Source organism: Pogonomyrmex barbatus, unplaced genomic scaffold (assembly GCF_055798465.1).
Source record: "Pogonomyrmex barbatus isolate J1 unplaced genomic scaffold, ASM5579846v1 scaffold17, whole genome shotgun sequence".
NCBI classification, from domain to species: domain Eukaryota; kingdom Metazoa; phylum Arthropoda; class Insecta; order Hymenoptera; family Formicidae; genus Pogonomyrmex; species Pogonomyrmex barbatus.
In genome coordinates, this window is record NW_028297113.1 from 7,169,878 (window position 1) to 7,240,112 (window position 70,235).

General features: G+C 37.6%; 9 protein-coding genes across 16 annotated transcripts in view; 4 read left to right on the forward strand and 5 right to left on the reverse strand.

Annotated features, from left to right (window-relative positions):
• Positions 1-655: 655 nt before the first annotated feature.
• Positions 656-18,418, forward strand: Nost (Nostrin). Of its 3 annotated transcripts, XM_089074268.1 has the most exons (10): positions 656-763; positions 3,479-5,441; positions 6,106-6,618; positions 13,798-13,886; positions 13,974-14,053; positions 14,470-14,594; positions 15,101-15,565; positions 15,674-16,003; positions 16,136-16,288; positions 16,834-18,418. In XM_089074268.1, the coding sequence occupies exons 2-10, from the start codon at positions 4,173-4,175 to the stop codon at positions 17,251-17,253; spliced, it is 3,444 nt and encodes a 1,147-aa protein (XP_088930394.1). In that variant the 5' UTR covers positions 656-763; positions 3,479-4,172; the 3' UTR covers positions 17,254-18,418. The 3 variants fall into 3 exon arrangements, with proteins under 3 accessions (XP_088930394.1, XP_011647608.2, XP_088930395.1); XM_011649306.3 differs by lacking the exon at positions 656-763 and having other exon boundaries at positions 2,722-5,441; XM_089074269.1 differs by lacking the exons at positions 656-763; positions 6,106-6,618 and having other exon boundaries at positions 2,723-5,441.
• LOC105433840 (phospholipase A1) lies at positions 18,157-20,861 on the reverse strand. The gene is made up of 6 exons (XM_011649305.3): positions 19,902-20,861; positions 19,716-19,819; positions 19,223-19,530; positions 18,931-19,026; positions 18,607-18,852; positions 18,157-18,531 (listed from the first exon to the last, which is right to left on the reverse strand). Exons 1-6 carry the CDS (start codon positions 20,418-20,420, stop codon positions 18,458-18,460), a joined length of 1,347 nt encoding a protein of 448 aa, XP_011647607.2. The 5' UTR covers positions 20,421-20,861; the 3' UTR covers positions 18,157-18,457.
• Positions 20,862-21,003: 142 nt separating this feature from the next.
• On the reverse strand, positions 21,004-24,553 carry Rrp6 (exosome component Rrp6). The gene is made up of 6 exons (XM_011649308.2): positions 24,248-24,553; positions 23,894-24,139; positions 22,300-23,808; positions 21,616-22,175; positions 21,387-21,546; positions 21,004-21,291 (listed from the first exon to the last, which is right to left on the reverse strand). The coding sequence occupies exons 1-6, from the start codon at positions 24,374-24,376 to the stop codon at positions 21,238-21,240; spliced, it is 2,658 nt and encodes an 885-aa protein (XP_011647610.2). The 5' UTR covers positions 24,377-24,553; the 3' UTR covers positions 21,004-21,237.
• A 1,422-nt stretch (positions 24,554-25,975) lies between these two features.
• Positions 25,976-46,239, forward strand: Nuak1 (Nuak family kinase 1). Of its 4 annotated transcripts, none has more exons than XM_089074267.1 (14): positions 25,976-26,448; positions 30,110-30,222; positions 30,541-30,740; positions 30,998-31,468; positions 31,690-32,197; positions 32,301-33,417; positions 33,738-33,872; positions 33,961-34,334; positions 34,461-34,751; positions 34,986-35,021; positions 35,556-35,725; positions 39,687-43,638; positions 43,856-44,476; positions 44,671-46,239. In XM_089074267.1, the coding sequence occupies exons 2-14, from the start codon at positions 30,125-30,127 to the stop codon at positions 44,759-44,761; spliced, it is 8,064 nt and encodes a 2,687-aa protein (XP_088930393.1). In that variant the 5' UTR covers positions 25,976-26,448; positions 30,110-30,124; the 3' UTR covers positions 44,762-46,239. The 4 variants fall into 4 exon arrangements, with proteins under 4 accessions (XP_088930393.1, XP_011647611.2, XP_088930392.1 ...); XM_011649309.2 differs by having other exon boundaries at positions 25,977-26,448; positions 33,543-33,872; XM_025220017.2 differs by lacking the exon at positions 25,976-26,448 and adding an exon at positions 26,948-27,240 and having other exon boundaries at positions 33,543-33,872.
• A 119-nt stretch (positions 46,240-46,358) lies between these two features.
• LOC105433846 (uncharacterized) lies at positions 46,359-47,008 on the forward strand. The gene has a single exon (XM_089074295.1). It carries the CDS (start codon positions 46,520-46,522, stop codon positions 46,781-46,783), a length of 264 nt encoding a protein of 87 aa, XP_088930421.1. The 5' UTR covers positions 46,359-46,519; the 3' UTR covers positions 46,784-47,008.
• Positions 47,009-47,035: 27 nt separating this feature from the next.
• LOC105433845 (uncharacterized) lies at positions 47,036-49,507 on the forward strand. 2 transcript variants are annotated; one of them, XM_089074282.1, is made up of 7 exons: positions 47,036-47,672; positions 47,757-48,116; positions 48,201-48,305; positions 48,427-48,527; positions 48,605-48,970; positions 49,034-49,081; positions 49,208-49,507. In XM_089074282.1, the coding sequence occupies exons 1-7, from the start codon at positions 47,625-47,627 to the stop codon at positions 49,350-49,352; spliced, it is 1,173 nt and encodes a 390-aa protein (XP_088930408.1). In that variant the 5' UTR covers positions 47,036-47,624; the 3' UTR covers positions 49,353-49,507. The 2 variants fall into 2 exon arrangements, with proteins under 2 accessions (XP_088930408.1, XP_088930407.1); XM_089074281.1 differs by having other exon boundaries at positions 47,039-47,672; positions 49,034-49,102.
• Positions 49,508-49,702: 195 nt separating this feature from the next.
• LOC105433844 (nitric oxide-associated protein 1) lies at positions 49,703-52,581 on the reverse strand. 2 transcript variants are annotated; one of them, XM_011649313.3, is made up of 5 exons: positions 51,208-52,581; positions 50,826-51,122; positions 50,346-50,670; positions 50,040-50,251; positions 49,703-49,962 (listed from the first exon to the last, which is right to left on the reverse strand). In XM_011649313.3, exons 1-5 carry the CDS (start codon positions 52,463-52,465, stop codon positions 49,784-49,786), a joined length of 2,271 nt encoding a protein of 756 aa, XP_011647615.2. In that variant the 5' UTR covers positions 52,466-52,581; the 3' UTR covers positions 49,703-49,783. The 2 variants fall into 2 exon arrangements, with proteins under 2 accessions (XP_011647615.2, XP_011647614.2); XM_011649312.3 differs by having other exon boundaries at positions 50,034-50,251; positions 51,208-52,577.
• A 2,810-nt stretch (positions 52,582-55,391) lies between these two features.
• Positions 55,392-58,526, reverse strand: LOC105433847 (TWiK family of potassium channels protein 18). The gene is made up of 5 exons (XM_011649318.3): positions 58,254-58,526; positions 57,326-57,680; positions 56,716-57,116; positions 56,048-56,495; positions 55,392-55,531 (listed from the first exon to the last, which is right to left on the reverse strand). The coding sequence occupies exons 1-5, from the start codon at positions 58,524-58,526 to the stop codon at positions 55,413-55,415; spliced, it is 1,596 nt and encodes a 531-aa protein (XP_011647620.1). The 3' UTR covers positions 55,392-55,412.
• Positions 58,527-58,581: 55 nt separating this feature from the next.
• Positions 58,582-70,235, reverse strand: part of LOC105433865 (potassium channel subfamily K member 18) — a 32,383-nt gene continuing 20,729 nt past the window's right edge. Inside the window, exon 8 of the mRNA XM_089074279.1 lies at positions 58,582-58,723. The gene's annotated coding sequence lies outside the window, so the exon portion shown is untranslated. The remainder of the gene's footprint in view (positions 58,724-70,235) is intronic.

The window sequence follows — 70,235 nt, forward strand, 5'->3', positions numbered from 1 at the left end:
AATGTATATTCCTTAATGCAGACTATTTCTATAAACTTTATAAGATTTGAATTAGGGAGAGATTATCAACGTGCATACGTGATCTTGTCTCGCTTATCAAAAGTACAGAAGGAGATACGAATGCATATTTCTCTCCCTTCCTCTGTCTCCCTTTGAATCTCTTTTCATGCGCATCGATAGCCACAATGTCGTAACGACTATAAGAATTCGACAGAATTCGGAGATGCACGTATACGATGAATGCACGTGCGATTCTTGTTATGCGACGCGGGCTAACAAGCCGGCGAGCGAGAAGGCAAACGAAGAGGCGAGAGTAGCGGAGCTAAGGAGTGGCGGACTAAATATAATCTGTAGATCAGAAAACACGCACACAAACTGCGTAATCCCCCGCCTAGAAACACGTTTAGTCGCCTTAAAACTATCTACTGTTCGCTACTATTCGTTTTGGAATTACACCGGTGCATGCCAGAATTCTCTCTCTCTCTCTCTCTCTCTCTCTCTTTCTCTCTCTCTCTCTCTCTCTCTCCCCCCCCTCTCGCCGGTTCGTGCGGACATTGCGCGTTTCCGCACTCATTCCCGCAAGCGCGACAAGCGGTCCGCGACCGCTGCAGTAACCTCGGTGCAACGTTCGTGTACGTATGTGCGTTTTACGCGCGTAATACGAGCCACACGCGGATCCGTGCACGCGGATGTGCACTTGCACATCAATAATAGCCAAGTGTTTCCCAATCACAATTATATTGCTCTATGCGTTATAAAAATTGTACGAAAGATTTTATATTTTGCTCGTGAGCGTTGCAGCGATCGAAAGGCGGTTGAATTCAGTCGGCATTCGAAATATCTTGTATACAAGGAAAGGTATATAAACCGAAACTGAAAAATTTTGTCTTTGATTCTCTTTTGATGAGTTTGGATTTTTAATCGCGCTATATCGGTCTCACGCGTATCAATTTCTACGCGTGCATTATTTGCCGTGAAGAAACGTGTAGCGCTGAGCTTCTCTCGTGTCGCGTTTTTTAATATATCGCTTTTTTTGTCTTTTACTATTGAAATTTAGCTTAAATTATCACTCTTTAACGAATAGAATCGATGACAGTGAATTATAGTAAATCTTAACGATATACCTTGATATTTCGTATTCTCAAATGCAAAGATATTATATGCAAGATATTTAAAATCAATTAAAATCATTCGGTCATATAAAACGCGCGATGTAGCTCGTGACAAAAATTAAATTTAATTTATCGCACTTTACACGTCGAGTGTATGTTATGTTTCTACACTCCCCGTCAGTTAAATTTTATTGTATCTTTATTGTATACAAGATATCTATTTCTTTACCATTATACGGATAGCCTGTCTTATTTATAGTTGCGTATGTCAACTTTGATAAGAAAAAAATTCTAGAGTTAAAATTATATGGTAATTTAAAACTTGAAACAATTTACTTTACGAGGAAATTAGCGTTGGTCCGAAAAATTTCTATTTTCGTGGTAACCGCGTTGCTTACTCGGAGTAACAGTGGGAATGCCGGCGTGGCCTCAATTTTTACAACGTTGTAGAACGGAATGCAAAGCGATCGTATCGTGCAAAAGTTTTCACGCGAAGAAAATATAAAGGTCTCACTTAAAAAGTTTAAGAGAAAGAGTACAACAGAAAAAGTATAACAAATATATACTTGACTTGAAAGTATCGGTAGATAAGAATAGAGAATCAAAGAAGAGGAAAGGAGAAGAGATGTGTCGTAAAATGTATCGTTCCCTAATGGCTCTTTTCTTCCCGTTACTACTACGCGAGGACGAGGAATGAAATCAAAAGTGTGGAAATGCGTAGCTAAACAAATTTAGTTTCTCACGAGAATTAAAGCCAACATGGATGATCTCTGAAAAGCGATCGCTTTGTTTCTATCGCGCGTGGTGGCAACAGAGAAAGAGAGAGAGAGAGGGACAGGGGGAAGGGGGGGAGGGAGATGGAGGAAAAGAAAGAATTCACAGTGGAATCTTTTGCGACAGACTTTAGTTTGAGCGAGGGATTTTTCGGATAAAACGAAGCATAGTATACGTTCGCCCGCTGCGGAATCGCGCCGGTGTCATGGTTGTGCAACACGGCACGGTGTGTGTGTATATACGCGCGGTATAATACGGACATAGTTGTTTCACCGTCGTTGTATAATTGTATGGCTTCCAGACGGCCTCCGACAGTCATTGCCGAAACGTCTCTCCGTTACGTACGTTGCTCGTTTATGAAATTTCGCTTGAATTTTTCGCGGATTGACACCGGATCGTCACACTTGACCGGTTGACGTTAGCGACGCGAACGATCGATCGGTTTTGATCGATCATCTAGCCTTGTAGCGCGCGCGCGCGCGCGTGCGCACGCGCGCGTTATCCAGTGCGCGTGACATGCAATGAGAGCGTAAAGCAACGAGAGAAGAAATAAACGAGTATATATTTTCGAGCAACTATGTTTACGAAGAAAATCGGAATACATCGTGCACTTCGCACCGTTACGCTCGCCCGTCACATACGTCTCCGCGTAATTACGCATTACGTAATACGTAATACCAGCTGACGACGATGCGACGAGGACGGTGCGAACAGTGTTCGTGTTTGGATTCGTCAAGGCTCGCGCGCGCGTCCATCCGTTGCTCCGTCCTCGATGTGCTCGACGTGTTCGATGCGCCCGACATCGTGCTCGAATAAAACGTTGGTATGTGCACATATACGCGCGCGTGCTTATAATTCACACACGAGCGAACGAATGGACGAACGGACAAACGTGACACCGTTTGCGCTACCGCGTTCTCCAATTCTATCGCTCGCGACGCGACGTCGCCGTTGTCGCGCGAGCGATAGAATGTACGTGTCAAGTCGATGACTCGAAATATGAGTGAAGTGAGGAGACGAGCGAAACGAAATTCGACGCATATCTGGTGAATTTACGTTACTCGACGTTACTTTCTTTATCTCGTCATTGTCGTGTCGGTGATTGGATCCGCGGGAGAGCGCCGTCGATTCCACGAAGCTGCCGCGAAACATCGTTACTTTGCCGCGACAAATCAGTTCTTGCTTATTTGTCTCGCTTTTTTCTCTCACGTCACGCGTTCTACAGTTCCGTCCTCGTGCCTCGTGCTAATCATGGAACCAAGTTTCACGAAGCCCCCCCATTGATATCTGACGATTGACGCGCGAACGCGCGAACGAGCAAAAGTCATTTTCACGCTATCCCATTGTAACCCGTGGACTTTATTTCGCCGGTGGAATCTGAGACTTCGCCTAGTATTCTCACTGTGAACCAAAAATTTATAGGATGATAAGAGATATCTTGGCGCGCGAAGCATTGATACAACATGTGCGATATGAAATATAGAAAATTATATCAAATACAATTGATACACGCGGTAGACTTACTAGGTATGAAAATTTCGAGACTTGTTGTCAGCAATAATTAAAAGCATTTTTTATATAAACAAAATTAGTTCAACTTGAGATCACGACAACGTTTCAAACGATATTTACGATATTTGTACGATAAGTAAAATTTGCGAAATGCAAAACAATCGCAACGGTGATAACAAATGTGCGATAAACGAAAGCGTTCTTGCATAATTTGTGACAAATATATAGCATAAAACGTTACATTACGTTGAAGGAGTTGTGTGATACATGAGGAAACGCGTTTGTGGAACGCAGAAAACAAGATGCCATAAAAGTGCCATCCGAAATCATCACTGGATTATCACACATGACGTACGAAGAAAGGTTGAGACATTCGCTAACGAATAGTTGTCGCGATATTAATTCCTCTCATCAGATTCAGAGACAGAGTATACCGATCACTGTCGTTTCTCTCGACGCGAATGAAAATTAATAATTCGAAAGCTTTTTTTACTCGAAAGGAAAGAGGAAGCGAAAGAAATATTTCTTGTCTGACGACATTCTTTCGTTTCGATTATTTATTATTGATAATATATATATATATATATAATACATGCGGTAGCATCTCCGAGATACGTTTCACTTGGATGTTCATCTGGCGATTTGATCGTCCGCTTATATCGCTCTTCGCAGCGGGAAGAAGAGTCGAAGAATTGATTCGAGAAGATCCGCGACGAGATCAAATTGTTGGAAGGAAACGAGTCCCGAGAAGAAGAGTTTAAATAATAGTAAGAGATGAATGAGATGAGACACGCTTTGACAGCTCTGCGGTCTCCCGTGAAGAATTCGACCTTGAACAACGGGGTTGCGAGTGTCGCAACGGCGACATGGTACGACGTCCCGACGCCGGTTATCGTGCATTGCCGTGAGTTTCATGAGGAGACGGAACGTGATGTCATCAAGAATGACGAGGCGAGAAAACGTAAAAGATTCTGTGAGGACGAGACGAGAATGAGGTTTATCGAGGAAAAGCCGATGACCAAGTCCTCCGAGAGAGATATCGAAAAAGTCGGCTCATCCAAGGACGCGGAGTCTTCAGAGTCTTTAGAGAAAGATACGTCAGCTTTTAGCAGACTTTCATCCTCCTCTGACAAGACGGACGTCGGCAAGACGTCGTCGTATCGAAACAATGCGAACGCGGATACGGACACGACGGATGTAGTCGTGAATAGATTAAGTCAAACCCGCGCGGAAATCAGATCCTGCAAGCTTCAAGTGAATCCTGAGTTTCACGTGGACGAGAGAACGACTCGAGATGGGAAGAGACACAGCACTACGATGGAATTAAATGCTACCACGACAGTGAAGACGGACGCTGATGGAGTGCCGACGATCAGCTTCAGCTTTTTGCGTGCCGATGAAAATCTTCACGATGATGACGAGATCGTTATTCTGGAAGTCGATACGAGCGATCAGGCTGACACCTCGGGAAATCAGCTGTACGATCTTCCTAAAAGCGCCATCCTCGAGAGTAATCGAGTCTTCGTAGAACAAGCCGCTCGTGAAAGCGTTAAGAAGATCAACGATGAATCTCCGGTTCGTCCGGATCTTTATGACGTTCCAAAGGCGGCACGCAAAGATGCGTCTTGGAACGATTCGCGAGAGGAAGGGGCGCCAGATTGTAATCTCGAGCAGGAAAATCGCAAGATCGCAAACGTGATTGTTTTACCCGAAAGAGGGAAGCGACAACGCGATCGAACGAAACGTTCCACTAGATCGCTCAAATCAGGCAGAAGGAGCTATGGTGCGTCGGATAGCGATGGTTACGATGCCGGCATAGCGTCGATGTCGGGTTCGTACTCGGATCCGGAATGCCCGAACGAGGAGGCGGCTTTGTCGGAAAGCGGCGGTTCGGATCGCAGCAAGCGGCTGAGACTGCAAAAGCAGCGATTAGGCAAAGCTTGGAGTAGGATGCGCAGCTGGTTGCGAGAGGAAAGAACCAGAATTGGCGAGGTGGTCCACAGGCACGCCAAGTTGCAGGCGGTCGGCGCGCTCACTCCTGAGGTAGTGTCCGAAAAAAAGAGGAAAGAAAAGAGAAAACAACTTTTCACACATTAGTTGTAATAAACGTTAGTTAATGTCGACCGAGAGTAAGAAAAATTAAAACGTTTGAAGGTAGAAATATTTTATTTAGAAACATTCTTGGGAAAAATTCTGGCCGTCCATTTTATTTTCAAAAATAATATTAAATACCCGGCCTTTTTATAGTAGAGACGTAAGATTGATCATTTAGAATCAATCATTTGCATTTATCCAAGTCGTTTAAATCTGTGTCAATTTTAATTAACGTTTGTAAATCTTATGTAAATTATAGCTTAATTAGCTATACGTTTGTAAATCTTATGTAAATTATTATTATCTCGCTCCTACTTCACAATTTCTTCATTTCACATTTCTTCATATTTTTTAGTTAAAAATTTAATTTGTTTCGACTTCATAAAATTTAGCTTAAATAATATCATATTTCCAAGTTTCCAATATTAAGACTTTTGATTTCTCGATGTCTGCAATTTAGATCATAATATTTGTAGTGAAAAAAATTCATAGATTATTCATAGATAATTCTTGCGAAACGTAAAATGCGTGCAAAAACAATAAGTTTTCCCGCTCATGTGAATTTATCTCGTATTACTGTGATCGATTTCTTATCGAAAATTTTCGCATCAAGGTGCGAAGCAATTCCATCCCTGTGCGAACATCTAAGAGCAAGCAGCGTGGTTTTTACGACCTGACGCGGGCTTGCGCCCAAGAGTCCGGCTCGATCACCAAAGTGGAGGAGTTTGGTCTGTCGTCGGTATCGGAGGAAAGAAACATTTCCGAAGATATGGAGAGGCCAGTGTCGGCAAACGGCACGAGGAGATTACAAGGCAATCTGCGAAGAAAAACTGCCAGTTCGGATGATATTCTGGAAAACAATAGAATAAGATTACAGCCACCGGGATCTTTTAGTATGGATAAGCTATGTTCGCATGTGGAGAACAGCGAAGCGAAAATAATGAGGGCGACCAACCAAACAACTCCAACGCCGACGCTGACGCCGACGCCTACGGCAGGATTCAGCGGTGATGCCGAAACGTCAAGGGACAGTGGGAAAAGTGGCCTAATTAAAAGGAGAATGCTCGGCTCGATCAGAGGGTTAATGGCCTCGACTCATCTGTTGCAGACCCACGAGTCCGACGAGGTACTTTATACTCTCTCAAACTCTTGTCGCTCTTCTTTCTCATTGCGCTAGAATGACTGACGTGTTTGTGCAGTTGTCGCACACTTGCTATCGTAATGCAACGTAATGCACAAAGGTGCATGTGCAGGTTTTGAAAGGTGGAAAAAAATACGCGCACATATACACATATTTAAACGTTCGAATGTCATGGAAATTTGAATAATTTTAATTTATTTGATAACTTTTAAATCATTAATAGAGATCCTCTTGCGAGTACTTAATTATGTAGCAAGTACTTGGACGAAGACACTATGGCACTGCAGGTTGACTCTTCCTGCGTTAATTAAATACGCTATTTTACGATCGTTTTGGTCAAATGGTCCGCATATTGCAGAGTTGATACTTGTACTCGTAATAAACACGATCATAAATAAGTTTATGATTTACAACAGAGATTAATATTAATCGGTGAAATGGTAAAGACCTTGCCATAAGACAATAAAGGAGTTTGTTTCGATAGACTTTGATACAAGACAAAAACAATTTTCATAACAACCATAATGCAAGAATTTAAAAGATACGGAAAATTTTTTAAACTTCTTTTAAATTTTGAGACATTACGATCGTATACACATATTGGATACATTATATATATTAATTCGCACTCATATTCGTTATATTTGTTATTTCAGGGATGAAGAAATGATTTGGAAAAGAGATTTTCCTGTAAAGTTCTATGTGCGAATGCTTGTATCTTCACTGGTCGTTTCTCACTAACTGTCTAAATAAGTCATATTATAATGTGACTATTATGATGTCATATTATAATATGACATATGTAATAGTCAATATTACAGTTCAATATTTTGCCATATTTCAATATTACGTACTAAATACAAAGTTAATTCGGCAAGATTTTATGAGATGCACGCGCGACGTAGGAAAGCTAAATATCTGCTTGATTCATGACACGTTTCGCTTTTACGACAAGCTTTTTTCTAGATACTGCTTTTAACGATGCCATCATTTTTATTAAAAATTATTTTTACTATAACAAATGTATCTAACACGCTTTTATCAAATTATTACAAATTATTAGATCTGTTGTGATAAACATAAAATTATTTTTCTTTTTTCTGTTTTGTGAAAGCCCAATTCCCAATTATCTCTCTGATTAACCGACAAATTTATTCATTGAATATACACACATACACACACACACACACACACACACACACACACACACACACGCGCGCGCGCGCGCGCGCGCACAATTTGTGGAGATTCTATATTCTCTTTTTAAACGCTAAAATTCTTTTTCTTTTAAAAAATATTCTTTTTTCTTTTAAAAATTTATAAAAAAATAAATGCTTTATCAATCTAATATTTAAAGAAATTAACTGAACTGTTCTAATATAATATCCAAAAAAATGATTGATCTAATAAATCATTTTTTATCTTTACATAAATAAACCGTACACCTTTTAAGATATATAATTCTTATAAAAGTATAAACATCAAAAAATATAATTCTTCGAAAATGTGTGAGCAAATATTTATTTAATAATTAATAATTTACAAGTTTAATTATATATGATAGAAGAAGATAGTTAGTCGAAAGACAAAGGTCAATGTTGAAATTGCATTGTTGTTATTGAACATTTTCCAATTCTATTTTCCCCAAGTTAAAATTTTACAAGTGGCTCGTCTGATTGAGATTTATCGATTGTTGAAGAGAAATGGCATTAAGCGACTAGGCACGAGCGTGTCTTAAAACATCGCAGAAGCAAACCATGGAAAGTGTGGGAAAGTTGTGCGGAGAAAATAGCCGACTTTGTTTCGCGCACACGCACACGCACCACACACACACACACACACACACACACACACACACACACACACACACACACACACACACACACACACACACACACAACACACACACACAGAGAGAGAGAGAGACAGACACAGAGCATGCTTGACCGCCTTCCCTACGTGTTCTCTTCGTGTCTTGAAGATCGTATGCACGTGTAAACGTATTTAGAGGCGCGTGACCGTGAGGAATAGAAAGATTGTGATAGAAAAGATTGCGCGCTGTTTCTTAACTGCAGCTACATTCGCGGATTTTTCGATAACGTGGCAAAAGTCGACGAGTTTCTCCATGTATATACTTGTACCACTATGTATATACTTCTGAAGATACGGAGATACGCGTCGTATAACTCATCAAGGACAACTCTTTTAGTCTCCAATGTTGTAATTCCGAAATTATTCAATTTCATTGAAAGCGAATAATTTTTCCAAATACAATTAGGCTCGCCTCTTATATATTTATAAATCAAATACTTTTATTGCTAGTATCTCACAGGTGTCACTGAATAGTCTTGATCGATATATAATAATCGTTATCACGATCAATAATTTTTGTGGTAACATTTCTCGGGTTAGCATTCTCGATGCAAATTCTGTTTTGCTTACAATCCATCATTTTTTACCTCCTCATATTGTAAAGATAAAGATGTCGTATGTCGTGTTTATATGTCGTAGAAAAAGTCACGCAAACTAATTACTAGGGGGTTACTAACTATTATAGAATTTGAATGCATTTTTATTCTATGCATTTCTGATCACTTTCGATATTATTGTAAAATTAGAACGTGACAATTTAATGGACAATAATTACGCACATCTCACAAAGAAACGCTCGTAGCGATGAAAGTCTCTTTGTGTAGCGATAACTAAATAAATAAATATATATATATATATATATACACACACACATAGCTAAATTTCCTAGTAAGACAAAAGGAGAGTTTCATTCAGAAATTCGCACACGTTTTTTCACATTAACATTTGAAGATATGAGTGAAGAAGATCATCCATGTTAAGCGATCCTCATTAATACGAACAATTTGGCTTTGCAATCGTGTCATATATTCTTTCGATCTGTGCTGTCAAACTTGTGTCGACGTTTAAAATAAGATGAATACATGAATAAATTGATTATTAAAATAATTATTAAAATTAAACTAGCTACAATAGACACATAATAGCCACCAAAAGTTCCAATAAGCGAACGTTTTAATTTTGATAACGATATGATAGACCATTAAGAATTGATAATGTCATATAATAATGTCATAGTATAGTCTTGAGAATGCAATTGAGAATGCATATTGTTGCATTGATTGTAGATTTTACATATATTGTAACACATTCAACGGTCATCGACTGGTGATCGGTAACCAGCCATTGACTGGCACACCTGTCCATTCCAACGAATGGAAGCGAATGGAAATAAACCACCTGTTGCAAGTATACGCCCGTTTGTCGTCATCAATCTGGTGTAATAGACGTATCGATTAACCTTTTAGCCGTCCGAATTGGTAATAGCTACGTCAACTTGTTTCATTTCGAGGATTATTCGTGAATACATACAACTACGCGCGATTTGTCGTGAAATGTATAACGGCGTGAGACATAAATTTTATATAAATTTATATATAGAAATTTATTATTTATATAAATTTATTTATATAAATTTTTAAATGATGGAGAACAAATAAAGGGTACAATTTATAATAACCTAGTATTAAGAAAATTTTTGAAAAACCAATAATTTGATATTGCATATATCGATGTTCGATTGTCTATTTCGATTGTCTCGTTGTCATGGAGATAGAAAAACATTTCTCGCTTGTTGTTTTTTGCATTATTACGTATAAATCGTAATATTATTCCTTAATGTTGGAAGAGCGAACGATTGCCAATCATATAACATAGCGGTTGAAAGACGAATCTGTCGCTTGTCGGCAAATGATCAGTTATTGATTACATATTTGAGCATTTAATTGGCTCAGCACTTGAATAATTATAATATTTACGTTACGACGAAACGAGAAAGCTACCGAAGATAAATTGTTGCCTGGCAAATGTAAAAAACATTTGATAGCGAACTTGTGGATGTAGTATCGAATGAGCCTGTTATGTGACATTTTATTAATTCGCCGACCAAATCTATTACAACTTTCGCCTTGTCATCGATTTTATAAATGTCTCATATTTTATATATATATATTTTTTTTTTTACCTGTTATACCAACATGTAGCGATATGTATCTATTATATCAATACCGCGGTTTTATCAATACCGCGTGTGTCATAATTCGCGTATATTACTGATAAAACTATTTTTTACAATGGAAAATTACACTATGTTCGAGGCAAATACGCGATAAAAGTTGATCTGCGTTGAGCTGACGTCTTTAAGTAGGCACCGCTAGTCTACTTAATTATTTTGATATAAAATATATCAAACATAGAGTAGTTGACATTTCTTGACATTAATATGTAACTTTTAACATTTAATAATGAAACGTAATCGCGATTATATTATTGATCAAAATATCGAGAATAGAAATTTAAATGGCAAGTAAGAATTGCTTTTGATAAAATTTAGACCGAGTCTGTAGAAAGTTGTTCTATCAGTGGCGTTACATTACAAATAAACCACAATTATTACATGTATGTTTCACACTGCATACAATCGATATGCTGTAGCGATCATTTTTAGCAATTACTTTTAGCAATTATTTTTTTATGAGTAGACCTAGCACGTCATCGCATCATTTGCATTGTTTTATTGATTTTAAACGATGGATATTGATTTGATATTGTTCCAATATTGTTTGATATTAATATAATTGTCTCTTGAAATTGTACAATTATTTAATCGCAGTGAAAATCGCAAACAATTTCAATTTATAAAGATAAAGATAAATTATTTTGTACGCAAAGAACTCCCTATCTTTCCAAATAGATAAAGAGATGCTACGTAATGATGCATCAGAAAAAAATTGGAGGTTATTGAGAGTAGTTGAGATTTGGTCGTCTTCAAGTTTCATCCTTCGTTCGTCAAACAAATTGTCAGATCGGAATCTCGGGAATTTTATCAGTAATATTAATTTACAATTATTGATAGCAAAAGCGCATTAGGTGATCCAATTCTCGTTACAATGACAAGAAAAATTTACAATTTATAAAAACACGACAAAAAGATTTACCTTAGCAGATGAAAATTATCAATCACATATGGACCGCGTCAAATTTGTTGAAAATATCTAAATTTGACTTGCAATCCTTTTTAACACTAAAGGTAACTTTTTACGTAACTTTTTGCATAACTTTGACAGGTTATAGTGATGAAAATATGCAGACACACGTATAATGTAATATTCTTGCCATCTAGTATCTAGTATCTCTATTAACACTTTTACTATTAATACTGCTACTATCAGAGATAGCGAGATATTACGTAATATGATTACGTATGATGATCAAATGTCGAGTTTGCATTGATGTAACCATCTTGTTTTCTAACCAGAAATATTTTGAATGAAATGAAAAATTAAGACATTATGTAAAATTAAGATGACCTAATGACCTTTTTATCTTATTATCTTGAAATTAATTTAGATAATATTTTGCTTCTTATATTAACATAAATATTTGTTGATACTAATATGATTTACTTTTATTATTACTTGTTATATTCACCTTTTTGTTTATGAATCAAATCACATCTTCGTAATTATTGCTTTTTACAACTTGTCGTTCTTAAGGTTTACATCAACAATTCATATCAAAACTGCTGACGCAGAAATCAATTTGTTCGACTGACACATTTGCCGATCGTATCTAACATGCTCCATTAATTCTGTAGAAAGGCAGTTTTCCGTTACCGACATTGAGCGAAATCTTAAAACCATCCTCCAAGAACACGAATAAATTTACGACAACTGTCGACAGTTTTGACTTGCTCCATTACAATTTATGTATAGTTTGTTAAAGTCCTCGTATCGAAATCGAATTTTGATCGTGTCTTAAGATTCTCTATAGATTCTAGATAATTAACACACGACTCTTTCTTCAATGTTTAGCGAGTCAACATTTGCTTTCACTTTGAAATGCCTCTATTTATGATTAAGCTTTAATTCGAATCAAATGTCAGTCACCTTTGTTGCGGTAAACGAAAAGAAGTGCGATATTCGATAACTACGGAAATATTTATATCGCACGAACAAACGCCTTTCTATTATAACTAGTATTTTATGATTTTATCATTCCGATAGCTTCCGGGACAAGCTATAGGTAAAATAAACTTTCTTTCTCCAGGATATGACAACGTTATCGAAGTTAAAAATAGCATTAAAATACAAAAGAAATAATGAGAAAATAAGGGAGAAGAAAATGAAGTGTGTGTGTGTGTGTGTGTGTTTTGCTTAATCTGTACGTGTGTATTTGGTGTGTACTTTGTAACAAAATGCAGCTAGATTAGTATCGTTTGCAATAATTACATGCGATAAATACATGAGAAAGTTACAACAATGAGGCATATGATTGGATGATAATATGTGTCGGCCTTTTGTGATTAAAGCAGCTTGCGTATCGTAATAGAAAAGTGCAAGCACTAGAAAAATAATTGTTATTAATTATGTGACATTCTGACAATGTTGTATGCGTGGTTATCACTATCTTGTGATTTTTCTTCGAGATTCGAGCAGTATAGATATTTGAACTTTCAAAAACAAAATAGAATGACAATTCCTTTTGAGACATTTTTTTTAAACATTTTAAAATTCACACAAAACTGTGTGACTGTTGACTTGTGTGATTAGAATAGTAAAGCATCTAAATTCGTAAGTAACATTTTGACTCGAACTTTATTATACACAATAAATTTCTCCTTTTGAATTTTAATGACACAACTTTCTACTGTGACTATTTAATGATATTAAGGAAACTTTATCGAGATATTGCTAAACTTTGCTATGATGATATACAAGATGTCGTATTTTAGTCTATTACTCTCTAAAATGAAATAAATCGATTGATGTAAAAAAAACACGCAGTTGTTTAAAATCTATATATATATAAAATCCTTATCAGAATTATCACAAGAAAAAATCGATAAATATATAAATCGGTAAATCGACGTGTGTGCGTGTGTGTGCGTGTGTGTGCGTGTGTGTGTGTGTGTGTGTGGTAAATTCTTATTACAAATTTATCACGACAAGAGAAAATTGATACAACGAAGTGGAACTTTTGAGAAGTCTTCTTCTGTCTTTTCCTTTTTTATTTTTGACATATGTATAACTATCTCATTGTATAACTTTTCAATTTCCTTCTTGTCATACGCAGGGAGGACAAGGTGGTTTCGAGGATGTGCGAAGATATGTTAAGCAAGGAGGCGACTTTTGCAAGGAATTGGCATCAATTCTTCACGAAAGGTATTTGCGTTTTCTACTTCTATATTCCATTTTTTTACTTTGTTGCGCACACAATTTTTCAAGAAAATGCGAAAATATACGTTTCAGAGCCGAATTGGAAGCCACTTATGCGAAAGGACTTAGCAAACTCAGTAACAAGTTGACAAAGGCCTGCGCCAAGGATCAAGGTGATTGTTAATATAAGCAATTTATTGCATTTGTCGCGTTAGAGAGTGCATTTGTGATTTATAACAATATAGATACTTTTCCCATATGAGAAAGTATATCCAGATAGGATTTTTCTTTAACGAAAATTTTTTATCAAGTTTTTAATTTAATAATGAACATCACACTTTTTGCTTCATCGTAATATTGTTAAAAATTTACATATTACGCCTCTCTCTCTCTCTCTCTTTCTCTCTCTCTCTCTCTCTCTCTCTCTCTCTCTCTCTTTCTCTCTCCTCTTTCCTTCCGGTGAGGCCAGTTTATCTTTTCACTTTTCGAACGGTGCAAATATCGATGAGAGCACGGCGTGTTGCAAGATGGGTGGTACCCACAGTAAGATGATTTCCTTTAAATAGGAATTGCGTCTTTCGTAATACAGGTGGTAATAGCAACGGAGGTGTGAACGAGGCATGGAGGTGTGTCGGCGAGGAGATGGAGGCTGCGGCGGAAGCCCACCGGCTATGGGGCATAGCGTTGAGTGAACAACTGGCCAAACCACTCAGAGTAAGTAAACCGAGTCTAGAGAGATAATTATGCATTTCTAACTATACATGCGATACGAAAAAAATTGCGAAGATTGCGAGAAAAAGATGATGCGCAACCGCGCACTTACGTAACTTCACAGGCACGGCCTCGCGAAAGACGAACGTTACGGAACAAAATTAAAATCGAAAATTGCAAGAAAAATTTCTTTTCAATTTATTCTCTTCATCTTCACCAGATTATATTTCGCTGGCGAAAAGTACACGATCGAATTGTTGAAAGATTAAGATAACAATTTGACACGAGATTACATATGATGCAGGTAGATCTCTCGAGAAATTTTTTTAAGTTAGTTTTTCTCTTCGCGAAAACTTGAATCCACGAGACATCGCAACGATGTCTCGTAATGTTGAAAACATATTAGATACGCTATAATATAGAGATATCATTGAAACGTCGTAGAATAAAAGACGACGAATCTCATCTCGAGACCGAAGAAGTAATATAATGTGATCTTTCGTATATAGGTGGGCGTAGCGGAGACGCAGAGTCGATCGAGAAAGAGCGTTGAAAACTCGGTGGACAAGGCGTCCAAGTCCCTTCAGGAATGGCGTGGGATCGCGGCAAAAAGCAAAAAGCAGAGCTTTGCGTGCGCGCGCGAGAACGAGAGATTGCAAGATCTGGCGCGGTTGCAGACCATTAGTCAAAGTCAGCAGAGCAACAACAGGTCGTCGAGTCATCACGTGACGGAGAAGGAAGCGAGCAAACTGGAGGCTAGACGGAGGAAAGCCGAAGACTCGTCGCGCCGGGCGGACACAGAGTTTTACACGGTCAGCGTGAGAGCCGAGAGAGCCCGACTTGAATACGAGAGCACGATGAAGAAGGGCGCGAAGCAGATGGAATTGGTCGAGGAAGAGCGATTGAGCGCTCTCAAAGACCTCGCCAATGTCTACTTGACGCACTTGCAGGCGCTCGCGCCGCGATTGCAACAGGTAATAATAATAATAATACAGGAAAGTTAGACTACGTGCGCGCGGCTTTTGTCCAGAATTCCGAACGTGTATGACTCAAATTTCACTCAATTTCGTATACTTTCTCAGAGCGCCGATCGCCTGCTAACGCCTGTGCGCAGTTGCAACGTGTCACAGGATCTGGAGATATTAAAAAATCTTGTACGCCGAATGGACAATCATGATGTGACGACGGCGGAACAGTTGCTGCCAGATTTCTACGCCGAGCACGTTACCTTGGCGATGAACCGCGAACGACGAAAGCAAGCCTTGGTGAGAGTACTGCATCTGATAAGGCAAGATCTGGAGAGGGAAAGGCGAGGTAGAGAAGGTCTGGAAACTTTACATCGAGCCTTCGTCAAAACTCCAGCGTTTGCGGCGGACGAGAGCACGCAAAACGTGACGGACAAGCTGCATCATGTATGCACTTCCATGACGTATTCTGACCGGCGTTACATCGCTACATTGAGAATAATAATATTCTAACATATAATATTCTAATTAAGACTTATATTAGGGCGATATGTGAATAATTGCAACATCTTTTTATAGATGCGCTCAATGTTGTTGTACTTGGAGGCGGCTAGATATAAAGTTGGCGGTACACTTGCCGAAGTGGAGGGTAGCAAACGGAGCAAACATCCCTTATCGGAGCATATCTTAGTTTCGAGAGATAAGCAAGGCTTGCAGCAAAGTGTTCTCAAGGTATAATTGCGTATGCTAGAAAATTGCCTTTAAATCAAATTCGTCGGTCAAACACGAAACGATCTGAAGAAATATTGAACGGGCATTACATCAAAGACATTACGTTAAGATTGCTTAAGGCAATGCTGATCTAACGAGCGAACTCCGACGAGAGTGTTCACACATATGCATATTTAAACGTATATAGATACATTTATGTATACATACATACATACATTTTTACACGCGTATGAATAAATGTTCATATCACATTAGGTATCTAGCCTAATTCTAAGAACTCAAGGTTGTTTCTTCATATAATCTCTAGTTTAGTAATATCAATTTTGTAGGTACAGGCCGCAAAATTTTTATATAAAGCAAGTATTGATATAATTTAATATCTTTGGACGCCATATTAAAGTACCAAATCGTTAATAACATTCGAGTTCAGCATTTCCTTAATTATGTATTTTATTTTTTCCCACTGTTCCTACTTCCCCACTTTTGTTTCTCCTTCACTTTTGAGAAGATAAAGAAAAACACATTGCAGATTCTTTTCTTTGCAGATTCCTTCTTGGGCAAAGAACGAATCCTTTGAAATTCAAGACAGCGACGACGAACTTGAGATGCATTTGGCGAAGGATCAAGACACCGAGACTCGTGATTGGGCCGATCGAACGGCCGGTGACGGCAATTCCGAGAATCCACCGGATGAGGATGATTTTAGCGATTTTGACGAGTTCAGCAGTCACTCGGAGGACAACAACAACCAGATCGATGGTACGGAAGTGGCGACGAGCAAGACCGAACGTGCGGAGCAGTGCCGAGCGATCTATCAGTACTCCGCGAATCTAAATGACGAGCTCAGTCTTAGTCCGGGAGATCTGATAACCGTCCATCAAAAGCAACCAGACGGCTGGTGGATAGGCGAGTGTAGAGGCCGTACCGGTATATTTCCTGCCACTTACGTTCAAGTTATTCATTAATAAATATGATTAATTTGGCATATTAACATTTAAAAGATTTTCACGTACACATGTACACAATATGACATGAAGAGACGTAATAATGACAGTATCTTTTTCAGTATTTGGCTTCGTTAAATCTGGTAAGAATATTATGATGTGCCAATAATATATATTACACGTGACATTATTTTACACGCACAAAAAGATTTTGATCATGAGATCGTATAAAATTTGAAAATTAATACCAAATAGTAGTTACCATCCGATGAATCTAGCTTCAACAGAGTCTGGCGGAAATATTTTAATTATATCTTTATCATTTATATATATATTTGTCATTCTGACTGCTATATGTATAATTAGTGCTTGTTTGTACTAGAGTTTCTAATTGCGACTCTAAGAATGTATTTTTATTAATTTTAACAATGTGCATTTTAACTCATGCATTTTATCTTGTCAGAATATACAGCGTGTTTGAAAATTTAGTCTATCGATCGTTTTGATTGAGAACTGAAATTACTGTGTCCTATTATGAGATGATATCGTTATGAGCTGTATAGCTCGCGCATTTATTTTTTTGTCGTAATTATAATCATCCATTTACACTTGAAAATTTTGTTTGTTAATGTTATTATTATATTTGCAACGACTATCTTTTATATTTAGCTCGTTAGAGTATTCTGATGCAAAGAGAAAGCCTGGAGACAAAACAATATTTAAATTGGAAAGTGTATTGGAAAGTGTTGCGATTTATTATATTTACTTAATGGAATGCTATTACTTATGTTTACGAAGATATCGAAGATATACCAAATAACATACCCACTACAGTGGATTTGAATAAAAATACGGCTCACCAGCGTGATGTTCGGGGTGCACCATACTAAGGTCCAAATACTTGAAACATTATACATCCAAATATACTTGAAAATATTACTTTACTCAAGCATGCTATATACGTATACATCGCATCTTATTTTTAGTTAAAATTATCACATGTATGAAAATTGAAAATATTGAGTATAGCAAACGTCGAAATAAGCGAAATACGCGAAAAAATAAAACGCTTATACTAACAAACGTGACAAATTGTATATATAAAATTATTTGTTATTATGCAAACAACCAATTGTAAATATCCAAATGTAAGAAATTATTTAAGTATAATATGTTACACACAGAACTGATAACACTTTTATTTACAAATACATAAGTTTTCTGCTCAATCCTCCAACTCATCAAAGTGATCTTGTTGCAATTGCTCCCTGACTTCTCGTATGATGTCGGTGCTATTAGCTGTAACAAGATGACTATAACAAGATAACGAAATGATTATGTTATTATTTAACACAAGTACCGCAACACATTTACCGCAAAATGGACTGGTGCTGGCAGTAGCTACGAAAAAGGTACCGCGCTGATCATACAATTCCGCCCTAATGCCCATCTCTGTACAAACGTTTGTATCGCATGGTTCCGCAATTATTTGAAAAAGATGCCTGTATGTCAAATCCCACCGATGTGCCCAGAAACTGCAATTGCGCGCAGTAGCAGACGTCAACGATTCGGTGAGGTAGACGTAAGAACGTCCGTGGCTACATATCGCCTGTTGCATCGCTGTAAGCGCAACAACCAATATTTTTCTCAGCCATTCCATTTCTTAGACCATCGAATAATCGTTTTACCACTACTAACCAATCATCGGGATCTGTAGATAATCGAAGTACGATGAATTTGTCCTTATACAACCAGGTTGCATTTTACCGCCGTTTGGATAGAAATCAATGTGGCCTATATATCAAAATAACAATTCAGAAATTATATATAAATGAGAGAGAGAGAGAGAGAGAGAGAGAGAGAGAGAGAGATTCTCTATAACAGCAATTTACAAATTACATATTATTCGACGAGCATATGTATCGAAGAAGAAAAAGGAAGCGCATGCGAATGTTTCTGTATAAAAATTAAGTGTTATCTAATCAGTTACCTATAGCTTCGGGTAAGCCGAGACCCATACTCGTGAGTAATTTGCCATTTGTATGTATTACATCAACGAATGGCGCATCGTTTTTGTGCAAATGAACAGACGCGTCAGTCTTGCGGAAACACGGCTGCGCCGGGTCCAGACCGGTGATTCTCCGTACAATCCATTTGGTCTGTCTCTTTTTCAGCTCCTTTGCGACAAATCCGCAAATGTGAGCGCCAAGACTATGTCCTATCAGATGTAAAGGACCCCAATTATTTACATCCGGTTCGTCTTTAGTGATCGTAGCATTTGTTACATGTTCTATAAATCTTGAAAAACGAGTTGACATTAGAAACGATAGACATATTTAATACCGATATGTACTTGACACAGACGATATATAATCCTATTCGAACGCTTCGAAAATTTATTTCTGAACATCTCTCGAAGAACTCGTTGTATTGTTTATAACAAAAGTTACGCTAATTACTACATCGCGTGTACATGTACACACTTTGATACTCGATATCCCACTATTCTGGTGTTAACCGCTGCCTTATAATAATTCCATGTGTTACCAGCGGTGCTCCAATCTATTACGACCACGTTAACATCATCCTATACACAATTCCATTTCACATGAAAAATGAACGATTATTCGAAGAAGATTGCTATCGATTTGCAATCTTCAACTACTTACCCACTCGAGAAATGCCTTTTCCATATCCTTAATCCAAGTTTCTTGGCTGTGAGATAGGAAACCATGTATTATGATTACCGTCCTACGTTGTATCTTGAAATCTGTCCATTCTAAACCAAACTGTTCGCCGAGTACTACTTGTACTCGGCGCGGTTGTTTCCTAGAAGATAAAAAAAATTGCACGTCCAAAGCGTCGGTGCCGTTGGGTTTTTCCTTAAAGAACCGTTCCAGACTCGCCGCGACTGTCTTTCCCAGACCAAAGCAATCTATTTGTAGTTCATCTTGCGATGAATTGCTCAACAATTCGTCTGTACGACTAGATAACGTATATGTAAAATTTGCCAAGATAGTCTCGTTATATAGAGATACAGTGTTTGTAATGTACGCCGTTTCATTCAATGCATATCCAATAGGTTGAGTTATGTTTGTCACGTTTGAATGCCACAGGCAAAAACACACTCCGACAAAAAATTGATATAAAACGGCAAAGAACAATAGAACAGGAATGATACACGCCATCGTTGTGTGCTAATATTGTAGTCTTCGATATGGCATTTATGTTATTCTCGATTAATAGATATGTGTACGAAATACTCGACTCTACTACGTTACTTTTGATTCGATAAGTGACGACGATTTGTGCTTAATCACACAATTTCTAGACAAACAGCTTTTTTATTCTTATCCGGTCAAAGCAGCATTGATTACGTACAAATTCCCGATAACACCAATTATCAAATTAAACACCATCTTGATTTAGAAAGAGACTCAAAATGCATTCTTTATTTCAATCGAAATGAAATAATCGTTTGAGTTTGTCAGTTTTAATTGTGATTTATTATTTTTTTTTTTACTATAATACTTTTCCCTATTAATTACTAGTCGAACAAAAAAATATTTCTAGAATTTAGGGAATATGAATATAATTATCATATAGATTTTACGGAAATTTATTTTCATAATTTTCATAAAAAATGCATAACAATTATATTTACATATGCCTTCATACAGATATATCATCTGTATTCTGTACATTTAAATAAAATAAAAAAAAAAAAAAAAAAAAAAAAAAACAAAGGACTAAATAAGCGAATAAGCGAGATTTTAGATTACTCTCACAAATATAATTTTCATGTTATAAAAAATGTTGAAAAAATGAGAAAATTTCATTAAAAATTCATTAAAGTAACATAATAATTGATATATTGTAAATATATGGAAACCTGAATGTATAGAAGTAATGCGACACTCGTGTATATAATTTCTACGATATTGTCAAGATTTCTCTTTTCTCTGAAAATAACTTGGAAAAATAAAAGAAAAAATCGCGTCAAAATTATATATTCAGCTTTTGCTTCTTCCATTTCCGATGCCTCTCCTTTTTCTTTTGCTGTAATGAGAAAAAATTTTCATGTAAAATACATTTCATGTAAAGTACATTTCAGGCATTGAGTTCATTCATATAAAAAAACGATATTTACTTACTTGAGATTGTTGAAATTGTGTTTGATTTGCACTACTTTGCGTACTGCCACCTTGAAAGCTACTAAAATCTATTGATTTATAATCGAATTTTTCGGATGGTAACATACCCTGTTCCTTGAGTAATTTCTCATTTGTTTTTTTGTCGCCTCTCTTTCTAGCTCTGTCATCGAATTAAGAACTTGATTATTACTATACTGCTGTTATTTCACATATGTGATAAGCAACTTACCTCATTGTTTTAACCGTTTCAGAATTGTTATCACTCTGAATTTTTCCTACAAAGTTTTCTTGCATCTTTTGTTTTTGAATTGCTTCTTGTTTTGCTCTTCGTTTTGCTTTCTTGGACATATGCATAGTTTCATTATCTAAACACGGTGTCGGTATAGAAAAGTCATTGTCGTCGTTCTTTTCACGATACTCATTTCCAATATCAGATTCTCTCTTTCTTTTTCTATCATGCATTTGATTTAAGACTAGATGCTTAGATTTTTTCTTCTTTTTCTTGGACGACGTCACCTCTTCTGTATTTTTTAGTTGAGATACTTGTTTAAAATGTTGATAAACTCTATTCTTACTCTCGTTAATCTCAGCCTCATTTATATAACTGTCTGCGATTTTTACAGTTGAACTCTCCTCTCCTTTTTCCTGTTTCTCTTTCTTTTGCTGTATTTCTCGGTCTCTTGCTTCTTGATCTACTATCATTGGTATTACACACTTATATCTCATAAATGGGCTTATAAATATGGCCTTTTTTTTATCTTTTTCTTCATTGCTTTTTATCTCTTCATCCTGAAATAACAAGCACAGTCAATTGAAAATACACACACAAAATGGCGTTTTCTTTTTAAATATTTCCTATATATTTCCTATCATTATTCTATCTTAATAATTATTGTCACTATCATTTTTTTACCTGTGATATAACTGGTGTGTCAAATATCGTTACAGTATGCTTCATTGTCTTGGCCTCTAATGAATCAGACGTGATATTCTTATTCAAAAGACATGGCAAGTCTGCTCTAGCTTCTGTACCGCTCGGTACATCATGTGGTATATATAAAGAAGCCCCTGTGTCCACTACATGATTTTGTTGGGTCGGCCTTTGCCGAATATCCTGCTCTGGAATAGACTTTACGAGCGGTTGCTCTCTAGCCTTCAACGCTATCTTATGTATTTTCAGCAAGTTTTGTCGCACTAACGGTGGGATTGGATTACAGCACGCCAAAATACCTTGCATTTCGCGTGGCAAAGTCTCGGCTATATTCAGCAACATATGATTTGGTAATACGTAGCCGATACTATCGTCTTCCTCTCTCGCGGTAAGATCGCGCCATCTGTGCAATTCCAAGAGTGCGTACATTTGTTTATTATTGAATGATTTTTGGCTCTTTCTGTACACATTCATACAACTTTCTTCCGTCCAAATAGGTTTCACATATGTGCGTTTGCAAATGTCAGTGCTTTGATCATATACAGCCTTTAAGATATTATTCTTACCATTAGCTGCATCGATCAATTCATTTTTCAGCACATCCTTTATGTAAAGTAAATAGTGCGTGTCTTCTCTTGCATATTTCATCAATTCTAATGGTAAAGGCCTTATACGCCAGTCGGCCAATTGAAAATGTTTATTGGATGTTATATTGCAATATTTGTTTAATAAATAAGCCAAACTAAGATAAGGCAGGTTGAGTTGCTTTGCAGCTTGATGGGTGTCAAACATATTAACAACATAGAGCGACAAGTCTCTTTGAAGCCACAGAATATCCATGTCGGCACCGTGAAAGACCTTCAAGATAGAAGGTTTTGTAAAAATTTCATTGAGTTGATATAATTCTGATCGCAAAGTCAAAGTATCGATTAAATAATCAGTGTTAACTGTCGATATTTGCATTAGACAAGTTATGCCTTGAAATGTTCTATAAGAATGATGCTCCAAATCTACAGCTATTTCTTTATGATTTTTCAGATCCTCTAAAAGAATTTTGATATCGGAAGGCTTGTCGATGAAAGTGAATTTAGTATCGTCTAATGATTTATATTTTACAGGTACTCTCTTCTTCAATTGATATTCGGGCGTTTCAAACTTATCCAATTCAAATTCATAAGGATGATTGAAAACCTCGCCATGTTCTCCTTCTTCGACATAGAGAACTAATGGTTTCAGGGAATTTGGCTTCTCTTTGATTCGAGGCATCCATGGTTTTGGACTATTGTCAATTTTATCCTTAAACATCAATTGTGGTCTTTGTATATTTTTTCCACCTAATAATCGTACTTTTTCGGAGCCATCTAATCCTTGGTCAGTATGATTTGTCTTTATATTCCAAGTACCATTCACAACTGGTTTTGGCATTTGCGATACGACCAATTCTACTTGGGGATTTCGTAGAATACCACTTTCTTCATCCATTAATATATTCTATAGCAGATAACAGTAAAAAAATCATCAGGAGAAATATATTTATAAAAAAATTCAAACATTACGTATTTTATTGAACGCTCACAGCTTGATCTAACATGTAGTCGTTTGTTTCTAATAACAGATCAAATTTTTCATCCATGTTCCGAGTTTGAATATTACTAGAACCTCCTGCTATCTTGATTATGCTTTGCATTGTAGCCAGCATTCTCTCTATATCCTTATGCCTGGCATCGTTGAAGCTTGGAAAGCAAGCATAGTAATTGAAATTGTCTCCAACAGGTAGATTGTTAGCTGCTTTGATTCCAGTTCTCATCGCGTCAAAAGCATCCTGAAATATATGACATTTGAATACTGTAATACTTTTATTTTATTCTCCAAAATATTTATCATATATAAACCAATACTAGCGAGTATTGATATGAACGAGTAAGCATACCTGAATGTAATTATCGAAAGTGTCGTATCCGGGAATAAGGCAAGTTAGCAACGTGTCTTTCCCTTCGGGTTCGATGTCATCGTTTTGCGAAGCACTCGCCTCATTATCAAAATTTTTGGCAAATTCCATATTTATCGCACATGAACTTGATTATTTTGTCAAAGTTTCACAATGTCTCGCTAACACTTATGTTACTTAGTGTTGCTCGTCCTCTTCAGTCGTATTACTTCGTTTTCGAGCATTTTCGAGGTTATCCCTGTTCACATACTCCTATTCAACATACGCCATGAATATAAGGAGTCTGTTCTTTTCAGCTGAATTGGCTGCACTAGTTCAGAATTTATCTTTCTTCTTCCAGTGTAAGAAAGAAAGATAAAGTATAAACTAGTTCAGCCAAAAAGAACACACCTAAGCCTATGTTCGAAAACACCACCCGAGTGACTTCGTCTTATCCTTGTTGTTCATCGAATGTTAAATAAGGATAAGACGATACACTCGGAATCACTCGGAATCACTCTGGTGTTTTCAAACGTAGTCTAAGGTGATGCTATAAAGGCTGCATCCCGATATTCACTGCCAGTACGTGAAAATCTACAATATACCCAATGAATTTTCAGTACTAGAGGATCAATCATGTAACTTTATGTGAAATTTTTCACTTTTCATTTTTCACTTTTTACTTTTCATTTTTCACACCTTGACATTTCACGTGAAACTTTTCACGTACAGCAATTATGTATGTAGCTTGGATGCGTGGAAAGTGAAATCATGAAACATAGTTTTCATAGGTTTTATAGCTAATGAAAATTATTTTATTGGTACAGTATTATATACATCTTTTAATAACCAATTGTATATGTACTATGTACACTTAATCCTAACACAGCCCTAATCTTCTCTAATTCCGAAGCATATTTATTAATTCCCTAGATTTCCGCCTTTCCGCCACCAAGGTACACGGCGAAAATGTTCACGTGAAAAATTTCACATTTTCACGTTTGAGAGAGTTACATGATCCCGCAAAATAGTACATGATCATAAGTTCACGTGAAACTTTTCACTTTTCACATTTCCGCCCTAGGGGAAAAGTTACATGATTGACCTCCAGTAGTGAATATCGGAACGTAGCTAAAGATAAGAATATGCTCGTGCGCATGGTCGCGCCCCTCGATGTACAACAACCAATAAGAATCTTTCACAAGATACGTCACCATTAAGCGCGAAAAAATATTGCACTTTCTGACCAGATCTCTTCGTCTTTTGATGTTAATTTTTGCATGCTGTTACCGCACTCATTTTGAATCTGCAGTGAAATCACTCAAACTTTTTAGAAAATAATAATAAAGAAAATTGTTCAATCGCATTTTTACACGCATTTTTATCCATAGGGCCATCGAACACAAAAATGACATGGCTGCACATGCATAGCGTAAGACTGTCTGGACCAATGAAGTTTCAGCATAAAGTCGTCACATTGATTTACATAACATACTTGGTTCAGACAATCTTAAGTCCCGATCTACAATAAGTGATTTAAGCCTTAAGGTATGTTTTTGAATAGGAGCTTATGCTATGAATGTTGTGCAGATCGACTTCGTTATTTAATATTTAATATATTTAATATATAAATTAACAACTTATCATGCACTCGCCAAGCGATTCATTCACTATTGGCGATGGTGTCACTGTCGTGGTACCGCTGATCACCACCATTCTTAGGGCGCCACAATCATCGATGTCCGAATATTCGTTCGTTCCCGACGTTCACATCCAAAATTAGTAAATAGAGACGAGATGGCAGCGTTCGAACCGTGCGCCGTGTCGTCGTCGTCGTCGTCGTCGTCGTCGTCGTCGTCGTCTCTGTCGTCTCTGTCGTCGTCGCCGCCGTCGTCATCATTTTCGTCTTCGTCTTCCTTCTCTTCTTCCTTGACATCTCGCGAGAAATGCTCGGCAAAATGAAGTGGAAACGTGCCGTGCATCTCGCGATCGTCCAGAAAAGTTCGAGGAACCTAACTGTGTGACCGGCAAGTGACAAAATCTCACGCCAAAGTGTATACGTGAGAAATTACAAGTGCGGTCCCGCTGATGGACGGTATTTCCTCGAGAATTACCAAAACGGACGGATAGATAGAAAATTGGATGGAACGGTAGGAGGAGAAAGAGAAAGAGAGTAGTTCGCACTCCAGAATTCACACCGTAAGGTACGAATTCCCGCTATTTTTAGCCGGTCTACCGCGGCCAGGGCGAACGTGCGTGCATCTTTCTCAGTAATTCTCATTCGGAGCTTTCTATCGTCATCGTAGGCGACCGACATTTGCGACAAATTTATTATCCGTTGCCAGTCAGAAAAATATAAATGAGACAGATAAAATGAGACGTTGCTCTACGAGCAAAGACTAGAAATCACAACACCGCAACCGGGTTATCTAAGAGTAATTAGAAAAATCGAAAAGATAAGTAAAAGATATTAGAAAAATGACAAATGCGGTAGAAAGTTAGAGAAGTTAGAGAAAAACAATCACAAAAATTCTGAAAATACAATTTAAAAAGAAAAGAAACTTGAAGATATTGCGAAGTATATTACTAATGCTTCAGGCGATAATGATTCTACAATCAAAAACATTACATTGATCTTATTAAAAATAATAGTAATCTCGATACATATGCTTAATTGTGTGTGTGTGTGTGGGGGGGGGGGGGGGTGTGCGCGCGCGCGCGCGCGTGCGTATGTGTGTGATACGTGATATCTATTTGCATGCACACCTTCGCGAGAATTCTCAATCTCTCGGTATTGTGGGCGTCATGTGGTTACTCAATAATAAAAGAAGAGCACATTCATCATTGCGAGAACGACACGCACACAGTGCACGCGAATATGTACAAATATACACAGATATGCCGTGACATATATGTCGCATATATGTAGTCGACAAGTTCGCGCACGACGAACCGAGTGCCCCCGTAAATAGTTTATTAGAAAGGATTTCCACGAGGTATCAGAATGCTATTTTTGTACATGAACCTACATAACCGTGCAGCAACAGCGGTCACTCATACATTCATATATGAGTACTATACATGTATGTGTGTGTATATGCGTGCGTGTGGCGCGTGCGCGCACTTCGCGCACACATGTTTCACGCACGTTTCGTTTCGTTTGATCGAGTCGGATTCTCCTTCATTCTCACGTACTTGGTAAAAGACACCAGGATACACGACATGCGATATACATTCTACTTTCTATCGCAATATTCACGCAACATGATGACTGGTGCTGCGTCTCGAGTATATGACTCGACGACATTATCTCACGAATTCAGTCATTGACGGCCGATTTCAAAGTAACCGCCTAAATCGTTTTTTAACATGCAACATCGAAAATAACTATACTTAATAATATCGACATGAATCATAAGCACAACAGTAATCCTCGATTACAGTGATGTCATTCGTTGTACGTTCTCAAACGCGTCGCTAAAATGATCTCTCATCCAAGAAATAGTAAGAGAGAAAAAACGAGGGGGAAGGGGGGAGAATATTGTGCGATTGAATAGTAAATCCTTAATCGTTTTACAAATCGGTGATAATTCTATTGGAAAGAATAGCAACGTGCGTAAATTAGAATTTCACGATAATTATATTTGAACATGACGATGTAAGCAAATGTGTGCGCGTGCAAACGAGTATCCTGGTTTCACGAACGAATTATAATTATAATTTCACTCTGTATAATTATAATTATTTCCATTATTAGTATGCAAAAAATGTAAAAAAATCGAAGATACATTTTGCGTGAATTTATTTTATTCAAATTACATTACTTTAAGCATATAATAAATGATAATTGAAAGCCCCGGAGGGACCGGAGTCGATCAATAAAAAGCGAAAAGATATTAAGACAAGGACATAAAAGTGAATTGAAATGAAGAATTGAAGAATAATAGATGAATGAATAATGACTTGCATGGAAGTGTACTTTGTCGCGCTATCGATCTATCCTAAATACTATTCCAGATAAAGTTGAATTAAAATAACAACGGAATTGGAGATTTTGCAGACAATTCTCCTTGAGAGAATTGACAGCCGGACACGCGGGAAGCTCCGATGAAAAATCTTCCTCAACCGCGTACGAAAAAGACGGGAGTCATTAGGACTCGAGTCGGTGGAGATTGCCGGTGGTAGTCTCCAAACGCGCGGTCTACGCGCTCGCTAAAAATATCGCGTAACGCGTTGAGCGTTGAGAGTTGAGCGAGCGACCGATCGGCGGGAGTGTCGAGAGATCGAGAGCGAAGCGGGCTTTTTGCGCTTATTTTCCCCCGAGTGTCGCTTGACTTTCTCAAATCCATGTGATGTCGCGCGAGTATGTACGATCGAACAAAATCATGTCATATTACGGACGGAACGGACGTAATCGGACACAAGAAACTTCGACTACGTCGCTTTTTTGGGTTTCATTCATTATCACATTCCCTCTCGGAAGCAGATTATCGTATCATTACTCTCCCGTCGCAAGCTACGATCTGTGGGCAGCTCGATTTGCAAACGTGGATATCGCTGATCACCGCGTTGACTCGCGAATTATCCATATCATTAATAGCTGAGCGAGCTGACGAGCCTCTTGTCTTTTCAGACGAGGGCAAGACCGCGCGGTCGAGAACTTGGGGAGCTTTTCGAGAACGTACTTGGCTTAGTACGTGCGATGAGACGCGGCTAGAATAACGAATCACACTTTTTATTTCCTCTACTTGTCGAATCTCTGATATCGAGTATCGGGAATGAAATATAAAGAGTTTATTTTTGTTTTCTGTTCGTAAAGCGCAATTGATAGATTTCTTATTTATTTTCAATCTCTGACTCGCGATCGCTGACAACTCGAGAAGTATCGATATCTCATTATCTTGATTAATGGAGATACGATTATTGTCTGGCGACGTAAAATTTCAAACGCTTCGAAAATTATATATTTACTATATATTTTTGTGCCTGTGATTTATTTCGCTGGCGAATCAACGTCGGGTCTTGACGAAATTGCGGTATAATTTATACGAGTGCTTAGTTATCTTGGCGACGAAAAATTTTCGCAAAAAAGATTACGAGAATTGGCTGCGTGACCAATCACTTGCGATCTTCGGCAACGGTGCCTTTTTAATCAATTAAGAGTGAAGTTAACGACAGATTTCGTAGCCAGATATGACAATATGTTTATCCTTGTATAAAATTTCTTTTACTGAATAGGTCGATTGCATCGGCATATAATTCCTATTATAAAATGTGTATGTGTGCGCGCGCACACACACACACGTATGTATGTATGTATGTATGTATGTATATATGTATTTATTTATAATAAAAAACATATATGTGGATGCCGTCTCGAAGAATTTCTCTGAAGAATTTACGAATTAGCGTCGAGAAATCTTTGGTACATGTAGGAAGGACAAGAAGATAGCATAGGGAAGAAACTCACCGACGACGGGTCGGCATTGCATTGGCGTCTCGACGCCCAAAATAAACTCGCCACATTCTGCTTCTCTCTCTCTCCCTCCCTTCTCTCTCTCTCTCTTCTCTCTCCATCTCTTTGCTTTTGCTTTCTTCATTTCTTAATGTAAGATTCAGATGGCTATAGAGCCATCTCCTTCGTCGCTGTCATTCTCGTTTATGAGAAAGTAGAACCGTCCTGATAGTTCCGCTTGGAAAGCAGGAAGTAACTAGAAAAAAGAAGGTTGAAAAGGAAAAAGAAAGAAAGAAGAATCATGTAACGATAACGTTGATGTCTTGAAACTCATCCAAGACAGTGAAATTAAAGCGGAATATTCATCATCGAAAGAAACATTTAAATCTATGATTTTTTTTTTTTTCCAGATAAACGCAGACAAAATGGTTGTCGGAGAAGCAAGTATACATAATATAATGGGGGGAATGGAAAGCACGGGTGGCGTGCGTCTTCATAATCATAAACGGAAACTGAAGCAAAGGTGTGTAAATCGACTCCAACTGACAAGTTGAGTCGAATCCGCGTAATCCGTTCTTTTCTGCTTATACAAAAATGTTTTCAAATGTACGGCTTCAAAGAATTAAACTAGAAAGAAGATTTCAGTAATTGCTAAATATTGCTAAAATATTAGAGTAAGAGTAAAAATATTAAAATCTTTTGTGTTGATTCGATATCGTGAATCGAATGGAATTTATTAATTAGATAGTGCAATTTATAATTACATTGGGAATATTCTGAATTAAATTAGATCGATCTAAGGCGATTAAAGATGTTTAATTTCTCATCAAATGTATTGCAGATTCGACATCATAAAGAAGTTAGGACAGGGCACATATGGTAAGGTGCAATTAGGAATAAATAAAGAGACTGGTCAGGAAGTGGCAATAAAGACAATTAAAAAGTGCAAAATAGAAACGGAAGCTGATTTGATCAGAATACGAAGGGAGATACAAATCATGTCGAGCGTTCAACATCCAAACATTATTCACATTTACGAAGGTAATGTTTGTAACGAGATAATATAATTCGGATGACAACAAGTATAGGAGCGATCCATTTGTGAACTAACCAATTTTAGTTGATTAAAGTCTTTTTTGTCTGACGCAATCAAATTTGATAGTTATCGACCTGACTGACAAGAAAATCAACCGATAGATATAGGTGCGATTGTGTGAAATCAGTTTTAACGATATCGACGTTCTTCAGTTGTTTGAATTGTCTAGCTAGATTCTTGAGAAAGAAACGTTGCTTTACAGTGTTTGAAAACAGAGAAAAGATGGTACTGGTGATGGAGTATGCGGCCGGAGGAGAATTATATGACTATTTGAGCGAGCGTAAGGTCCTAAGCGAGCACGAGGCTCGTAGAATATTTCGACAGATAGCCACCGCCGTTTTCTATTGCCACAAACACAAAATCTGTCACAGAGACCTAAAGCTGGAGAACATTTTGTTAGACCAAGTTGGAAACGCCAAGATAGCCGACTTTGGTCTCTCGAATGTGTTCGACGAGCAACGGTTATTAAACACGTTTTGCGGTAGTCCATTGTACGCGAGTCCAGAGATAGTGAAAGGAACTCCTTATCACGGACCAGAAGTGGATTGCTGGAGTTTAGGTGTTCTACTATATACATTGGTTTATGGTGCTATGCCCTTCGACGGGTCTAACTTCAAACGACTAGTCAAACAGATCTCACAATCCGATTATTTTGAACCCAAGAAGCCATCCCGTGAGTACGCTTTTATGCATGCGCATCAATATTCGATAAGAAAACATACTATAAGTAATTAAAAAAATATAAATATTCGTTTTTGTTAGTTTCTGTAATTCTGATAGCGATTTAATATGTCGTTAATTCCTCGTTAATCTGTTGAAACAATTTTTAACATGTATATAAATTATACGGATATAAAGTAAGTACGCACAACAATCGTTCTTGTTTTGCTTTAGCCGCTTCGCCACTTATAAAAGAAATGCTCACGGTGTGTCCCGGCAGACGTGCCGATATCGAAAAAATTTGTACTCACTGGTGGGTGAACGAAGGCTATGAGCAAAATTGTCTCGATATCGCCGAGGATCTAGCAGCTCAGACTCCGGTTCGGCTGGATCTATTGCTCTCTCTGGTACCACAGTCGGCCAGCGCCGACAAGTTGCTAGTGGGCGATCAGCAGGCAGGTGGAGATGTCGCGAATAATATGTCTTCCGATACTCTGGTGCCTACTAGATGTCATTCAGTTGGTAGCTTAATGGAACTTGATCAGAATAGTTCCGACAGGAGAATAAGAGAGTTGCTCGAGGAGGAGCCGAAATGTTTCGCGACTGGAGACGCCAAGAGAAAATTGGAGACAACACCGTCGATGGACGAGACGACCGCGGCAGGCGTGAAAAGGAAAGAGAGATCCCGAAGGAAAGAAAAGTCGGACGAGAGAGAGCCTAGGGCATATAGATCTTCGTCAAGGTAGATTATAGATATTTCTTTGGAAATCATTTATTTCGGTTGGCGTTAAGATATTTAATTTCGATTAACGTAAAGAAATAAATATTGAAAATTGTTATCTTAGGCATCATTCGGCTCCAATTCCAAATTCTATATCGGAGGAAGCGATGGAAGTGGAACCGGCAGCCATTGTAACTGTTCCTATAAGTAAGACTGTTGATTTTGATAAGATAGAAGGTGCAGCAGCTTGTTTAGAATTGATTGAAGAATCAAAGGAGAGAACACCGAGTAAAGAGAGGGACAAGAGTCTATTGATAAGTGAATATGAACAATCACGCGTGCCGATGTCTACCGAGAACGTTCAGCAGATCTGTGAGATTAATCGAAAGGCTAACGATGAAGACGAGTCACAGCAAAAGTATACCAAGTCTCCTAGCGATAGTTTACATGAGAATATGACTGAGAAAATTGCTTCAGAAAGCACGAAGAAAACAACGAATGAGATAGTGTCCAGCAGAAAGTCGGGTGATGTAGATTCAAAGGTGCCAAATAAAAGCGATACGAATGTTAAAAACGAAGCGTATCTATTGCAAAATGTGCAACAACTAGAACCAACGGAGAGTGATTTTAAAAAGCTGAAGGAAAAGGCACTCTCTTTAGATTCCGAATTATCGAATGAGGTGGCAAGCGTGCCACCAGCCAAATCCGTTGAGAGACGGCGCTCTAAGATATTTGAAACAGCTGAAAAGTTCAATCAATTATCATCTACTGTAGAAAACGAGAAACCTAAAAAGATATTTATTCCTGGCGTCAATGTGGGAGGCGCGAAACGAGCCTTTGAACGAAAGGCCAGTCTCTCTTCCATAACTACACCATCCCCTACGAAATCCAGCGCCTCCAAAGTTATTATCGATGTGTCAACCAATAAGAAAAATGAGAAGGATGAGCAGAAGCAGACACTTGGAGATCGGGAAATCGAAACTACCGAACATAAATCGGATAAGCGAGACGAAGCAAAAAAACGTGCTGTCGATATTATTAGTGGTGCGATCGGCAAGCCTCCGATGCAAAAGAAGCTGAATGGCTCGCCACCGATATCGCCTCAAAGCCCGGATTCTAAGAAACTTGGACTGAAGATACAGGTTGCACCGAATGACGTGCGATCGGCCACGATATCAGTTTCTACACCGATTGAGACAAAATTCGATCTTGATGCTAAATCGATCGCATCGGAAGCAACTGTAAGTACAAAATCAATTATCGTTATTAATGTATTTCATCATAATTATGTATTTCATATACATGTTCGACTCGCATTTTTGTTTGTTGCATAGTTTTGTTTTGTTTTACTTTTTTTTTTAAATAGACGACTAGTACATCTGAAAATTCACAATTGGAGGAACCGAAGATGTCTAGTAAAATGGAAATAACGTTAAAGAGTGCAACATTGCCTAGACGAAAAACGAGCAAAGCTGAAATTACGTTGTCCGGTGTCAGACCGTCGGAAACTGTAGCGTTCAAGTCTGAGGTAGAAGCTAAGATCGATGCTTTTCAACCACAGAAACTGCGTACACAAAGATCGGAAGTGGCATTTCCGGTTGCTGCGGCAGCACCCTATAATACAAATAGGAGTTCGAGCTTAGAACCGGAAGGCAGACCTAAGGCTACACCGAGAGAAAGAATTATACCCATCCAGGTACAGAAAAATGGACATGTTTCTTTTGAATGCATAAGTATATTTGTCTACAATGTAACAAAATTGACTTTCACTCTGCGAAATATAGATAGAAGCAGGACTCGAACGTACACAGCATTCATCCACTTCACCGCCTAAACCACTAATGTCCCAGAGATCGACGTCTCAGCGATCAGGTTCTCTATCTCGCCAATCGACTGCCGATTCAGATACGGACAGCGCTCTCGGATCAACTGTAGGACCAGAACCGATCAGAAAGAGTCCTAGAGAGTACATAATTCCTATTGCTGTAGAGGGTGGTGGTTACGTTACTCCTAGATCGGGTAGTCTGGAACCGGAGAGTAAGACTAGTACGCCAACAAGTACGAACCCACCGAGATCCCGATTCGGTAGACCAAGGAGAATGAGCTCTCTTTTATCAGATGCTAGTGAAGATGAATCTCCCTTCTCTCCATTGCATGGGTAAACGATACATTATTTTAACAATTCATTAAATTCGATTTTGTTCGATACAATTCGACAACATTAATTGACGACAAATCTTCTACAAATTCAACTAAATTTAAAGTGTAATATTTTTCTCGGTAGGGAGGATTTGTTGCAAAGACATATGCATCGATTGAGGAGTTCGCGACCGTCTAGGCAGTCATCCGAGCACATTGACAGCTTATCATCTGGCGAGGACGATGATGATGATGGCTTCGAGTTATTGACTGCCGAAAATTTGTTCTCTACGTTATTATCCAGAGTGCGAAGTTTGACGCAGCGACTCAACGTTGATGATAATCGAACCGGTGGTTTTCCAAGTAGTAGATTGTTTGGCAGACTCGGCTCCCAATCATCGCAAGCATTTTGGGGTCTTAACAAGCCATTATCCAGGTAAATGATTTCGAACTTCTATTCTGTCGAATTCATGTGAAGAATAGTATGATTATTTTCGATTGAATCATTTCAATATATCGCAGGCATATCGAGATATGATAAAATTAAATTTTGTACATTAACGCTGAGATTAATGATTAATAAGCTTGCATTAACTTATTATTTACTAAATATTTTTTTTATGATGACGATGATGATGAGAAATGATGGTTTTATGCTTGTTTGTGCAAGCTACAAGAGCTATGTCGAAACACGGACCATGACTACGTGAGTCCAATTGTACAGAAAGAAATTGTAATAGAGAACTTAGTGTTCGCGCCTGCTAGCTGAGACACAAATAGTAGGAATTGTCCCGCGCGTGCCGTTAAAAAAACGAATTACAGAAATTGCAATTGGACACACGCTATAAGCAGGTTAAAAATTAGATCGCATATTAATATATGTATCGCCCACTTTAGCTTAACCATATATCACATCAGATACTTAACAGTAGTGTATACGTTGTGAAAATAAACACGCCCGAGATACTTGTTATCAACCCGCTGATAGGCTGACACTCTTTGCTTCTTGCTAATACCTTCTTGCTAATACTTATACTTTCGCCTTCATAAACACACTAACTTATTTTGCACTCGCTCGTATTGTAAAATTTTCTACTGTGGATATAAATATCTTTTTCTCTCTCGCTGTCTCCTTTCTAATGTATGTTTCGAGCGTACATATTTGATTTAAATAATAGCTTATCATTTACATAAAAGTGATGTTTTGTTGTTTTTTTTTTTTTTTTTTTTTCTTATGCAGACGGCTCTCAGAATCGCAATTTAAACATTCTCTGAATCGCGATGCGGATATATTTTCAAAGAGAGACTCTGCAAGTACTTCCAACTCTGGAATTCCAAGCAGCCCTGGATCGCGTGGCACACCTTCCAGAGAGAGTGTTTTTGAAATCGGGAACAATACGTTGCCAAGAGGTAAGAGAGTGTAATCATTTTACAATTTAATGTGGTACCTTACGCGCAAGATTGTAAGACAAATCATATACGTGTACGTAATAAAAATCAATATTTAAGATGATAAAGATGATAAATTTCCTTGGTATTTAAATAATCAACGAATCCATCTTCGACCAAGGTCCACTGCAAATTGTACATACGAATATTTAATGTTGTAGAATGTTGACCCACATCTTTACAGAAGCCAAAGATTTTTATGTGATTTTTGTTCTTTTATTTGTTTTGGATATATCTAAATAGACTTGATATATCAATAATTGACAGTTTTGTAATAATCATGTACTGTGTTAATTTAAAGTAAGATAGATGTAAGAGCTTCTGTTAAGTCGCTATGGTCATCATGCTATTTTGTCACTGGTTAAACTTATTAGCCTTGTGAGAAAATGCTGGATGGTATTCAATATGCATCTCCTAGTATCAAGCTGTTGTCGAGTCGTTGATAGACAGAGCACATCTTTTTGTTTATTTCTACCCTTACTATTTCTGTTTTCTTTTTATTTTCTTTCCATTATATTAATTTTTGGATTTCTTGCCTGACAATGTTTTGCAACTTTTGATACTAACACCCTATAGATTAATTATATGGTTCATGTTTGGCACAGATGGGTATATATCTGATGGGTATATGTCTGAAACAGATCTCTTGTTATTTATAAATTTATATACTCTTAATTATCGTATCGAGTAAGAAAAATTACATAAGAAAATTACATCAATATAATATCAAATAGTATTTAATCATTGACACTTGCACACATATAACAATTGCGCGCGCGCTCACATATACACGACACACACATTTTTAGAACCTGCATTTTTAAAAGCATGTTTGCACGATCCTTTGAGATAATTTATTTAATGACTTTTTTTTAATTAAGTTTAATTTTGTCAATTTTCTTCAATTTATTCAAATCTATAAACTACGAACTCTGTGATACGATATTTGTAAATTAATATAATTTTTAATATAAAATATATGTATTATATATGTTTGAGCATTGAAATAGCTAATAATAATAAAGTAACAGATATGATCTGTTTTAAGTAAATGAAAGAAATAAACATAGAATAAATTGCAAGCTCACTCTGCCTGACATAGAACCTTGTAATATGCCATAGTTGTTGCATTGCACTGCTGCTGTTGATTTTTATTATCTTATAACATTGTAGTAGCAGTTTCTTCTTTTCCATTTACCCAATGTACATTAAATTTTGAAGCATAATTACGTACCATACGTACGTATCCATATATATACATATATAATGTACAAGAGTCTCAAATTCCATTATCCAAGACAGAAATCCATGTTTAATTCAAATTCATGCATTAATTACGTCTATCGTCGACTCTTCAATCAGACAATTGAAATAATTGTTTGTTAGTATTCTTGTGTGCAAATCAAAATCACGTAAAATTTTTATAATTCTTAAATTTATGATTCTCAATTTAATTAACTTAATGACAGGGACTTCTAGACTTTTTAAAAAAATTCAATCAATAATATTTAATCAATAAATCAAAGCTTTTGTTTTACTATTTTTTATTCCGTTTTAAAAATTTTAACAAAAATAAAAATATGCAATTAAGAAAAATAATAATGGCAATAAAAGAGAAAGTATAAATTTTTTTGAAAATAATATAATAACCGCGAATTTCCAAGGAAGACCCTGTTTAATACAATACAATATATTTTTACAAAAATGTAAATATTTGTATATGTATTTGTATATATGTATGTGTGCACGTGTGTGTGAATACATGTGTATGTACGTATGTATGTACGTATATATACATATACATAAGTATGTATGTATACATATGCATACATACATACATGTATTTTATATACACACACACACACACATTCACACATATCTATATTAAGATCTCTTATTGCTTTGGCCATTAAGTTAGCAAACAATTATTATCCAAGATGTACTGTAGAAAAATCTACAAGTGGCGTCATTTTGTAATACGTTGATTGACGGTTTTATTGACGGTTGTTGCAGCGACCGTGCGAGTGACTCTACGTAGGCGGGCTGACGGTAATCCCCAGTAGACAAACCAAGTTAGGTAGCAATATCTTGTATGCCTAATTCAAAGTGAATGTGACGCCAGTAGTAAAGTCGCACGTAGTCTTACTATATTGAGAATATAAAATAATAAAGAATATCTTTCGTTGTCGGTCGCGCGCGCACGCGCGCGCCACACACACACACACACACACACACACACACACACACACACACACACACACACACACACGTTCGATCTCCCTACATGTACTTGGTTGCGTTAACTATGTTATCATATAAAATTTTTAATTATACCAATGCGCAGCAATGCGCAGCAATGCGATCGGTAAAATGGTATAATTTTTGATAATACGGAAAGACATTTGCAATCTTACATTATGATGATTTTGCTTGTACAATGTCGCAACACATACAAAACTCGAAAACGATATACACTTCCAACATATTTATCACGTGCGTTTTGAATAAGACCAAATATCCTATTCGCGAATTTTTGTGAATCTCGGATTATTTTTGGTATGATTTATTCTCAAACGAGTATACAGAAAGATGTATGTAAATATATTTGGATAAAACAATGTAACATTTTAAAAAAATAGATGAGAAAATACACGACAATGTACATATTTAATATATATTAAACCGATGATGAGAAAAGTGCGTATACCGTATATAGTTTTAAGCGTATCGATCGTACTTGAAAACTCCAATATTAGCGAGTAATATACATATATAACATTGTGCGGCAATGGAATAAGTCATACCGAAATTACGCGTTCGCGAAAATCGTTGATAGATAAGTTATTTGTTGCCATGTTTTAAAACTTGAGAATAACTTTTGTTATACGATAGAGAATTATCTATGTGAAATTGTTATTTGAAAAAAAGGTGAAAATGATTGTATATTTGCAAGCGGAAGCTAACCTTTGTCTGAGATGGCTGATATTTGTTGTGTTTTAAGAGTTTAAATAACATCGTTTTTATTACTTCACATTGTCTTCGCATGCTTTGATATAATGCATATATATATATATATATATATATATATATATATATAAAATATTATATTTATTCTACTATGCACTATTTGTTGTCCTAAGTCTACTCATTTAACATCTTGTGATTTACAAGTGTACCAAGTGATATATACGTATATATACATATATATATATATATATATATATATATATATATTTATTCTACAAAACGTAATTTTAATACTATTATCAATTGTATCGTTATTTGTTACTAAGGTCTATTTGTCTCCCGTGAATGTAAGACGAGTCTTTTAGTTACATGGTCACTGTTAAATGAGTATACGTTTATGATTTTCTGTAATAATATCTATACATAAAGAAAAAACGTGTACACGCCACTGCTAGTTTCGTTGATGCATATTTTCAAAGAATCATTATTTGTACGTGATTTTCTTAAGACTAGTTTGAAATCTTCCATTATTTTAAGCTATTAATATCCAGCGAAGTGTAATAGTGTCAGGTTTAAAGAACTTCCATGACTTGAAAATATACATCGATGTACACGAGTAAAGTTGCATCACGTATAGCTATATAGAATCGATTAAGAAGACATCCAATGAAATTGGACAAAATTTGAGAGAGGAGAGAGAGAGGGGGGGGGGAGAGGATGTCTGTTCTTATTTATTACATTTTTCGACAGATTTTATAAAAAAGATTTATGTATGTAGAAATAAAGGAGTGAAAATAATAAACATTATGAGTTATATTCTTATACGTACATCCTACAACATAACAAAAACAACAGCAACATCAACATCCAATTGCTCTCCAATCGCGTGCAGACACATATATGTGGACACACATCCATGCGGAATGTGCATAGACTCTGTCTCAATTGTTTTCAGATAAAGTAGAAGAGATACGCGAAGAAGACGTAGAAGCGGAAACAACGGCGCAAATCGGAAAGGAGGCGCAAGAATCTCTGGAACAGAATTTCACTCCCAGCTTGGCACGCAGACTGAGTAGGCAATTTATCGAGCAAACCCGACAATCTATTCCGCGCTCACCATCCTCGTCACGCGATAGCAACAGATATCAATCGCCAACGAGAGATTTGCCGCAACCTCTGGCAGGTCCGAGCGAGGTGGTGAAACGATGCTCCACATCTGCAATTTCCGATCAGACCGAGTACAAAATCAGATCGTTCGATCGAGATATCAGAAGAACCAACAGCTTGCTAGAGCCGCACAAGTACGATAGATTGGTGCGGCATTCACCTCGAAGAAGTATCAGCTTGTTTGACGATGATGACGACAACAATGATGACAAACTATTGCCGCCTCTCCCGAAGCATATAATGACGCTCGGTCGCAAGTACAAAGAATCGGCTAAATCGAGCGTGATTGGTAACGCGAGACGAGATAACTTTTACGGTTGTAGAGCGGATAAGATTCAGGAAGAGCCCAGTGACGACATGTATCTATCCGTCTGCAAAGAGAACGTCGATAATGTCACCATATCGGAGAACAGCTCCGTATCAGAAGGTACATCGATATCTGTGTGCAACTCAAACGCTAATCTAATGGACACCATCACCAACACCATCACTACCACTAACACTACCAACACCACCACCACCACCATCAACGCCATCAACACCATCACCAACAGCATCGTCGCTAGCTCGAGCGAGTTTGCCAGATCCTGCGAAATTTCACCCACGGAATCTTCATCGACTTTGGGTGATTGCGGTAAATCAATCTGCAAGTCCGACATCTCCAGGAGTTTCGAGAATCGACTGCTAGCGGCGGAGAACCTAATCAAAGAGTCTAAATTGAAAAACTTGACGTCGGAGCAATTTAATCCGAATCTCAGCTGCAATTACAGGGACACGGACAAGTGCGACAAGGAAACGTTAATGACCACTTCGGACCCATTGTCCTCGGCCAGCTCGGTCGTCACGTCCTCCAAGAGACGCAGTTGCATTCCGAGTCTCAGATTACGTTCGGGTTCGTTAACCAGAGAGTTAAGCGCGGATCGTAGAAAATCATTCGCCGGCAGTTCACCCGACGCTTTTACCGGGAACGTTAATCAGGAGAGATCGATACTGAGTAAACTCTTCAGAAGTACCGGTAACAGTGGCACCAGCACCAACGAGACCGAATCAAAGGACGGCGACAGAAATCAAAAATCGAAACAGCATCGTATCTCGCGCTTTCTGCGACCGGATTTCTTTGACACGCCGCGAGAAGAGAGCCAGTACGTGAAGGAGAAGGAGGCGCGAAAGGCGGCAGAGAACGAGCGCCGAAAGTCTCGATTTATAAGGCGAAAAACCGAAAGCAAGGAGCGTAAGGAAGATGGCCCGAGAGACGAAAAGATCTGCAAGGAACAGAAGAATGAGATAAACGCGTTGCAGAAGGATAAATTGGGCAACGTCGTCGCCTCCTCCTCCTCATCCTTCTCCTCTGAAGAGAAATCCAACAACGAGAATCGAGAGAGAGCGACGAGGCTCGAAGAGCGACAAGGGGCTTCAAAGAGCAGCTTCCTGCAGTCGTTGGAAAAGAAACTGGAGAGATTGCGCTCGAACGATGAAAGCACGACGAGCGCGACCAACGCAAAATCAACGGCGAACGGAACCTCGTGCGGGATCTCGAGCGATCGAGAGGAACGAGGATCGCGCGAGTACTCCGCACCGCCCGTCAAGTGTCCACCCGACTCGGGATCGAGCTTGGCCGAGGTGAAGAGGACGCTCAGCGTGGAGAATCTGTCGCATCTACACGGAGGGGCATCGAGGAAGGATGCCAAGAATGCACCGTCGAAGGGTCGAGTGACGTCGGTACTGGGGTTGTTCAAGACAAATGCCGACGCGACGAGACAGAACGCGAACAGTGGCAACAGGTCGCAAAACCCGATTATGAGTAAACTGAAGAGGAGGAGCCCGCCCAAATGCGCCAAGTCGCTCGAGTCGTCGCCTTTGGAGGAGGACGTAACCGTTGCGTTGAGCAAAATACCAGCCACGAAATTTGCGAGATCTGATAATAAACCGGGAAAGAAGCTACCGGAGAAAGTGGTGAGCGAGTGCAAGAGATCGCCGCCCAAAGAGAAATCAAAGGAAAAAGAATCGGTCAAGGAAAAGAAATCTTCGAGGGAGCCCAAAAAGTCGGTGCAATCCTCGACGGACTCGTCGACGTCGTCGTCGGCGGATAAGCCGAAGCTAGAGAAAGCGGAGCCATCGAGAAAGTCAGATCAGAAAATGGAATCTCCGCAGAAAATCGTGGACAATAAATACGCAGAGTTCGTTATCGGTAGCGAGGACAAGAAATTGATTAAAACCAAGAGGAACATTAGCTCTCTAATAAGCAAAAACGACGAGTTTGTCGCGAAAGTCGACAAAATCGAAGACGTCGATAAGAAGAGCAAGGTGCCGATTATTAAGTCGAAGGAAGATGCGGATAAAGATGAGATCAACGACTCTAGGAAAAAGAAAATAGTCCGCGTTGTGAAAAAAGTTGTCAAGAAATCGTCCGACGAGAACGGAAAATCAACGAAGCCGTTGACTGGCCGGAAGAAAACCGGAATAATAACGAAGAAGGATCGGAGTCCCGAAACCCCTATCGTTACGGTACAAGGCAAAATCGAAAGACAATCGGAAAACAATCCCGATAATCAGACTACCGCACGGTCGTCCTGTTCGAGACAGACGGCAGAGTCGGACGACATAAAGCTCGAGGACGTTCAAGACGTATTTACAAAAAGTATAAATAAAAATCAGTTGAAAGCTAACGTTAAAGAGAACTGTTCCGCATCGGATAAATTCCAAAATAATGTAAATGTATCATCACCCGCCGATATCTCGCAGACGAAGAATTGGAACGCCTCGAGTTCTCAAAATTGTCCGAATTCTCTGACTCGAAGTACCTCCGCCGATTGTCCGCCCGCGGACAACTCGTCGAGTCTTTTCGATATCTGTCACGCGAAGCGTGAACAACCGCAACTGGAGCAACAACATCGGCAGTCGAGTCGAGCGAATCTGAAACTCGACCTGTCCAAGATACCGCAACACACGTTCAGACACGCAACTCCTAAGAAAGATTCGCCGAAGTCTGATTCATCCAGAAACGCGATTCATCCTATCGCGTCTGTCGGATTACCCGCGATAGATCCTGACGATCCTACGACAGCGGAGAGCAGCGGTTCCGACAAACTGATGGAGCGTCTGTCAAGGATGACGCATCACGCTAACATTACTGGCAACAAAATAATCATCGATAAGCCGCTACGAGCGAAAGATGTCGCCGAGCTAAAACGAGAGGTTACCGAGTGCGCAAAAATCATAGAGAATCATATGGAATCACGAAACGGTCGCTTCGCCCAGCAAACGGTCGACCACCAAGCCACGTTTGCGTCGGATGAACCGGCACACCGGGACGTATCGAATGAGACCAAGCTGGATTCTTCCGAACGACGTGTCGACGACACTAAGGTAAGAACCACCGATAAAGAGCCACTGATGCGGGATTGCATCAGCGAGATATTCTCGCCCGAAGAGCCCGAGAGTTTTGACTCCTGGTCGATCTGCTCGGCCGATCTGAATCACAATCGCGGCGATTTGCAATCGCCATCACCGACATCACCGTCGTACTCTCTATTTGTACGCGGCGACAGCTCGCAGGAATCGGTGATAGACCGAATACGAAGACGCAGTTTCTATTCGAGATTCAACGATCGAAAGAGGCCGTCTTTGACGGCGCCGCCACCAGGGATGAGCAGCGTGACTCTGCCGAGAAGGTTCAGCTTCAACAGTCCCAGAGAAAGGGAACGCAACAGATTTTACAATTATGGAGTTCCCAGGACGAGGTAAATGTGTCGTTTATAATTTAGAATTTAGAACTCCTTTTCCTCGATTTCTTTATTCTATTTAAATTAAATATCGTGGTTAATAATTTATAATTAGACGTAATAAGGAAGAAAACCGAGCTGTTTTTCAAAACGTAACGAACTCTGTAGCTTTACGTATATTTCTGCCAAATTTCTACCAAACGAATTTTGTTATAATTAAAAATATATTTCGTAGGACGAAAGACAGAAGTTACATTTCGCACGGCGATGACGAAATGACGTTTTCGAGAAAATCACCAGTCGACCGAGAGAAATACAGCGACGCGTTAAATGCATCATCGTACGGTCATCACAGTCCGGAAGCGAGAACCGTTTTCGATCCTTACGATAGCGGTCTACCATCCTTCTCGCACGATTCTCTAAGGAGATATACGAGATCTCCGACGTTGGACCTTGTCGTCTCTCGCGCCAAGTATCACAGCACGGACATTATTGCGGACAACGATCTCACAGGAATCTCGTACAAGAGTCCTCTGTCGAAATCATTTCTGAGTGACAGCATACCGGATCCTTCCTACCATGGGAGAAACATGTCGATCACTTTGCCAAAAAAGTACGGTTCTACCGTCGGTGGCCTAGAGCCGAAAAGTGTAGAATATTACGAAGAGATTTTGTCGCCAAGCAATCCCGACTATCTGTCTTCCCGCGAGACCTGCCGATCGCCATTATTGGACGTATATCTGAACAGATGTGAGAACGGCTATAATCACAATGGCAATTTGGATCTGTTACAATTTAATACCGATAAATCAAGATCCTATAATACGGATAATATAGAGTTTGGCGAGCAAAAAAGGTAATATAATAAGAGATAACGAAAAAGTACATCGAATACACTGTAAAAACTAACGTAAAAGGAATTCCATTCATACGAAATTAAATTTCTCAAGATCTGATTATATCCATCATTTGAGATTCATTCTTAAAATATTGTAGATCTCGTTAATCTATGATAATTTGTCTTTAACAATTTTTTTTTGCATTTTTCAGAAATACAACGCAACGTTTCAACGAGACTAAAGATACGTCCTCGACAGCCACGGATATCTTATCGAACGTATCTGTTACCGAACGAAATTGATTTAATTCGAATAGAAAGTAATTTTAAAGTAAAAAGATAATCTGCCGAACGCGTCTTATATTTATACTTTACAACAATTTTATATAATATAGATTTGCGTAAAGATCTGTCTCGCGCTTCTTCATCACAGTAATGAAGTTGTCGCGACGACGATAATGGCGACGAATGAAAAAAGTAAACAGCTGTTTCAAAATTCACTGTCAATATTGAAAATCTATAATTCACGTAACATATATTACACATTATTTGCGCTGATAATAAATTTTGAAACACAGCCTATATATAAATATATATACATTGTCACATATTGGAGCGTATATATATTTTTTTTAGTAGTTTATACGCTTCAAGTTTCAAAATTACTGTTTCAGATACAGTCTAATTTTATTTGAATCTTACCTACGATGAATTGTTCAACACGAAATTTCAATTTGTCTTTTCTTATTCTTAATTTTAGTATTATTTTCTGAAAGAAATTCATCGCACAAATCTTTAAGCATTTCCTATATCAGTGAATATACTTAATTATACTCTGATATAATTATACTCTGGGAATATAAACATCCTCTCCATGATTAAATGCAAACTAAAGGAGCACTCCAATTCCGATATTTATAGAAATATATATAAATATAAAAATTGACAGCTGCCAAAGATTATAGCCAAAGATACGAAGAAATTCATTTCTTTTCATTTATCTCATTGATCTAACTCGTGTTCCAAAGCATCAATTATTTTAACAAATTTAAACTGCGTGTAATTTATTGTCGATCTTTTTTATTGGAAAGATATATTGAATATATCATTTTTATTTTTCAGTTTATCTTTTGCCAAAATTGTATTTATATATAGTTTGAGAGAGAAATAATTTTTAAATGGATATTCTTAAAAGTATAAGTATAAGTAAACTGTCAAATGTGCATTATGAACTGTAGTATAAAAGTTATCCGTAATATCAACAACAACAAGTCGCTTTTGATCTAAACTGAACAATCTATTCGAAGCAACCTGATGCTTTAAGACCCAATAGAATGAGAATTAATAAAAGAAAAAGCGCAAAATGATGGTTTTTTAGTTTCTTATGCGAATATTGTTACACACAGTCGAATTTTCATGATTCTTCTATATTTCTTTCCTTATTCTTTCTTCGATTTCTCCTCTCTCATTGCTCTTTCGTCATTCGATATTAATCCGAGTGAGTGTACATGTATGTATTCAGAAATATAAAATAATGAGGAAGTAGAGTACAAGAGGATAAGTAAAGATGGAAGTTATAAGGGAAGATAAAAAGAAACACGAAACTTTGATTATGACTTATTAAAAATAATTTCTAATTGGATCAATCGGAAATTGCAAGGAAAGAAACAACGATATCATAGGTCTCTGATTGATCGGTCACCTCACAGTCTTCCGCTTGTTACGTATGTATTTTCTATTGGTATATGTATTTTAAAATAAATATCAATACTCTTCAGATACTTCATCTCTTAGTTTAGTTATTTTTTTTGTATATATTATGAATGCGCGAGTACTAATAGCTTAATAGTATTTAAAAATAGTACTTAATAGCATAACCCCACATTAAAGAAGATGGTCTTGTTCGGGAGAGAGGGGAGGGGAGGGGAGCTAGCTTTGAAGTTTCACGAGTAGTCAACTTTTCGTTTGCAAAATAAAGTTTTTAATCCGAACTCCGTCTGGCGTCATTAACAACGTCATTAATAACGATAACTAAAATTTTCAAATCAATTGAATAAATTTATGGCGACCAGTTTATTAACAAATCCTATAAAACTGCGCTTTTATATAGAGAGATATGAAAAGGAAAATAAATTGATAAGTGTTCAAGAAACATTTGTGGCTACCGTTCGTACGAAATCGTTAACTGGCAAATTCTATGCGAAACACGATGTTTTCTCTCCATCGGACGCTAGAGAGGAGGATATTAACCTGATTAAACGACAGACGGAGATGACACCGAAAGATATTTACTCGTTTAGACCGCCGACAGTAAATATGGAGTAGGTCGATAAACAGATAAATGAAAATGAACAACAAATTTTTTTTAATAACGAAGCGTTCTGATATAGATACGGCTGGTTCACTACGCCACTGGTATCTATTAGGAAAGATCCGAGATTACGCTTTTCAAGGAAACAATCGGACTTTATCGCGAATGAACTCGTACGTCGGAAACTGCAGAAAGGTCTGCCGGAAAAGAAATTCATTGGCGTACCGTTTAGAACATAGATATTTATATAGATATGATTCTATAAATCAATAAAATGCCATTTGTCACACGCATACATAGGGGATTTTCAATTCAATAAATTTCTTGTAGATATGTGTATCGTTAAAGAGAATGGAGAATATTTTTTGTAATAATAACAATCGTTAGGCCATTGCCATTGGGCTGGCTAAGTTGAAAAAGCATTGCATTGATTCGAGCCAAGCGCGAACCGCGAACCGCGAACCGCGAACCGCGAACCGCGAACCGCGAACGGTGTTCGGTCGCTCGGCCTCGGTCACTCGGTGTTGTGTCACTGTTCCTTGGCAACAAGTGGGCAGCCGTGTGGGCCGTGGCAACTGGCAACTGGTAGCAATCTGGCAATTCTTTCGTAAGATGGCAGGGATCTTTAGAATATATACGTGTACACATTTTTTTATCCAAGTAAATCCAGAAAGTAAGATCTGAACGCGCGAGTATTCAACCTGAACGTACGAGTCGAAAAATTTATATACTTTGCTGTTATCGTTATTATCCATCATGAAGCTGCTGGAGCGTATGCAATAAACCACGTACAAAATCGACAACGATGCTGTTAACCATATAATTGATAATAAAACTGTCATTAGACAGTTGGACATGGCAGGCAGAGCTTTTTGCGTTAAAGTACAGCTGGATGTACACGCGGTACGTATCACGATCATTTGTTTCGTATTCCCGTAATTCTATTCGCACTTGGCCGTTCAAAGAGTTCGTTCTAACGCGGTCCAGGTAACGTGCCCTGGCGTTTGGTTATGCTCCAACGGCAAAGTGGCTCTGCAAATCAACGCTCTCGATTCCTATGCGGAATCCCGAAGAATCAGCCCGATTTTCCCGCTCTTGTTTCACGATAAATTTACCTTCGGTAAAATCTTTACTCGAGTAATTTCCTTGGCGGAGCTGCAGTGCACTTTGGAGCAGGAATTTTTATATGCCAAATTGATACAGTGGGTAACACCAGCCAGCCGAGGCATTATTTTAGCCACATTTGAAACAAATTTAGCAGATTTATTGTATCCAGCGCCATGCTTCAAAGGTTTACTAGCCGGTGTGGATATAGACCTGCTGATGGAGTCGACTAAATGTTTTCCCGTATGTTTTACCGTTTCAAACGCATCTGTCCGATCGAAGATTTCTTTTCTCATTAAAACAAAACTATATACGCTTTTCTCTTAGGGTATCATAGCGCCTAAAATCGAGATCTCTACCAAAACGATTGTCGAGGAAGTGCTGGGCTCCTATGAAAAATATGTTATCAATCCAAAGATGATTAACTCTAAGGTATTTTGTAAAATCAACACGTACACGTGTCGTTTACTTTTCATTATATTTTCATGTATTTGTTTAAGAATCTTGGTTTATATAACGCTACATCAACTCTACATACGTAAATAAATTTCAGCAAACAGCATGTGTACAAAGGAAAAGGCCGATTAAAGGTATTATAAGGCAACGACGAGTTTGTCATACCAAAACCAAGCCGAGATCTCAAAGCTGTCGACCGTGGGTATCATTATTACGTAATATTGATATTGATAAATATGTCATATGTATATATGATATTGCGGGATCCTCATTAGATATCGTCAGAGATCGAACGATTGCCAATGTTCCGCGACGCGATATGCGACGAGTCATCAGACAGGATCACAAATTGATCAATGTTATCACTCGATAAGGAGAGATTCTGCACGCACTTGTCAAGCAAATTTCACAAAATCAGCTGAACCTACCCTCATACGTAACAACATCCACGTTATAGACAATTGTCCGGTTTGTTTCAAGTATAATTGTTATTTTCCCAAATATCATGACGATTCTGATATAGCTAAAAAATATATCGACGCTAAGCAAAGATGTCACAGAAATTTATCGGACGTTGGAGAGTGCGATTGTATTTGTAGAAATGGCGCGTCTGACATACAAAAAGAAGCGGCAATGTCATTGTGAGTCTATTGAAAACGAATGAATTTCTTGAACGTCTTTTTACGATCCTTGTATTTTTACAGATCACAATCTGATAAAATTGAAAAGCTTCCGAAAACTAGGGAAAAATGGTATGTTACTGAAACGGACAAGTAAGTGATGACATACAATGTACAATTACAGTGTCGTTTTCCGATTTCAGTGTCGTTTTAAGATACAATATAGGTGTTTGTCATTTTGAAAATATTATATTTCAGTGTCTCTATGTGTCGATATGAGTGCGATCCAAAATGCAAATATACTCGAGATTACTCAGGTCATGGATTTTATAAGAATCTGGAAAAGTTTTACAAAAGAATGTATAGACAAGCAAAAATGCGTGCACAGGAGGTTGCTGGTTGATGTGAAAAATATCATCGCTCATACTTTTCTAATGCAACTTTTGTATCTATATTATAAACTTTTATAATTACTGAATATTTTATATACGTGATATCAAACGAAACAATCTTGTTTAATAAAAGGACTAAAATGTTAATGTAAGTACAAGTATACAAGTATTAATATAAGTTATTGTTATTATACATTTTTACAAAAATACTGTAGTGATACGAATACACGATACACACGCGCGCGCGCGCGCACACACACACACACACACACACACACACACACACACACACACAGCCTCTTCTTCGTAAAATCACAGTTACCACATAGAACAAAAGTGAATAAATGATTAAATGCATAAATGCTGAAATAGATATGTAATGCGAGGATGTGCATTTGGAATATATGTACGTACACAATATATGCGTATGAAAAAGGATTATTTATTTTTTATATGCTTGAACACCGCTTCTGTAGGTTGGTGTATCTGAGACTCGATTGCCACGTAGAGCGACAGATTTTCTCAAAAGCGCCGGCATTCTTAAATGCAAACCGCGTCCTTGTGGGCTCCAAGCTCTCAACACAACATGTTTAGCTTCTTTAGCAGCGATCGCGATCCATCCTATACAAACAATTACACAAAATTATAACTATGTGCAAAAGTAAGTTTATATTTGTTTTATTAAGGATTACCCGCACTGGATAGAACGACATCGGCGATCGATTCATTTCTTCCGACACCAGTAATCTCTATCTGTTTCGATCCTAGCGCTGGCCAATGTTTCAATCGGTCCAGATTGTTCTCAGGTACGACAAACGCTTCCGTTTTGAGTAATTCATTGTATACGCCGTCCGCGTCCTCAGTACGAGTTAAAGTTACAGGTAGTTCATCACTCGAAAATATCGTGCACCTAAATGGCATTGTGCAATTGTGTTAAATGATGGACTTGGATATTTTTCATTCGCGCATTACTATCGGAAATCATCAGACATGTTCTCAAGTACCTAATAAAACTGTCACCCTCTACGTAATCCAATCTACCTATTCCGCCCAAAAATATCGTTTGATTTACGTGTAGAATAAAAGTTCTAGGTGAAATTATTTTCTTCGGTAAAACCGACAAAAGTTCTTGCATCGTTAGCAAATCCAATACTTGATCTTGTTGTATGGTGCCAGGAGTATCATAACACCAACGGCTGTATTTATACTCCTCTTTGTTCTCGTCAAAACCAAATTGTTGCATAGAGCTGTTATTGTATTTTGCTTCCGCAAATGGATCGTTTGTTACTTTAGTTTTGGATTTGGATTGAAACGTTCTGCCAATGTGACCTAAAATTGAAGTATATAATACATTTATATTTTCAGACTTACAATATATTACACCTGCGATATATAGCGGTGCAAGGATTTTTAATACATGTAATAATTGCAATAATTGCATTATTATATTTTATAAGAGTTTTATATTCAAATATGATACATACTTTGTAATGTGGCGTACTCTAATTTACGCGTCGTTTTGAATTGACTGATTCTAAATTTCTCTTCAGCATGTTTGTATAGTTGTTCCTCTTTTAATCGTAACATTCTCGAATAAAGCCGCGATTTGTTGGGATTTAAGATAGGAAATTTCAGCAGGTTCAATGTCGTGCCTGGCCAAGGAGAAATAGTTGCGCGTTGTATAAGATCTACAGCCTGTACCTTACAATAATCGGATTGCAGAAGAACGTTGAATAGAGAGGATTTACCCACGTTTGTGCACCCAATCACATAAACATCTCCTAGATTATAATTGCAATACATACATAAAAAAAATATAGAGCAAATATTTTTTTTAGATAATTAAAATTTTAGTCAAATTCTTACCTTTATATTTCCAAATGGCATGTAATTTATTTATAAGTTCCTCTATGCCATAGCCACTTTTTGCAGATATGAGTGCCACATGTCTGATATTCTCCTTCTTGATTCCTGTATTTTCTACAGCCTTTGACAAACAATCTTTAACGTGAGCAAAGAAATGTCTTGAATCTTGAGGCAATAAATCTATTTTATTTCCTACAACAAATACCGGTGTCAAAGGATGGAGAACGCTGTTTATCTCAGGCCATATGCTGCATGGAAAATCCGTAAGATCGACCATGAGAATGACAGCACATTTCTTTGTTTTTATTACTTTTAAAAGTTCTGGATATTCATCTGCAGAGACTTTCACCTCCAACGTGGTGTTGTAATGTCGCATAAAGTGGCATCTTTGACAAATCATAACTTGCAATTCCTGGTTACTTTTCTTTAAAAATAGTTCCGAAGGCAAATAACCTGGTAGAGCGTGATCTTTACAGTGCAGCAAGGCACCACAGCCGCCACATGGAACAGAACTAATATTCGAATTTGGATCTGGAGTACCATAATTGTTGAGCCAGATATTGTCTTGCAAAGTATCATCATATTGCTCGACATCAACCATCCAATTGTACGGAACATTAGATTCTTTCTCATATAATCCATCTACATCTTTGTCCTTTAAATAATCTTCCAGACTGAGATCTTCATTTCTTTCTAAGGCTTTATACTTTTCCATTAAATATCTTTCATACAGAGCTTTATACTCTTCATTCAATGGTATATTTTCATTAAAATTACTTTCATTCGATTCGTTTAAAGATGTGTCCACATTACTATACGAATCAGTAGTTGCATATGGCATATATACAGGTTTTATTAAATCGTCTTCTGTACTTGTATATTTCTGCTCCAAACGAGTGTCTTCGTCATTCTTCGCGTCCAGGAGTACGCTGTAGACAGGTAAATTTACAAGCGTATCAATTCGCTTGTTCCTTTTAGCATACTCAGTCTTCTTTTTCAATAAATAACGCTTCATGTAACTCATTTTCACTTTCTGATAATCTAAATAATCGCAATATATCAATTTCTCTCGCAGTGCCACGACTCTGGAATCGAGAGACGATTGAACGGTGTTCGCTTTCGCGTCGCATTTCGTAGAATAATTAAATGCCTGAATTACATGGCGACAAGTTTTCAAATAACAATATGTATTATCAATGTAAGTTTTCAATGCTGAATGCTTCGTGAAAGTAATCAATTTAATATTATTTACAAACATCGTAGATGTAACACGTATCGCAATGTGATGTACACATATATCATCATGTATCACCTTAAGGTTAAGCTCTGTAAAGAATAGTTAACCTTACTTTTGGAACATGAGGCAAAATACGCGCATGCGCAAAACGTTTTTATATGTGACTTAAAAATGGTGAATTCGATTTCGATATTTCGAGAATCAAGAAACGAGACAAAGATAACTTCCCACTTTTTAGACGACTAGACACTACAGATGCGCGCTTTATCTGTAGATGTATCTTTTTAAACAGAAAAAAAATAGAAATTAATAAAATACTACTACACTATTAACCTTTTACATTAAACACGTATGTACAACTGTCAAAACTATTTTCGCGACGACAGCCACTCACGAACTTAATATGCCTTTTTTAGAAATGGATTATTGTTCTTTGCTTTGCATTCTGCTTGTATAAAAAAATTATATATATCTCGTATACATGTTAATTCTTAATATAATTATGATCAACTTACCATGAATCATTCCTCAGTTCAATTTCAGCGTGTTGATTTCTCGTTCAAGTACAATAATCTTCAATCTTCTTTTCTTATTTATACATTTAAAAGAAAATAAAACTATTGATCTAAATTTAAAATCATCTGACTTTTGTTAATAAATAAAATGAGTACGACATGTATACATAAATATGATATAAATGTTTCAAAGAAATTATTTAAAATTCAAATAAAGTAATGAAACATCGCAATATAACATCGCAATGTATATATATGTATATATATATATATATATATGTGTGTGTGTGTGTGTGTGTGTGTGTATGTATATATGTATATGTATATGTATATGTGCGCGCACGCGCACACACACACACACACACACACACACACACACACACACACACACACAAAACTTTGTTTATATATTTAATATATGATAAGATAGTTTTGTATAAGTTGGAATTGTTCAATATATTTTTCAAATATATATATATGTATATATATATATATATATATATATATATATATGTATATGTATATATGTATATGTATATATATATATGTGCACACACACATACACATATACGTATGAATGTATGTATATACAAACTATTCATGTAATATTCGGAATACAGTCGGATTTATCAAACATAAAATTTGATACTTTGAATATTTGATACTTTGTATTGAGACAACGTACACATACGCAATGCGCAAGTGATTTGACAACGATAATCATGCCTTGATCAATAATAAGAAATATATAGTCGACACTCGATGAACAAGTTCTGCTCTATCGTGGAAAGTTCTTTGGTGTTAATTATAATATTCCCATTTTCTTCCTGTCTTTTCGAATATTTACTTAGTATTTGTCTTTTATTTCTTACTTTTGTATAATTCTTATGCGTAATATTACAAATTAAAATATAAAACTAAATGGAATACATGGAATATAAGTCTTAAAAAAATTTATATATACATGTTATATTATATATAAAAATAATTCTAAAAACAACACAAATGTATCTCAACGATGTCTGAAAGATGTTTAAAAGATATCAGATGCTGTTAAACATCTTTTAGATATTGTCTTGAATGTTATTATCATTTAGCCATTTTTTTTTCTCATACTGACAGGAAAAAAGCCCTCAATGCCAAAATCTCACGTCAGAGATAATTTTTGAGAAAAATTCTGTCCACAAACAAAATATCTCCTAATGTTGTATTTCATTTGGAATTTATTGTATTGATTATTAACAGCCTTCATATTCTCTGTTCGTATTTAGTATTTGGAATACTTCTATATTAATTTCCATCTCATTGCGCATCATATAGATATGCAGTCCTTTATAAAGATTATCGATATCTTGTTTTTCATTTCTTCATTTATTTTCGCCTTTTTCATATTTTTTTCTACTCTCAACTTTAGTCAGAAAGATTCTCGTTTTTGTTTGGTATTTATGTTTCATGGAACGTAATACACGTAATGACCGTACGTCACCGGACGTCACTCTTTTTAATTTTCTTGATAAGCTAGTCCATTGTTTAATTATTTGGAATATGTGTGCTCACCATTTTTCTTCTTTATTTCTTTTTTCGACACGAACGTTTCGATAATCACCCAAATAAATTTATTTATTTTTTTACAGAGATCATTTTCACATGTTTAATCTTTCTATTGTGTGTACTGTCCGTTATCGATAACGACTATCGATCGGTAACTCGATGATTTGCCACTGCTTATCTGTTGATAGCCAAGATTCGGAACATGCAGAAATTTCGAGATTCTCGCTCATTCTCAACAACAACCGTTTCAGCATACGTGAAAGCCGTAACACACGTCACATAAAGACATTATCTAGGGTGGGTAGATTTTTTCTAGTAGGTGTCGAGGTAATGCCACAATTGACCCCCTCGTCCTCGAACGTAACCATTTTCTCGCGACTCCTAGTAGCGGTGTTGCAGCCGCCGCCATCCAGCAGTCGCGTCTGACTGGCCATTACTCCGGTGGCGACCGACGGTGTAATCGTCGAGGAGGGCCGAAGCACTGACGCGGGGGGTGGCGGTGGCACCGCCATATCTGTCACGGCAGCCGCAAGGTTGAACTCGCTGACGCTCCGCGGTACAAAGTATTCAAAGTGCAACGAGCTTTCCTGTTGTCGATGTTGATGATGATGATGAGGTAGCTGCTGTTGCTGCTGCTGCTGCTGTTGTTGCTGCTGCTGTTGATGATGATGATGATGATGCTGCGTTGGTGACAGACAGCTCCTTCTTAACGGCTGACCTCGTTGGAACTGTTGTTGAGTGCTAGCGCCCGAGGACGACGAGTTGCTCGCCGTTCTACTGACTGCATCCAGCGGCAACGTCTTCTTGCGCGGCAGCGAATGATGACCTGGCGACAACTTTATGGCAGTGTTCGAGGGGTGGGCCAGGAGCTTGCCGTCACCGGGGCTCCTGGCCTGATGCTGTCAGGAACCGGCCGGCACCATCGACATGGCGATCGCCTCCTCTTCTTGTTCGGACAATCGCGAGTCACTGGTGCCGCCTCCGTCATCGAGGTCGGCCTTGAGACCGGAAGTGGCGCCTGCTGCAAAGAAAAAGAGAGGAACCACGCGTGACTCGTGACTGCCAATCGCCTCGGCGGTCATATATGACCGCATTGTTTTTTTTCGATCGTATTTTTCGGAAATTCTCAGTTTCTTCGGTCGCGATTGGTATTGGTATTGGTAATGTGACGACAACTTCTACTTATGTAAACCAACGATGCATTCGGAAGATAAAACCGTTTTGCAATGTAGTAATTATGTCTGACTGATGCATATATTGGGATCGAGCTAACTAATTGTTACAGGACTTGTATATGTTGTTGCAGTTTTTGAACGCGACTAAACTGCGTGACGGTCGATAAAATAATCAACGTTTTTTCAAGTTTGTTCTCTCTCTCTCTCTTGCTCTCTCTCTCTCTCTCTCTCTCTCTCTCTCTCTCTCTCTCTCTCTCTCGCTCTCGCTCTCTCTCTCTCTCTCTCTCTCTCTCTCTCTTTCTTTCTATATCTCTCATGGAAGATTCATTGCTGATCCCACCGAATGCCTTCATCAGGGATACCTGTACCACCGATAGGTCCGACCACCACGCCTGACGACATGCCGCAGGTTCTACCGAAGACCCTGACCACGCGTACCACCTCCTCCTGGACGAGGTTGAAGCACATGGCGATCAGGCCCATTCCCGCGAGGATATAAAGAGAACAGGCGCACAGGCTAAGCTCCTCCAGAGTCGTCGTGGGTGCGTTGCGCCCCACTGGCATCAGGTCTCCAAAGCCGATCGTACCGAGACTAGTGAAGCAAAAGTATCCGCCTTCTAACAAGCTCCAGCCCTCCAGACGATTGAACATGACCGCGCCGGCGCATATATACATCAACATTATCGCCAGACACAAGCTGATCGGTATTCTGACGGGATTGGCCTCCAGCATGTACGCCGGTGACGAAGTCGATGATAAGGATAGCGAGCACGGGTGAAAGTGTCGCTTGCCGTTGCCCGTTGTCATATCCTGAGCCCATGAATGAGAAAGACAACATTTAACGTGTGATAGATGTAACGTGCGTGGATTAAGTTAATTCTCATTCGGAAGCAGATTTACATACTCAAATAAATGTAACTCTATAAGTTATATTTATATATGCGGCGCGTGTATGGGTATATGTTATCAAGTCAAGAAAGATGATAGTGTATTACTTTTTATTCAACTACAATCTTGGACGGCGATTTACCTGAAGCGCGGCGGTCGAGCTAGTTGTAGCGTGCAAGAGACCCTCGCTACCACAATCAAGCAGGATCGCACTACCGCCAGTACCGCGGATACCCAGATCGTCGCAGGAGCTTTCCCTGCTTGCCGAGTAGTAGTTACCGCCTCCCTTGGTTTCTACGTGATTGTCGTAACGATACGCCTTGGCCATTATGCCGCCGACCGGCGGCGGTGGCGGCGGCGGTTGCGGCTTTCGCGCGCAATTATGCGGCCGCCGGCACATGCGTCCATACAAACGACGGAAGCTTCGGGCGAGTACATCGCCCACTGTGCTCAGGTAGACCAACATCAGCGGGATTCCCGCCAAGGCGTAGACTATAGTGATCAATCGACCCCAGACTGTGCGTGGCGCTACACTACCATACCCTGTAAGTGAAACCGGCCGCATACATTTCTGCATACATTTCTGCATACATTTTCTGCATTACATTTATGCATCGCGAGAGTAGGACTTGTACCTGCTTGATCTTCGAGCTACGAGTTAATAATGTAATAATATTTCGGCAAACGCGTGGCTTGTGCCAGGTAACAGGCGCGTTCGTTAATTTAATAAATAATAAACGGAATAAACGTACCTATGGTCGTGATCAACGTCAGAGAATACAACAGACTACTGCTGAAAGTCCATCGTCGACCGTGGAGCCGCCTTTCCGCGGAATGCTCTCCGCGGGACCGCGGAGACAACGGTGGCATCTGCTCGTATGAGGTGCGTCTGAGACCGCGAGCCAAATTCTCTTGGAACTCGAGGACCTCTTGAGCCGCCAGGCGAGTCCAATTCTCTTTGTAAAGAACGTTAAGATCCTCGGTGATACTCCAGAGTTTCTCGACGGTGCGTGCTCTCAATTCTGTGGCAGCGGAATCGTTCTCCAGATTCGGCAGCACGTAAGAAGCCCCGTCGGGTTTCGAAGACGCAACCTCGGTAAGCGAATCCTATGAGAGGAAGAAACATATAGATATAATTATTTTATCTTTATAATCGTTATTATGTCTTATTCTTCGCGGCACAGGAATGATTCGAGAGATGATCATTTTAACGACAATTTCATTTCGGTTTCAAATCTTCTTGAAATAATTTTAGCAAACGATTTGAGCACTCGAATATCGATTAGCGGTTAAACGTAAAAATATTATATTTTCTATGTGTTTTCTATATGTACAACTGTGTACAACTATGTGCTATGTATTGAATTAACAATTCTAGTCTTTTCTTTTGTTTTCTAATTTAAAAATCAAATTTCTACAGCGAAACAAGCCAAGTAGTCAGCACAGCACATCGATGCTGACGATAAATGCCGATCACCTACAATTGATAATTGTAATTTAATTTTGCAAATTTTATCTCTATCTATTTCACGTAATTTGTTGCACATACGAATTCTAATCGTGAGTTAAATGCGGATTCGTTGAATGCGAACTTAGCTTAATTTTGAATATTGGGAATTCGTCGAACAGAAATTCGGCGAGCAGGAAAAGGCTTAATCGTCGTCGATTCCGATCGCTCACCGGTTTGAGACCTCCCTCGAGGGCCATAAAGGCAAACGCGCCGAGCAGGGTGTAGCCGAGAACGAGCACGCACACGCCAAGACTGGCCAACAATCCCGGGGTCTTGGTTGAAGTGGCGGTGCTGCAGCTACAGCAACAGCAGAGCAGCTCCGCGCCTCGCACCGAACCGCCCGCAATGCCGGCCGCACTGTTGTTGTTATTGTTGCTGTTGTTGCTACTTCTACCCGGACAACATCTCGGTGCCCTTTGATAATAATCGCCGGCGTTCTGCATCGTGCGTTTCGCCGTCTTCCGATTAAATCGTCGTCGCCGTCGTTGTCGTCACCGCCGCCACCACCGCAGCTGCAGGTGCAGCGACCGATGACGCCGCAGCTGCAGCCGCAAGCGGTAACGTTCTAACGTCGTTCTACCGTTGCTGCCCTACGACCGCCACTGTCCGCCCGCATCCATCCGGTGCGGGGCTGCTTGACCTGCGTCATAATCGGTCGCGACGATACGGGATTAAATGTATGCCTAATCAGGATTTGACTTAGATTTACATTATTACTCTATATGTAATTAGAGTTACGGTATGTGAGTAGAGTTGCGGTTACCCATGCATAAAATACCTATGTTTTATCTTTTTACATTATCCCTAAACGGATACGCATTGTCTCTGATACTTTTCGCTGATATTTTTACGATTATCGAGCTGCCTTTTTTCTGTGTGGGAGATATCTTGTATTTATTGCTTTACAGAAATACGGGAAAATAAAAGAAATAAAAATAAAAGAGAAGGAAAGTAAGATGAGCTTTAATGCAACTCGAGATCACAATTATATTAGAGACAATGAGGGACATCAATGGCACATTTTATCACGCCCTGATCATCATTGTTTCAATCTGATGAGATTCTTGATCTCAGTACAAAATGGGAGTCTGAAATACGATACGATTAGATCGACGTCGACGGCTGTGTGACGCACGGAGATAAATGTGCTCCTTTCGAATAATCAGCTCAGAAAGGTCAATGACCCTCCTTAGCTTCTTCGTTTCGCGCTCGTGCGAGGTGAGGAATGCTTATGTAACACGTACGATTAACTCAATCGAGATCGTCGTCGTCTAAATATTTGTACGGTGAATACGACACGTTTATTATTTCTAACATAACATAACACTGGCAACTATTTATGACATAACATAAAGCACACGTGAGGTGTATCGTAACACATGAGACTAGAGGAATTTCTAAGTAAGGGAAGGAATCGAATTGATCTTTCCCCGAAAAAGAGGCCATTTTGACATCACTTTCCGGGCAATTTCTTTATTTTCATAATATCTTTGAGAATATCTTTGTATGTATACAATTAAACTAAAATAGCTTAAAATAGAATAAAATATTAGAGAAAAAATGCGAAATGTATAAAATTACTTTTCAGAATACAATTTTGTTTCGACCCATTTTTGTTTCGATAGCTTAGTCTACGAAACGACTTTTATTCCGTCGATGGCGCCGGGATCCGATGACGCGTGTCCCGTTCCGTCAGTCAGCTCCGTTACATCTGATAAAGCAATCGTCCTCGCGCACAGTCGGAACACGTGCAGAAATAGCCAGCCACACGATCGACCCTCGGTATACATTTGCCGCTCGTACTCACTTGTGTAGAAACGCGTACATCTGATGCACGCCACATATAATAGGCCGCACCGCGCCGGCAGAGACGAACGAAGGCGCAGACAGAGACGGAAAGAGAATTCGCTATCCTAGACCGCAATAGAAATTCCTGTAAATGACTGGGAAGCGGAGAGAATGGAAGACGGGAAAGAGGGTGAGAATGCATCCGGAAGGGAGCGAGGGAGAGAGGGAAAGAGGAAAGAGAAAAGAGGAAAGAGGAAAGATAAGGGTCAAGACGGAGAGAACATAGCATGTACATAGATCGACGAGAAGTGCATCAGTTTCAAATGAGTACGTGTTAGATTTTCAAGGTACAAAGAGCATCAACGATGAGCTATTTTCTTCGTTTGAAAAGCGACTCGCCTTGGTAAAACGAAAAACGATCGCGATTGGATAAATAAATGTTGTATGCGCGAGTTGCATGTTCTCGATTTAAATATAAGGAATAGAATGACTATTCCGAATCGTTATTTAATAATTCGTTATTTAATATTTAGCTGAAGAATACCATTTCTCATTCTATTCTCTAAGACAAGATTAGTGTCGGTCCGCAATAAGTATTTAATCTTTAAGCCGTAAGAAATTGACTAATCATAGTCGAGTATTCTTTTCATATTCGATTATAATTGGTCAATTTCTTACTTTTTAAAGCTTAAATCACCTATTGTGGACCGACACTCAAAAAGAAATCTATTCGTAAGACATGAATAGCATTCTGCCTGAATTTTTAAATTTCTATCTATCTTATTGTAATAAAAAGCATCGTAATATGTTCATATTTTTAAGCGTAAAGAGAAAAGAGATATGCATTTGCAAAAAAAGTAAAGTGTAAGCACGCGCGCATATGAGAAAACAAGAGGGAGGAAGGAGAAAGAGGGGGGGGAGAGAGAGAGAGAGAGAGAGAGAGAGAGAGAGAGAGAGATAGAGAGAGAGAGAGAAATATCTTCCGTCTGAGAGAGAATAGAAGAGAAATACATAAATAGAACGAGTGCGAGGAGAGTAAAGAGCGAAACATATGGCGTGCGTATGACACCTTTAACACGGACACGTGTGCGTACACGTATTGCGTATACGTGTGGTTCCACGTGTATCTATGCAAGAAAGAGATCCGCGACCGCCCCAGTTGAAGCATTGTAGCACAGCTACCGAAGATAAGGCATGAAATTAAATTCGACGGAATGTGGGTCGTGCCGTACGGCTCCTTTCGCTACCCCTACGTCACGTCCTGCCTGACAACAACGTCGGAGAGATACATTCGTACCTATCCGCCTACATGCGCATAAACAATGAGAGCATAAGAGCAATATACGTTAGATGTTGTAAATGCTGTCGCTAATAAATGTACATTTTTCAAATCGATCTATCCATAAGTTGAGATCTATCCCAATCTATTCGAATCTATCGAATCGCTTTACATTTATGAATCTCTGATGATTAATTTATGGAATATTTATTTTTATTTCTTGACGATAAACGCGCACGTACGATTGCAATGGATTGCAATCGATTTAGTGAATTTAAATGACACGATATATTCTCGCACTGCTATTGTGACATACATCATATCGCGGCGAAATGATTTCTTTTTCTCTTTTTTTTGCAAATGTAATTGAGAAGATACGTCGATTATTATTTTTAATGTTTTTTTTGGCACCATTTCACGAAATATGTGAACGATCGCGATCATTGTGAAAATACTGGAAGCGTATTTTCGAAAAAAGAATTGAAATACGTTATTCCAGAAGTGAATACTATTTGATGTATGTCGAATCGAAAATAAATAGATTTAATAAGACTCGTGTATTCTATAAATGGTATGTCGGAATTTAAAATAGACTTTCTTCTTTTGATGGAAATAATTTTTCCATCAACCAATAATTTTTCAATCGTCAGTTGCAAATGAAAGATCTTAATCTTAATCTGATTTTAAATAAATTTGATGTCGACGAAACTTGTAGAGTGCAAAGGATGTTAAGACTGCATCAAGAGATAAGACGTTCTCTATTGTATCTCTATTGTATCTTTGCTGAGGAAAAATTAATTTTAGAGATAAGTTTTTGGTAGGAAAAATAGAGGCAAGTACAGAAAATTCGTAAAACACCGAAATGAGGATGAAATTTTTAAGACATGCAATCGAAACACGAACAGATTATTTTTTACAATTTATACATATATAAATATAAACTATGTGTTGTCATCAAGTGCTCGTTACATATATATGACACGTTAGGCACTGTGCCATACACATCTATTGGCACTATTAGTCGACCATAAGCCTTCGTTTAATTGAAATGTATGCGTGAGCAAGTGTCATATAATTACACTGTTATGGCATTATTATAATGTGCGCGACCGAGCGTGAGAATAAATTCAAACTTTTATTCTACATCTGCATGAAATATCAAATATGGGCAGGATTAACTCGTGTTTTAATTAAGAATGACGGATTAATTTAAGTTTATAATTAAAATAGATTCCTCTCAGCTAATCCAAAAATATTCTTTAATGTAGGGCACGAAATAATTATGGAGAAAATATGATTTCGAAACAGATATCTATCCGATTGTCCGATTATTGCGAGTTAAAATCCTTTTGTTATGTGTCCAATATTATAAATTATATGTCATGAAATACTATTTTCGTTTCGTTTTGTTAATAAAAGATTAAAGATAATGATAAAAATTATTGAGTTTAATTTAACATTGATATCGTTTAATATCTTCAGTATGTCGTAAACTCGTAAACTCAAATTTTAAATAACATAATACGCGGCACTACTTATTTCTATCACACAAGTATAAAGATAATAATTGCCAACTTGCATTATATGTACATACAATTTGCATTTTATTGCACAAACTTAAAAACATAATCGTCAAATAAAACCAACTTTTAATATTTCAGATTGCATGCTACTTGTATATCAAAATATTGGATGGAGCCTCTCGTATATTATATATTATGCATAAAGCCTCATGACGTTGACGTATAACCTAAGTCAAGCCCTGGGCGGAATGCATTAGGCTGTCTACATAGCGAGGCAGCGATTCGGATCTGTCAAAAGTCGAGGTGTGCCCGTCACGTGGAGTAGACGGAATAAATGATTTCCCAATATCGATACGGCTTCTCGCGCTTCCTTTTTGAAGAAACTATACTCGTTCAACGTTTACAAAAAAATTATTATTATTCTTCGGATCTTTTTCAATGTTACAGTCCCAATTTCTAATTAGTTGTTTCATTGAAACGAATATTATTTGATATATTATTATTCGGAAGTTATTTTAATTTAATAATTATTTAATTTTAATTATTTAATTCTAATTATATAAGTGTTCTGCTCTTAAGATTTATGATCTTGAGTCCTATCATAAGCATTTAGTACTTTTCTTACTTTGATTTGAATATTGATTTTAATTTTTACTTTATAATTAAACAATGAATTTTATCTCTTATTCTCTTGATGGCGCATTGACTAATTTTCAAACAAATTTGAATAAACTTAAACCGACTTTAATATTTTTGGACTCGTTTTACACTTTGTCGCGAATTTCCTTTTATATTTGTGTATAAGAATAATTTTATCGCGCGCGCGCGCGCGCGTGTGTGTGTGTGTGTGTGTGTGTGTGTGTGTGTATCTTACCAAAACTTTAGTTAAACATTTTCAAGCTCTTTCTGATTATTAATTAAATTTGATTATACGATTATACGATAAATTTGGCTATTCGATTTTGTATTTCTTCAAAGCCTATAATTACAATTACAAGAAAAGAATTTATGAGGGAAAATTAATTCCTCATTTCCATTATAGTTGTCTACGATTTCACAGTAACACAGGAGGATGCGAATTATACGCTTACCGTCAGGCCTTTACAAACTCATAGAAATCACAGGTTAGACATAAGATACTTGCACTGATAGTTTCCGGAGAGTAATATACGTATTTCAACTCTGCCAGTTACATTGTCATAGTAATCGATTGGCACGCGAAAGGAATTCCGGGCGTTTAATTGGAATTTGTATGTGGAGCGTAGCGCGATATATTTCGTCGTCTACTATAATCATACTTAGGGGAACGATAGCATCGTATAATACGCGGCTTGCATACGTTCTCTAGCGACTCTAATATCCGATTCAAAGCTCAATTAATTAATAAGTATGACTAACTACCGTTATTATACTATGATATTATTATACTATGATGTACCGTGATATATAGTCGAAATCCGAAATAAAATTACAATAAAAAACAATTGGTCAAGTTGCATATTAATGTTTTTCTTAAATATTTTGTTTTTGGATATTAAATTTTTTAAATCAATCTTTATCATTTTAAGTCAATCTGAATCAATCTTTATTTGAAATGAATCAAAAAGTAAACCGTTTGTGACGGCATATTTGATAACAGTCACAAAAATAAATTAGCATCATCAATAAGTTGATATCATCAATGTGTATAAAAAAGTAAAAGCAGAAAGAAATTAGCAATATACAACAAATAAAAAGAAAAAGATATGATAAAATCTTGCTAAATTTGGAGAAGTTATTAAACAAAGTAAGTAACTTGCTTTAGCAAGTACTAATGTCGTCACAAACGGTTTCGATGCTTTAGCAAGTTACTTACTTTGTTTAATAACTTCTCCAGCTAATTCATAATTCATAATTTCTATTAGAAATGAATTAGAAAGTGTGTTTTAAAAGATATATTGACAGTTTCCGACACAATTTTGGTGAGAAAGGGTGGTCATCGTACGCAAATGTTCGTCAATACGATGACTACGAAGGAATTCCACCACGCAAGTAGCGGACCACGCTTAATTGGAATTTATGCTCGTAGTGGTACATAAGCCACTATATAGACAGGCACGTTGTACAGCATGGTAGTTGATAGGAAACGCGGTAGCACCGCGTAACGAGTTAGCACAAGTAAGAGATGATGAGAGAGAGAGAGAGAGAGAGAGAGAGAGAGAGAGAGAGGGGGGGGGAGGGGAGGGGCGGAGAGGAATGCGAGAGGATGCCTCCTCGTGGCCCTGCTGGCTCGCAATCGATAGCCAAGCGGTAGTTGGAGGCGGTAGAGGTCGGTGCGAGGGTCGATGACGACGAAGGGGACAGAGAAAGAGAGAGAGATGAGCTGATGAACTGAATCTCCCTCTGATCCCTTCTACGAAGATTACCTAGTTAAATACATCATGCATATCAGTAGCTAAAGAAACGCATAAGATCCGCATTCGAATCGAACTTAGATCTGAACGCGACATTAAAGTTAACCGTGATTTTTCACCTTCATTCTTAAGCAAAAAAATCCTTTCTTCATTGTTTCAATAAGTACCAGTTTTTAAAAACAATTATAGATAGATAACGTTGCGTACAATTAAATTAAAAAAAAAATGTTATTAACGAATGGAAAATAGGAGTAATGAATGACAAATCTATACTTCTAAGCTCTTGATCAATATTTTTGTAATAAACTCTTGGATAAAATTTGCTTAATTTTGTTTTGAAAGAAAATTGTTTTCAGAGAAAATTTTTACTTTTATTACGATTTTTCGTAAATGAATGCGAACGCGATAAGTTTGAGACATGCTATAAAATGAAATGAATCCATGTTTAATCCCTATATTCATCGGGTGATAGTTAAAGTCATAATCTCGTTGATTCTTTGCGCCTCTTTCGAGATTTTTCTTGTCATCGAGACCCTGATTTATCTTGCTGAACCAGTTCCGCGATTCATAGCGAATAATAGAGAGGCTTCCTAATGAAAAATGAAAAAAAAAAAAAAAGAAAATGACGATATCAAATTTCTTTCGAAATCTCCCTTTTGGACGGGAGAGATTATAGATATACGGATACGGATATTTAATTTATTATGTTGCTAGAAATTAAGAATTAATTATTATTATTATTAATTAATTATTAAAAATAATTATATGAAAGTGATAGAGAAAGAAGAGATACAAAATGAAGAATTTTCTAAAAATTTCGATAAATTTGTAATAAAAATACCGCAAAATATTATAAGATTAAGAAAAATAGTTTTATAATATAGATTTAAAAATATGCACATACATATACATAATATAATAATTATATTAAAATTATGTTATAATATATTTATAATTTATAATTAAGATTGATCTAAATTCAGTTCTAAATTAATACGATATAACGTTGATTTTTTATCCTCCTCCGCCCTTTCTCTCTTTCAAGAGTATAAATAAAGGAAGAAGAAAAAGAATATCAATTGAAACTTCCGTTCCGTTTTCGGGTATGGAATTAAATGTTAATTGCTTCGTAGTAGCTTTTACCGTTTTACTTCATCTTCCGCTCATTATAATTCGATCTTTCTTTCTCTTTGCTTGTATGTGATGTAGTAAAAATCTAGCTGCACCCGTATCATTCTTGACCTGACTGAATTCATTTTTCTTTTCCGAAGGGTTTTTCTCATGTCTGATGAAAAAAACGTGCAGTTTTTCCTGGTTGTCTACTGTTTTCCATATTTCTGATTTTGCAATAAAAATTTCCCCGTTGTTCTATCGATGCAAAAATGTGAGTCAGCTACTTTACTACTGGATGACTGGTTTAACAGAAAAGAAATTGTAAAGTAATATAAGGAAAGTAATTAAAAAGACAATAAATTGACAAGAGTTTTATTTCATTAATAAAATGATAGAAAGTGATTGAAAGTTTCCTTGGAAATAAAAAATGTGCAGAGCTTTTCTAGCTTGTGAACAAGCGACACATACAGTCGCGTTACATAATCAATTTTTAATTGGAATGGACCATACGGACCATCACGCGCATCATCAAAATAAGGATAATAACATGGAGTATCTTCGTTCTCTCAAATTTGCAAATTCAAATGTAAAATAGGCGAAAATGTGCGCTCCATAATAGATTGGTGAATGAGCTTTTTTTCCAACGACTTCCACTGAGAGCGACAACAAAGCGTACCTATCATTCGTCGTTGGAAATGGAACGCGGTTTCCGGAAAAATCGCGTTGGCGACGCGGCGAGCGTGTCAGCGAGGTCGCGCGATTCGCACGTTTTTTTGCAATTAATTCGCGCGGGGCGCGGCTTTCAATCGAAAAGTTTATTTAACCGACTCGTGCGGCGCTCTGTGCCGCGGAATTAACGGGATCGTCGCTCGTGACGTTCGCGGCGAACATGAGGAGGAGAGAGAGGGAGAGAGTGCTCTATGCGTTTGACGAAGTTAATTAAAACGCGTATACCGAACCACGCGCGATGTATCATATTCCATCGAACGGAGCTCTGATTGTTACCCTCAACAACTCTGTAACTAACGGAATACCCGAGGTTGCGAGGAAAAGGGTAAAATTTACAGTGCGTGGGCGAACGTACGATCGAATGAACAGTCTGGCATCGATTTATTTTCAAGCGGTCGCACGCTCACGAGTGACTTTCGCTTTTCCATAGAACTCGGATATCCGACAGAGGCCGGCTTTGTCTTAATTTTATCACATCACGTGTCCTTTGACGATATTACACGCATATATATCGAAACGTCAAAGAGCGCAATGGAAAGTCAACGGTAAAGTATTATTTTTTCGTACTTTTGCTAGCAAAAGATTTCGTATCATAAGTTTTGAATTACTTTGTCACTTTGCCTTAAAGAGCTATCGTAAATTAAGTTATGTAATTTTTATTAAAATTGATGATCTTTTTTATTGTCGATTGAGATTTGATTTTCATTCTTTATCGTTGATGAGCAACAGCTTATCATTGTCAGTGAATTTTTGCATTCCACTTTTCGCCTCAATCCGCTTAAGAAGGAACATTCAATTACAGGATCAAACTAAATTTACATTCATTTACAGGATCGAACTAAATTTTTGTCACCTTTGATCGCCTTTTATTCATCTATATATGTCCGAATTCTACTAACTGAGTTTCCTATCCGTATCTTATGTTCGTATCCGTCACTCGTGTCTCGTTTACACGAACAAAAGTCTTTTCCTCAAGAGAGAAGTCATCGCGAAAGTAAAAGAAATACTTTTATCTGTTCTAAGGAAATTTCCCACTTTTTCTTCTAAATCTTTCATCTTTAAAGTTTTTTAAAGGTTACGCTGACTTTTCAACATAGATATATTATTTCATTTTATGAATTAATAATGCACATACACTCTCCCCACACATAAACACACCATTTGTTTATGCTATTTCATATTATTTCCGTATAATTTTGTAATTTAAAAATTTTTAATTATAAAAATTTTTAATTTAAAAATAAAGATAATGTCGTGTGAAGAATACATAATGCTTTTTATGCATTGTTGATGCATTTTGTCATAACTATAATACAAAACACACACACACACACACATGTGTGTGTGTATATATATATATATATATGTGTGTGTGTGTGTGTGTAGGGGGGGGGGGAGGAAGGATGCGACAGATTAATCCGTATAATATACCTTTTCTTAAAGAAAGATTAGAAAAAAGATATCTGAAAATTTTGCGCAGGTAAAACCAATTGTTTTAAAAGACTTCTTATGCGGTTCTTCGATATAAAGTTTTGTCGAAGAAAAATGAAGTAGGAGGGACAAAAGAGAAAAGTAGCCGAGGGAGGAAATAAAAGGGTCTTGCAAAGGAATACCCAAGGGGAATTCTGTATAGCAAAGTGACAACTATACGCGCTTCGACATTATGAATTATCTAGCCTGCAGCAACACCTGCGCTTTTACTCAAATTTCACCGACGAGTCGACATACGCGTAATATTACACGTGATGTAAATATTTCCTGCAAACTACACTTTTGAAGCACTATCGTGTTACCCAAGCCAAAGAAACGTGCATAAAAGTTAAATAATTAAAAACCTATATAAAATAAAAAGAAATGAGAAAAGTTAGAAAGAGAGATGTTCAAGGGATCTAATTAGAATGGAACATTCATACGCCGAAAACTCTTGCAAGGCAAATATTGTCTTACATGAGAGGACGACATAAGAGACAAATTTATTTACTTCTGGCACATATCACTTAAAAAAAAAAAAGAAAAGAAAATTTCTTGAAATTTAGAAAAAAATCACGTAAAGGAAAAAGGGACATAAATTAATCCACTTGTCGATCAGCGAGAAAACGGGGGCATAATTTGTGATGCTTAATGGAAATTTGGAAGAAAAACAAATTCGTTCGAGAAAAAGTTGAGATTGCTCGTAAACTCAAAAACTTTCTACGAAATGCGATTTTTCGCTTACATTCACGCTCATTCGTTTGATATATCTATCGTTTGCCAAGCGAGATGTTAAAAATTTAATGAGCTTTGTGTAAAGCTCGTAATCCTCGAGATGGACGTTAAATGTTGCACAAGAAGAGCAGCCCGCTTTGCTTTCGAGTGAGAGCGATTGTCAGGCCGAAAGACAAACGCTTTTAAATTCAATTTTGCTCGTAATTGAATCTCGGCTTTACTTTCGAGAGGCGTGATATTTCTTACGACTATACGTAAGAAACGATATAAGCGAATGCAAATTTTGTTGAGTGCCACATCATTCTCGAACGAACAATTTTTGGATGAAGCTAAAAATAAGTATAATCCGTAAGCATAATCAGATCATTTTTTTAATCCTCGAAAGTGTCACGTATAGCACGTTCATTATCGGCTCTTATCAGAAAACAAAAAATGAACCTTGTTCGAAACGAAATTTTGTTTGTAAATTTTTTAAATTACTTAATATAAAATTATAATAAATTGTTCTATGTGAGAAATCATTTATATATCTGAAAAGAAAGACTCTTAGTTGCACAACTTGCAAGACAGACTCACTAGTCCGGTTTTCCGGAAGATAAAAAATTCTTTACGTTTAAGTGAAGAAAGAATATCTTCATTTCTTAATTTCGCACTAATTATTTTCTTAAAAAACTTAACAGACTTGCGGATATTTAATTATTGCATGCAAATTTATATAAGCAGATAAGACAAATAAAATTTCATTTGATACACTTCTCTATGCTGCTAGCGTAATAACATATATACATATATGTTATATGTATAATGTTTTTTTATATTATTGTCACATCTCGTTGAACAGACGTGTATTTCTTCGTCTATATATGCATAATTATTATACTATAGCAACGATCTCTCAACGCGATGATCAAGACAAGAGTATTGCAGATATCGTTTACATAAAATAATATTGATGGTAATATACATATAAATAAAAATAATAATTATTTCAATATTTAGAGAAATTTTATGAAAAGCTATTGTTTCATTATTACATAATATTATATTTGTCATTGATTAAACTTTCGATTGAAATTCCTTTAAAATAAAATAATATAGGATACATATTATGTATAATCCCGC

Bases quoted from the DNA above. Each gene is read 5' to 3' on its own strand.
- Nost (XM_089074268.1), top strand. From the start codon at position 4,173: ATGAATGAGATGAGACACGCTTTGACAGCTCTGCGGTCTCCCGTGAAG. The intron at 13,887-13,973 runs GTATTTGCGTTT...TATACGTTTCAG, and splicing joins GCATCAATTCTTCACGAAAG to AGCCGAATTGGAAGCCACTT. The intron at 16,004-16,135 runs GTATGCACTTCC...ATCTTTTTATAG, and splicing joins TGACGGACAAGCTGCATCAT to ATGCGCTCAATGTTGTTGTA.
- LOC105433840 (XM_011649305.3), bottom strand. From the start codon at position 20,420: ATGGCGTGTATCATTCCTGTTCTATTGTTCTTTGCCGTTTTATATCAA. The intron at 19,820-19,901 runs GTAAGTAGTTGA...AATTGTGTATAG, and splicing joins AAAAGGCATTTCTCGAGTGG to GATGATGTTAACGTGGTCGT. The intron at 18,532-18,606 runs GTAAATGTGTTG...ATCTTGTTACAG, and splicing joins CAGCACCAGTCCATTTTGCG to CTAATAGCACCGACATCATA.
- Rrp6 (XM_011649308.2), bottom strand. From the start codon at position 24,376: ATGGAATTTGCCAAAAATTTTGATAATGAGGCGAGTGCTTCGCAAAAC. The intron at 24,140-24,247 runs GTATGCTTACTC...CATATATTTCAG, and splicing joins CTTTCGATAATTACATTCAG to GATGCTTTTGACGCGATGAG. The intron at 21,292-21,386 runs GTAAGTAAATAT...TTCTCATTACAG, and splicing joins CACAATTTCAACAATCTCAA to CAAAAGAAAAAGGAGAGGCA.
- Nuak1 (XM_011649309.2), top strand. From the start codon at position 30,125: ATGGTTGTCGGAGAAGCAAGTATACATAATATAATGGGGGGAATGGAA. The intron at 31,469-31,689 runs GTGAGTACGCTT...GTTTTGCTTTAG, and splicing joins TGAACCCAAGAAGCCATCCC to CCGCTTCGCCACTTATAAAA. The intron at 43,639-43,855 runs GTAAATGTGTCG...TATATTTCGTAG, and splicing joins TATGGAGTTCCCAGGACGAG to GACGAAAGACAGAAGTTACA.
- LOC105433846 (XM_089074295.1), top strand. From the start codon at position 46,520: ATGGCGACCAGTTTATTAACAAATCCTATAAAACTGCGCTTTTATATA.
- LOC105433845 (XM_089074281.1), top strand. From the start codon at position 47,625: ATGGCAGGCAGAGCTTTTTGCGTTAAAGTACAGCTGGATGTACACGCG. The intron at 48,117-48,200 runs GTATGTTTTACC...CTTTTCTCTTAG, and splicing joins AGTCGACTAAATGTTTTCCC to GGTATCATAGCGCCTAAAAT. The intron at 48,306-48,426 runs GTATTTTGTAAA...AATAAATTTCAG, and splicing joins CAAAGATGATTAACTCTAAG to CAAACAGCATGTGTACAAAG.
- LOC105433844 (XM_011649312.3), bottom strand. From the start codon at position 52,465: ATGTTTGTAAATAATATTAAATTGATTACTTTCACGAAGCATTCAGCA. The intron at 50,671-50,825 runs GTATGTATCATA...CTTCAATTTTAG, and splicing joins AGAGTACGCCACATTACAAA to GTCACATTGGCAGAACGTTT. The intron at 49,963-50,033 runs GTAATCCTTAAT...TTGTTTGTATAG, and splicing joins TGTCGTTCTATCCAGTGCGG to GATGGATCGCGATCGCTGCT.
- LOC105433847 (XM_011649318.3), bottom strand. From the start codon at position 58,526: ATGCAGAACGCCGGCGATTATTATCAAAGGGCACCGAGATGTTGTCCG. The intron at 57,117-57,325 runs GTACGTTTATTC...TTTCACTTACAG, and splicing joins GACGTTGATCACGACCATAG to GGTATGGTAGTGTAGCGCCA. The intron at 56,496-56,715 runs GTAAATCGCCGT...TCATGGGCTCAG, and splicing joins GCTCGACCGCCGCGCTTCAG to GATATGACAACGGGCAACGG.